Genomic DNA, 71,692 nt, shown 5'->3' with positions numbered 1-71,692 from the left:
ACAAAACAAACAAAAAAACTCCTTACATTAACCTTAAATCAAATGAATGTTCATAAATCAAATGAAAAAGCTTCAGAGAGAGTAAGAGGGAATAAGGACACTCTACCCACTCTACCCTGTCTCTCCCACGGAATGAAGCTATAAAACCTGGACAGAGGGCTTCCCTGGTGGCACAGTGGTTAAGAATCCTCCTGCCAGTGCAGGGGACACGGGTTCGAGCCCTGGTCCGGGAAGATCCCGCATGCCACGGAGCAACTAAGCCGGTGCACCACAACTACTGAGCCTGCGCTCTAGAGTCCTCAAGCCGCAACTACTGAAGCCCGTGCGCCTGCAACAAGAGAAGCCACAGCAATGAGAAGCCCGTGCACCGCAACAAAGAGTAGCCCCCGCTCACCGCAACTAGAGAAAGCCCGCACACAGCAATGAAAACCCAACACAGCCAAAAATAAATAAATAAAATAAATAAATTTATTAAAAAAAGAAACACTGGTGGCGCAGTGGTTGAGAGTCCGCCTGCCGATGCAGGGGATGCGGGTTCGTGCCCCGGTCCGGGAGGATCCCACATGCCGTGGAGCAGCTGGGCCCGTGAGCCATGGCCGCTGAGCCTGCACGTCCGGAGCCTGTGTTCCGCAACGGGAGAGGCCACAACAGTGAGAGGCCCGCGTACCGCAAAAACAACAACAACAACAACAACAAAAACCCAAAACCTGGACAGAATCCATGGACCAGCTACTTGAAGACTGGCAAATTCCAAGATGGCTCCTAATGATCCCTGCCTCCTGGTGTTCATGCCTTTGTGTTATCTCCTCCCTTTCACTATAAGGCTTGACCTAGTGACTGCCTTGTAATCAACAGAATATGGCAAATGTGTTGGCCTGTCACTTCCGTGACTAACTTATGAAAGACTGTGACTTTCTGTCTTGCTAGCAGACTCTCTCTATTGCCTTCACAACTTGTGTGCTTTTGATGAAGTAAGCTGCTGTGTTGGAGAGGCCCACATGACACAGGACTGAGGGAAGTCTCTGGCCAAAAGCCAGCAAGGAACTGAGGCCCTCAGTCAGACCTCAAGGAACTGAATCTTGCCAACAACCACGTGAGCTTGGAAGCAGATCCTTCCCCAATTAAGCCTTAAGATGACTGCAGCCCAGCCAACACCTTGATTGCAGCAGCTTGTGAGAGATCCTGAAGTAGAGGGCCCATGTAAGCTTTGTCCGGATTCATGACCCACAGAAGCTGTGAGATCACAAATGAGCGTTTTGAGCCTCTAACTTTTTTGTAATTTGTTATATAGCAATAAATAAGTAACACAAGGACTCTAGAAAGTAAATAGCAGAAGGCATACTAAGATCAGAGTTTGAAGTACCACCACGCTGGTGGTGAGTTGACCATTTTTTCCCCTCCAATTCCCCCACACTGGATTCAAGGAAGCAGAAATTAAAATCAAAAGCACAGTGAGAGTGCTTGCTTCGGCAGCACATATACTAAAGTTGGAACGATACAGGGAAGATTAGCATGGCCCCTGCACAAGGATGACATGCAAATTCGTGAAGCGTTCCATATTTTTCAACGTTCATTGCAGCTCTATTCACAATAGCCAGGACATGGAAGCAACCTAAGCGTCCACCAACAGATGAATGGATAAAGAAGGTGTGGCACATATATACAATGGAATATTACTCAGCCAAAAAAAGAAACGAAATTGAGTTATTTGTAGTGAGGTGGATGGACCTAGAGACTGTCATACAGAGCGAAGTAAGTCAGAAAGAGAAAAACAAATACCGTATGCTAACACATATATATGGAATCTAGAAGGAAAAAAAAAAGTGGTTCTGATGAACCTAGGGGCAGGACAGGAATAAAGATGTAGATGTAGAGAATGGACTTGAGGACACGGGGAGGGGGAAGGGTAAGCTGGGACGAAGTGAGAGAGTGGCATGGACATATATACACTACCAAACGTAAAATAGATTGCTAGTGGGAATAAGGAGGGTGGGAGGGAGACACAAGAGGGAGGAGATATGAGGATATATGTATATGTATAGCTGATTCACTTTGTTATAAAGCAGAAACTAACACAGCATTGTAAAGCAATTATACTCCAATAAAGATGTTAAAAAAAAAAAGAAAAAGCACAGTGAGCTAACACTGCACACCTATTAGATTTTTTAAAAATTCTAATAATATCCAGTGCTGGCTAGGATATGGAGCAACTAGAACTCTCACGCTTTGCTGGTGCGAATGCAAAATGGTGCAGCCACTCTGAAAAAATAGTTTGGTAGTTTTTCATACAGTTGAACATGCATATGGCACTTGCCATATGACATAGCAATCCTACCCATCCGTGGATATTTACTCCAAAGGAATGAAAGCTTATAGTCATACAAAAACCTGTACACAGGTTCATATGGTCAAATACCGAAAACAGCCCAAATGTCCTTCAATGGGTGAATGGATACACAAACTGTGGGACATCCATACAATGGAATGTTATTTACCCAATAAAAAGGAACAAACTACTGATACACACAAGATGGATGAATCCCAAAGGCATTATGCTGAAAGAAGCCAGGCTTAAAACGTTGAGTACACTTATATGACCTTCTCGAAAAGACAAAACTGTAGTAATGGAGAACCGATTAATGGTTGCCAAGGTTTATGGGGTGAGGGGGCGGATATGACTACAAAGGAATAGCAAGAGGGAGTTTTGGAGGCGATGTTCTATATCCTGATTATGGTGGTGGTAACACTAATCTACCCATGTGTTAAAATTCACAGAACTGTACAACAAGTCGGTTTTACTGTACACTAATTTTAAAATAAATTTTTTTTAAAACTTCAGAGCTGGCTCTGGCTTAGCACCTTTGGGTCTATAGATATTAAAGTGTCCATGGGCTGACTCTGACTGCCAAGGGCCTTCTTAAAACACAGCCAGAAGCAGTGTCTGCTGCTGTAAACTACGAGCACTAAGGAAAACACTTGCCTTTCCCTCTGACTTCACTTTAGCTCTCTATACATGGGCAAAACTCAAAAAACAGAGATCCCAGTGAGAAAACGCACCCCATCCATCCTTTACTTTTAATAGTTACTTACTGAGCAAGTTCTAGCTACGAGGCAGGGATACAACAATGAATACATTCTGATTCATTTCCCTACCAGGTTCACAGTGTAATGAGGGACACGGGCCCGTCCACAAATAATTTCAAGACAGGAGGTGTAGGTACAGAGATATGCCATGTGCTATTGGAGCCCAGAAGGATATGAGCCCTGCCAGGGCAAGTCAGGTAATGCTTCCTAGAGCATACAAAGTGGAGAAAGGCATTCCAGGGAACTCGGGAGCAGGTTACATTTAAGTAATGTTTCCTGAGACTAGGGGATAGAGGGTGTATAGAGCAGAGGATGGGGATGTGAACCTGAGGAGGCAGATTGGTGCCAAGTGTGACTGTTCTTGAAAATCGCAGCAAAGAATTCATACTTTAATCTGTCGGTTAGGGATTGCAATTTCAAATGTTTACATAAGCTGGAGTACATAATATAAATGAATAAAGCAGCCTGGGTGGAAATGATGGGACATTCTAGAGAGTTCTTGTCTAAATGAGGCAGCTGCTACTTACCAGTAGCTCCCTCTCAGGCTGCCATCCAGAAATCCTGGCCCAGTGTTACCCAGTATAATTTTTCAAGAGAAACTGACATACTTTTATGTAAAATCTCCCTATTTTTAAATGTCAGTATGAGTATACTTCTACAAATTATAAGATGCCATTGATTACAAGGTGTATTATTATTTTATGTATGAATAAGAAAGAAAAAAGCCACCCATCAAACTATGACACTCCATCGATTTTAAGGCACGTTCCAATTTCAGAGGTGCTAAAATGTGAAAAGATGTGCATCTTAGAATCAATGAAATGCAGTAATTCTCATTTTCTCAAAACACTGTATAGACTCCAGAGTGAGGCTGCCAGATTGCAAACTCTGTTTAAGTGAAGGGTAGCCTAAGAGTAATCTGATTAGATTCACACTTTAGGAAAAAGATCACTCTGAAGGTCAGATGCGATGACCTGGGAAAAAGCCAGCCAGAGAAAGACCGATGAGGAAGCTCCTGCAAGGATCCAGGAGATCGATGATAAGTGCTGAATTAAAGCGGTGGCAGTGGAGATGAGGGGCCAAATGTGAAAGCCTTTTTCTTTTTAATGTGAAAGTCTTTTAGGTAATAAGTCCCACAGGTCCCAGACTGGGTATAGGTACCAAGGGAGACAGAGGCATCCAGAATGATTCCAAGGTTCCTAGTTTGGAATACCAGATGGATTCATCACTTCTTCAACAATGCTCACTGGGTGCCAGGCACTGCACTGGGCCCTGGGAGTACAATGGTGGATAAGACAGACATGGTCCCTGCCCTCTCATCATTTATGGTCTAGTGAGTGATGCCATTAATTGCGGTAGAGTGCTACTGGGTATGGGGTAGGACATAAAGGGGGACAGGCGTGTTTATGGTGGAGAAAAATAACTAGCTAAAATGTCCTATAGCCAGTAGAAGCTCCTTTTAAAGCCCAGAAAATAAATCAGGTCTGCAGATTCTGATTAAAGAGGTCATCAGGGCTTCCCTGGTGGCGCAGTGGTTGGGAGTCAAGCCTGCCGATGCGGGGGACGCGGGTTCATGCCCCAGTCTGGGAAGATCCCACATGCCATGGAGCGGCTGGGCCCGTGAGCCATGCCCGCTGAGCCTGTGCGTCCGGAGCCTGTGCTCCGCAACGGGAGAGGCCACAACAGTGAGAGGCCAGCGTACCGCAAAAAAAAAAACAAAAAAACAAAAAAACCCCAAAGAGGTCATCAGGTTACCAATAACAGCTAAAGTGATTAGAGAAGATAAAACAGGCTGGGAGAGCTTGTAAAGTCACAAGGCTATAGGGGCAAAATCAGAAGCCCGGAGGAACAGAGACATTTAAAGGGAATGAGGAGGAAGGAGCAAACAAAGGAGACTAAAAAAGCAACAGTCCAGAAAGGAAGAGGCCCAGGAGAGAGGTGTATCTGTAGACCAAGGGAGACATATTATCATATAATCCAATATGCCTTTATCTATAATTACTGCACAGAGTAATTTACCTTGGCAATGTACAATTCAGATTTTCAGAGTTTATGGGTGTTTTGCATGAATTCCAAATAGGCTTATCAGAACTGCTTCTTATTTAGAGAGTTGTGATATTTTTAAATATTGCCACAATCTGTTCGTTTAGCTTACATGTGCTTGCGTTTTGCAGGCGCCTCAGTTTGACATCTAGCATGAGTCAATGGCGGAGCAATGTAATTCCTTCTTTTTTTTCCTTCTGCAAGAGCTATAATCTGTCATTCCAAGACAAATGTAAAACAAAGCATACACATTTATGCAATTCCCTCTCATGTCAAAGCACTGCGAATTGGGCAAAACTGACCTAGGCACAGACAGCGGAGTCCCCTTGCAAGATCATCACAAGGGCCTTGGCCCAGAGCTCTGTAACAGGTGAGCCTGTGATATGGTAAGATACTCTGGTCCTCTGGACTTGTTCAGAAAGGCCCTTCATTTTATGGGAGAGGAAACCAGGCCCAAAGAGGTTAAGTAGCCTCCCCAACATCATAGTTGTACAACTTGGTGGCCAGTACTCTTTCTATTACATCAAGGTGATCCAATTCCACCCTATAAAGATAGCTCCAGGGATTTCCCTGGCGGTCCAGTGGTTAAGACTCTGCGCTCCCAATGCAGGAGGCACAGGTTTGATCCCTGGTTGGGGAACTAAGATCCCACATACTGCACTGTGTGACCAAAATAATAATAACAAATAAATACCTTTCTGAAAGATAGCTCCAATACAATATACACTAAAGTATGACAAACTCCATACACAAAACATTAACTCTACTAGATTTGGCCAAACAACTAGACAGAGGAAGGTTAACTTTTAAACATATAGTTCCATGTCTACCCAGATTTCCTTCAATTTATCTGCTACTTTAAGAGTTTTTATCCCTCCCTCTAAGTTTTACCAGTTCCACACAGGTTGAAGGAGAACAGACTCCTAGACTTTCACTTTGCTGGTTGCTGAATCTTTTAGCCTGACCTGCAGGCTCAGGACACAATCTATCGTCACGCTTGTAGATTTACTTGAAGAGGATTCCTCAGGCTCATCTGGAATTTTCGAGAGGTAGATTCTAGAATTATTCTTTAATAGGTTGCCTTGCCTTGGCAACCCCACAATGATGGAGGCAGGTATGACAGTACCTGCCAACAGAATGTGAACAACACACCTGGATGAGAGAACCACTTCCTGCTTACTGGGAAGGCAGGTTCTAGGTTCCTCAAGCTTTCTTTTTGCCAACCGTTGCCTCCCTTTCAACCATTTTTGTTTTTATGAACACAGACAACAACAGTTGGTTTCTTAGAGGAATGTTGAAACTATTACCTAAAGCAAGGCCGAGGAAAGATCCATGGCTTTCTTTTCAAAACACTTGTTAGTATTGCCTCAGATGACTAAGAGTTTATGGTGAAGACTGTGGAAAAGTTTTTAGTTTAAGAATACTTATTCTTGGGAATTCCCTGGCGGTCCAGTGGTAAGACTCGGCACTTTCACTTCCATGGGCCAGGGTTCGATCCCTGGTTGGGGAACTAAGATCCCACAAGCCGCAGAGGAGCGGCCAAAAACAAAACAAAACAAAAACTTACTCTTGTCTTGGTTTTATTCATACATTCATTCAACAAATATTTGTTGAGCATCTATTGTGTGCAAGGCACTGTTCTAGACCCTGGGGATATACTACCAACAGAACTGACAAGGTCGGTCCCTTCCCTCATGAAGTTTAGAGCCTTGTGGGGGAAATAAACGTTAATCAAATAATCATAAAAATAAATGTGAAATTGCAAAGGAGAAGTACATGTATTATAAGAGTGAGTCAGGAGGTCAAGCAAAGGCTTCTGAAGATAACATTTTTTTTAAAAATTTTATTTTATTTGGCCACACAGCGTGGCAGGTGGGATCTTAGTTCCGCGACCAGGTACCGAACCCATGTCCCCTGCATTGGGAGTGTGGAGTCTTAACCACTGGACCGCCAGGGAAGTCCCTGAAGTCGATCTTTAAACTGACATCGGAAAGACAAATACTGTTTACTTAGTTGAAAGTGCTGATAGGGGAATGGAGTCAAGCATACACTTGAATTAAGGTTCAGTGACCTGGAGTACATAACTGGACTCTGTGATTTGGGGACTTTCAAAGGAGAATCTAGGGTTTAATATAGGTCTTAGTTTACTAAAGCTGAAGTTAGTATCTTCACCAATATCCCAAAGAGGGCACAATCTGTGAGTGTCATTTACATAAAACTCTCTGAAACAGTGCTTCTCAAACTCTGATGTGCTTATAGATAACCCGGGGATCCTGTTAAAACACAGATTCCTGGGCCCAGCTCCTAGAGGTTCTGATTCAGTAGGTCTGGAGTAGGGCTCATGAATCTGTATTTCTAATTAATTCCCAAGTGATGGTAAAGCATACTTTGAGAGGCACTGCCTCATAACACAATATGATATTTGTTTAAATCTCTATTTCTTTTTCAACCCACTTTTTCATGACTTTTAAAGTCAAACTCTATTCTACAATGCTTTTGTGATTTTTATGGTCAATTCAGTAGTATCACCAGAACAAGAGAATGTTGTGATGTATAAATCAAACAATGCCATAAGCTAAAGATTTCAAATATTTGGAAAGAATGAGAGAAAAAACAACTATAAGCAAACTGAGGTATCAGTAATGTACTAAAACTTCACTAATTTACCCCAGTGAGGTGGACTGTTATTCTTATTTTGTAATAAGTTTGATTTACAAAGTGGTTTTAAGGAAATGTAATACAAATCAACCTGATGTAACTAAGGACAGGCAATTCCTATATGTTTAATGACTCTTTTACTTTAACAGGTAGATAAGAGCTATTCGTAATGAATACTCTCACATTTTGAATGAAGCTCTGGATTTTACATTACATGAGATATGAATAACCTCCCCGCTTAGGTCTCTGTTTCTCACTACTAAACACAATTCCTGCTGATACGTCATGATCCTGTTGGTATGGCTACATGAAAAGGACACTAGGAAAACCAGTTGGTGAGAGAGCCAAGATTTCTCTGCATTGTTTTTCCTGAGAAGGTTGTGAAGTTAATATAGGGTCTGGAGCAAACTACTGTCATTTTTAAAAATTAAAAATGAAGTCTCTGTGCGTGGAAGAATAGGAGGATTAGGAAAGGGGACCAGGAGTAAGTTCTTGTAATTTTGAGGAAACATCAGCTCTGCCACTTACAAGCTGGGCACCTTAGGTAACTTTCATTACTTCTCTGGGCCTTAGTCTTCTCATTTTTAATATGGGGGTAATAATATTTAAATGGAATAATCTAAGTGGAAAATTCTTCATAAACTATAAAGTGCTAAACAGATATGAGCTACCATTTCTAGGAGAGGCCTACATTTCCTGAGTGTTTACACATCCTGGAGAAGAAATGTGGTCTGACCGGTGGGTCGGGATGTGTCTGGGAGCATCAGAGAATTCGGTTCCAGAGTCAGATCTAGCTCCACCACTTAACAGCTGTGTGTGAGCTTGGGAAAATTACATGACCTCTCCGTGCCTGTTTCTGAAAAACCAGGATAGTAATAGCACCACCCACACTGCGTTGATGTAAGGAATAAATGGGTTCATACATACTGTGGCAGCCACTGCTAGTTGCCTAGCCAGTATCTATTCTCCTTTCTTCCTTACCAATAAAGTCCCAATTTTATTCTAGGTGGCAATGGACTCAGCCACCAAAACTTGATTTGCTAGGATCCCTCGCAGTTAGGGGTGTTCATGTGACTCTGTTCTGGCCAATACGATATAAGCTGAAATCTACTGCTGAGGTTCCCAGAAAAGCCATTTTTCTGATAAAAAAGACAAGACTCAGCTGTCATGAGCCCTTTCCTTTTTGCCCTTCCCCCACTGTGCCTGGAACCATGACATAATGCCTGGAGGAGGAGCAGCCCTCTTGAGTGCATTAGGAAGAGAGGCTCATGCTGAGAATTATATTGCAGAAAGACTGAAGGATGAGCCTGGGACACAGATGATGATGTGAAGTTGCTTCTTTCCTAACTTCATATCACATGAGATAAAAGCCAACCCGTCTGTGTTAAATCCCTGTTATTTCATCATTTACCTCATCACACGCAGCCAAACATTCTCTAAGCAATACACTCGTAAAGCAGTTTGAGTGATGCCTGGCTTACAGTTAGTATTCAGTAAATGTTATTATTTGCCCAGCATTTTGTTGCCTAACCAGGTGGCTGACAAGTATTCCCCTCAATCCCTTGCAATAGTACCCCAATTTTCCTTTATGAGATCAACCCTCTCCCTATTCTAAGCCCTGTGGTTTGCATGGGATTGACACCACCCTCCACTCTAAGTGTGAGACTTCACTGGCTTGATTCAATCAGCATGAGCCCACTTCCCAAGCAACAGTGACTGCCCAGGGCTGGGCACATAACACAGGCCTAAGCAGCTCACACATCCTCTTCTCCTGGCAAAAGGGAGTGTTCAGGAGGGCATGTAACTAAAGACAGGCAATATGAGTAATCTCCGGGCTCCTATTCTATTTAATCAAATCTACAGTCAAGTACAATAAAAAATTCATATCCAAATCGCCTTTCCCAAAGAAAAGAAACAGCAATAAAATCTACCATTTGCAATTGTGTGAATTCATTCAAATTTCTCTTCCAAAAGAAAAAAACCCCAGCTGGCTGAAACTGTTTTGTTTTTGTTTTCTGTAAACACGTCCAGGAGAACTCCTTTAAGAACAGATGTGCATCTGGGTTTTAGAATGAACGTTGGACACGGAGGCAGACACTGGAAACCTATGACTAATATTGAAATAATATTCACAGACAGTTGTCATGGCAGCCTGCTCATTCTGCACAAAATAGAACCCACTGAATTTTTTTTTTTTTTTTTTTTTTGCGGTACGCGGGCCTCTCACTGTTGTGGCCTCTCCCGTTGCGGAGCACAGGCTCCGGACGCGCAGGCTCAGAAGCCATGGCTCACGGGCCCAGCCGCTCCGCGGCATGTGGGATCCTCCCGGACCGGGGCACGAACCCGTGTCCCCTGCATCGGCAAGCGGACTCTCAACCACTGCGCCACCAGGGAAGCCCCCACTGCATTTTAACAGGATTTAGCAAAGGAAAGCTGCTAGCCTGCAGACAGCCTCTAACTGAGTTAAACAACCTATTAATTGGTTTTGGTTTTATTATTATATATAGCCTTCAGACTATACCCTAACTGTATCCAAAAAAATCACAAACACTTAAAATCACTAATACAAACACATAAGATGATCTTTGTTTAACACCTCCACCACTCTTGAAATCTTCCCATCAGACTATGAGGAAAGCTTAGAGGCAAGTCCCATTGTGTGCACAGCTGAATCCACTTAAATCTAAAGACAGTAAGTTTAGTGGAAGTAGAGTGAAATTTCATTTCCGTCACCAATTAGCATTGGCTGGATGCCGCTATCAGTCACTTCCTCTTAAGTGGGGTTCTGTAGGAGTGGGGAGTAGCCAAATTGTTCTGTGCTCAATTACGTAGTCCCCGGGGATTGACTTTAGAAACTGGAGGCATCTCAAGTCATATAAATAAAGGAGGGAGAGACAAAGTATTTTCAGCTGATCTGTTTCTCTCTTGAGCGGCTATCAAATCTAAGCTCATTGAATGTGATTGCAGGTGATTTTGTAGATTATATATAGCTGGTGTTGAGGGGACTACTACACGAGGCCATCTTTCCTTTTAGACAGGCTTTTGCATATCACCCTGCCCCTCTGCCTTCTCTTTTGAGTTTCTTCTTTAAGAAAGAAGAGCCAGGGTCTAATTAAAATTCAGTAACATCGAAAGTTAGGAAAAACCACATCAAGCCATTATCATCCATTAATATCTTGGAATAAATCAGTCCTTTGGGTTAATTAATGTTCTTCAGGCTCCTTGAGATGGGGCCATGTCATACACTTAAAACAACAAAACAAAAAATTCCCACACTACCAAACACTGAGCTCCTAGACATATTGCAGACATGTGACAATAAACAACTTCAGTCAAGGGACTGGGACACTGAGGAGCAGTCCCTCAGTAGCTGGTGGGCAGATTAAAGACACTGTCAAAATGGTATAGGAGAGAAATGCAGAAATACTGAATCAGCAGTGATTGTATTTTCCCTCATATAACTGAAACTCCCACTAAACAGTAGCATTAAAGATTAGGGATTTTACTTTTCACATATAACCAGGAGTCTGGAAGTAGTAAATTTGGGGCTGGGACCCAGGTACCTTCCTTCTTTCTGCTGAGCAGTGTAGCTTTCTTCTTCATAACTGTCAACTCACGGTCACAAAATGGCTGCTCTCCCTCCAGCATCACATTTGCATTCTGAGGAGAAAGTGAAGTTAAGGGCAAAATGGGGCATACCAGCTGAGTCTACCTTCTTCTAAAGAAACGGTTTTGTAAACCCAACTACTTCCATACAAGTCATTGGCCAGAACTGTGTCACACAGTCTCTTCTAGCTGTAAGCGGAACCTGGGAAATCAAACTGTTTTAGCTGGACACACTGCTGAGTCAAACAAAATCAGGCAGTGCAGTGTAGAGGTTAAATACAGCCTATAGAGCCAGATGGCCTGGGTGTTACAAACCCACTCCTTTATTTACCACCTGTGTGACTTAGTTACCTAATTATTCTGTGCTCTGGTTTTCTCATCTGTAAACTAATCATAGTAACAATACCTTTCTCACAGGGTTCTTGTGAGGATGAAATGAGTTAATATGAGTAGAGTCTGAACAGTCTCTAATACATAGCAAGCATTATACAAATGTTTATTCTTCTTATTTTTATTACTGACAAAAAGAAGAATGGATATTGAATAAGCAACTAGCAGTATCTGCCACAGATGTGTTGCCCACTCTGTAACCTCAACGGTCCTGGTTACTGTAATACGTGGGAACAAGTGCCCTGCTGCACCTGAGAACTGATGGCTGCCCAGGACGCCGGAAAACCAAAGCCCCGACCTGCCAAAGCGGCGATTCCCATGACCATCAGCCTCTTTCCGCATTTCCTAGGAACTGAGGGCAACAAAACTTCCCAGTGTCTGAGCCAGGGAAGCACTGGCAGCCACTGTGGTGATGCCCACCATTTTAGACATGAACCATCAGGACTCCCTCAGTTGCAAGAGTCAGTAAACCCGACTCCCACTGGCCTAAGCAAAACTGGAAATGCACCCTTCAAATAGCTGAAGAGTCAACAAGTATACCTAAGGTCTGACTTGGTCGAGGCCTTAAATGATAGCCCCTGGTCACTGTTTCTCAGCTCTAATCCCTCGCTGTTGGCTTCATTCTCAGGCTTCAGGCAGGCAGCCGATGTGTTTCAGACTTTGTGGTCACCCACACTATCTTCTCAACATCCTCCCTATGTTTTGGTAATTCCCCACATCTGAGTCCTCGAAGGAGAAAGAAGAAATTTGCTTTTCCAGCCTCTCTCATAGCAGGAGCACAGGTATGTGACCTAGGCTCTGCCAGAGACCTAAATTTAGAAAAGGGCAACACAAGGAGTCAAGAGGTTATGAAAGCCATCCTCTCCCAAAGTTAGTGGCAGAAGGGTCCAGTTTGCAGATACAGCAGTGATAGAGACTCTGGGCCCCATCACTGGCTTGCATCGCTAACTCTGTATCCAGAAGGGGCAGCAGTGGGCAGGCATCTTTGATGGTGCAGCCCCGCAGTGAGATTTAGACATTATTCCTGGCTTTGGCATCTCCAAAGCCTTCTCGGAGAGCCTGGGGGCCACTGTATATCCTTTAATAAACTCATTTTCTTCTTAAACTAGTAGGAGTGTTGAATCAGCTTAGGTGATGTTATACCCCAAATCTTAGTTTACACTTATCAAGGTTTATTTTTCACTCCTGTTCCTGCGCAGGCTGGCTGCAGTTCTGTAACACGTGGTCTTCCCTGTAAGACTCAGGCCAACCTCCCTCTGGGGCACTGCTGTGCTTATAACAAAGGGGAAACATCAAAGCAGCACCCTACAAGCTGGCTCTTCACACCTGTGCTTGGAAGTGAGGCACATGGCTTCTGCCCACACCCAACTGGCAAAAGTCAGTCACTCGGTCAAGACTATCAGTGGGGCAACTGTGTAAAAATCCTCTGTAGGGAAGAGCAGTAAATATTTTGGGCAAGAAGGTCCTGCTGTAGGCAACTCAGCGCCCCGACTGATACATTGCAATAATCAGATGGCAGCAGAACCTCCAGCCTCTGGATTAGCTCACGTTGAGTCCAGGGTGAACATGGAAATGTCTCTTCTCAGGAATTCACACAAAAAGGCCCAGGATTAGCTTTGATTGGGACTGACCTGGCGTGAGTCATTCCCCAGCCCTGAACAGATCCATTCAAGACATATTCATTGAGCGGTTACTATGTACTAGGCGCTACTTAGGTTCTGTGGAATACAGCAGTGAACAAAACCAAATCCATGCCTCATGGAACTTTCATTCTAGTTGAGAATGATAGGGGACAGACAATATCTAGAAATAAGTAAATATCTAGAAAATTAGATAGCAATAAGCACTGTAGAGAAAAATAAAGCAGGAAAGGGGGATACTGAGTTTCCAGGGTGAAGGGGAAAGGAAAATAGCAATTTTTAAATAGGGCAGTCAGGAAAGGCCTCACTGAGAAGATATCTGGGCAAATACCTGAGCAAGATGAGACAGCAAGCAATGGGGCGACCTAGGGCAAGAGCAGTAAAGGCTGCGAGCACAGCAGGTGCAAAGGCCCTGAGGCAGAAGAGTCCTACTGTGTTTGAAGAACAGCAAGCAGGCAAGTGTGGTCTTGTAAAGGCAATATAATAGGATATATGATCAGAGAGGTAATAAATGGAAGATCAGATCATGTAGGGCCTTGCAAGCCACTGTAAGGCTCTGGCTTTCTTTCTAGTTAAGGTGGGGAGCTATTGAAGGGTTTTGAGCAGAAGTGACACGATCTAACTTAGGTCTTTTTTTTTTTTTTTTTTTTTTTTTTTTTTATGCAGGCCTCCCTCTGTTGTGGCCTCTCCCCTTGCGGGGATATGCTTTTTTTTTTTTTTGTATGCGGGCCTCCCTCTGCTGTGGCCTCTCCCGTTGCGGAGCACAGGCTCCGGACGCGCAGGCCCAGCGGCCATGGCTCACGGGCCCAGCCGCTCCGCGGCACGCGGGATCCTCCCAGACCGGGGCGCGAACCCGGTTCCCCTGCATCGGCAGGCGGACGCGCAACCACTGCGCCACCAGGGAAGCCCTAACTTAGGTCTTAAAAGGATCACTCTGGCTACTGTGTGGAGAATAGTCTGTAGGGAGAAAACGGCAGAAGTGGGAGGCCAGAATATGAGGTTCTCGGCAATGACCCAGACAAAAAGTGATGGTGGCTTTGATTAGTATGGTAGCAGGGCAGATGGTAGAAAGTGATTAGATTCTAGATAGACCTTGAAGGTGTAGCCAATAGGATTCGCTAGTGAGATCAGATTTGAAGTGTGAGGGGAAAAAAAGAATCAAGTAAGATTTCTTCCATTTTTTTCTACGTTTTAGGCCTCAGTAACTAGAAAGATGAGGTTGCCCTTATCTGAGACAAGGAAGACTGAGAAAGGAGAGGGGGTGGAGATCGGGAGTTTAGACACAGACAGAATAGGATTGAGATACCTATTAGACATTTAAATGGACAAGTATAGTAGGTAGATTTGGAGTTTGGGAGAAAAGTCCCGACTAGAGATATAAATGTGGAATTCATCTAGGTTACAGACCATATTTAAAGCCATTAGATTAAATGAGGTCACCAGAGTGGTGAGAATGAATAGAAAAGTCCACGAACTGAGACCTGTGGAACACCCATGTTTAGAGGTCAAAGAGATGAGATCCAGCAAAGGTGACTGAGAAGGGGTGACTGGTGAGGTAGGAAGCAAAAATCAGGAGAGGGTGGCATCCTAAAAGCTGGGAGGGGAAAGTGCTTCCAAGAGGAGGAAAGGAACCGGAGAGAGCACCTAAAGACTTATTTTCTAAGAGTTTTGCTATAAAGGAGAGCAGAGAAATGGGAGTAGTTGAGGCAGCAATGAGATTAAGAGATTATTTTTTAATGATGAGAAAAAAAATTATAGTATGGGACTTCCCTGGCGGCGCAGCAGTTAAGACTCCGAGCTCCCAACACAGGGGGCCTGGGTTCAATCCCTGGTTGGGGAACTAGATCCCACGTGCATGCCACAACTACGAGTTCGCATGCCACAACTAAGGAGCTGGCAAGCCACAACTAAATAGCCCACCAGTTGCAACTAAGACCCGGTGCAACCAAATAAATAATAAATAAAATTTAAAAAAAAATTACAGCATGTGTGTATGCTGACGGGAATGATCCAATAGAGGAGGTAAATAAAGATGCAGGAGAGGTACTTCCCTGGTGGTACAGTGGTTAAGGATCTGCCTGCCAATGCAGGGGACACAGGTTCGAGCCCTGGTCCGGGAAGATCCCACATGCCATGGAACAACTAAGCCCGTATGCCACAACTACTGAGCCTGCACTCTAGAGCCCACAAGCCACAACTATGGAACCTCAGTGCCACAACTACAGAAACTCAGTGCCACAACTAATGAAGCCTGCATGCCTAGAGCCCATGCTCTGCAACAAAGAGAAGCCACCACAATGAGAAGCCCGCGCACCGCGATGAAGAGTAGCCCCTGCTCGCCGCAACTAAAGAAAGCCCACGTGCAGCAATGAAGACCCACTGCAGCCAAAAATTTAAAAAAATTTTTTTAATAAAATAAAATTTTAAAAAATAATAGTAATAAATAAAGATGCAGGAGAAAGAGGGGAGTTGTTGCAGGGCTTTCTTTGAGTAGGCAAGCGCAGGTGGAGGGCTGGGTGTCGACAGGAACTTCAGACAAGTCATCTAGGGCAGGAGTTCTCAACCATGGCATGACTGACATTTGGGGCCCGGTTATTTCTTGTGGTGGGCGGCTGTTCTGTGCACTGCAGAATGTTTCACTACAGCCCTGGTCTCTACGCACTAGATGCCAGTAGCACACTAACCCCGACAGCCCAGAGTGTCTCCAGACATCGGCAGAGAGCCCCCAAGATTTTGCCCCCTCCCCCAGGGAACACTTTGGGTTCTCACAACTCAGGGAATGCTATGGGCGTCTAGTGAGTAGAGGCCAGGGATGCTGTGCAACATCCTACAATACAGAGGACAGCCCCCCACGACAGAGTTACCCGGTCCCAAATGTCAACAGGGCTGTAGCAGGAAATCCCTGATCTAGACGCAGGGCCCTGGTCTACATCTAGGAGGGCACAGATGCAGTCAGGTGAGCAGATGTGGGGCTTACCTGTGGAAGTTCTCTTCAGGTTGCTTGCATTTTTTTTTTCACCGAAATAAGGAAGCAAGGTCATCAGCTGTAGGTGAGGTTGGGGAAGGAGGTACAGGAAGTTTAGGGAGAGAAGACATGAACCTGTCCTCTAGGTGAGGTGGAAAATGAATGGACAGGGAAAGTAGACATGATTCTGGGCCGCATTAAGAACACACTTGAGGGGCTTCCCTGGTGGCGCAGTGGTTGAGAGTCTGCCTGCTAATGCAGGGGGCGCGGGTTCGAGCCCTGGTCTGGGAGGATCCCACATGCCGCAGAGCAACTGGGCCCGTGAGCCACAACTACTGAGCCTGCGCGTCCGGAGCCTGTGCTCCGCGACAAGAGAGGCCGCGATGGTGAGAGGCCCGCGCACCGCGATGAAGAGTGGCCCCCACTTGCCACAACTAGAGAAAGCCCTCGCACAGAAACGAAGACCCAACACAGCAAAAATAAATAAATAAAAACAAAAAAGAACACACTTGAGGTACTTACTCAAGAATTTGATGTGAAACCAGTAGGCCTGAAGCTGTGTTCCTCCTGGGGCCATATTCAGAGGCGGAGTGGGGAAACAGTTGGATTTAACAGACTGGTTTTGCCAACAAGTACAAGCAACAAAGGGGCAAAGGAGTGATAAAAATGACCACAGAACTTGAACTGGGTAAGAAGACTGAGGGATGTTATTAACTATGAAAAGGTAGGTGGGCAAAAAGTAACGAATACCCATTCCAACAGGCTAGTTTCAAATGTTTTGAAGAGCCGTAAAAGGGGAAAAATAAGGTGAACTCTGCCATACTGAGGTAACCACTCACTTTCCCTAGTAAATACTTGAATATACACTGAAAGACAGAGTACAATCATTTCTAAATGAAATCAGGTCAGTGGAGCTTCCTAAGTCAGCTCGGTGTTTGGGGCCATGATATCCTTGGTTGACGAAAGCCAAACCATCAGTGAAGGAAGCCATCAGTGAAGGAAGCCATCAGTGAGGAAACCATCAGTGAAGGCAAACGCTGGGGAAGCCACACTAAACGCCTGAGAAATCAGAGGACTCAAAAAGTTTGAAGTGACTTCTAGTCTTTATTTGCTAGTTTATTTCTCTGGTAGTTGTTCAGATGATTATGGGCAGACCCGGGGGTGGCAGGCCTCACAAAGCTGACTGAACAGACTAAAGTGCCAGGGGAAACTGTGGCCAGCTGCGGCACTAGCCATGACGCTGGTGGTATCAAAGCGGAAGCCATCAACAGCAGTTTACGACAGGCTCTTAGTTCTGGCTTTTAGGGATTTCAGTTAAAAATTACAAAAGACAAAAAAGGTATCCACTTCCTCACTGGCATGCATACAAAATATTACAAGAGACCAATGGCACTCTTATGGGAACATGTAGCCTCTATGAACAAGGGCCTCCCCAAGTCACTTAGATATCAGAAAACTGAGTATGAGCCCAGCCCTGCCACTCACCAGCAGAATGGTCTCGGCAAGGCATTCGAACTCTTCCGCTTCAACTTCAGCTGAAAAATGGAGATAGTGATACTTTCCATGGCTACCTCATAGGAATGTATGTGAAAGTGCTTTGTAAACCATATTGCACTTTACTAGCAACAGATTGTGAATACACCTTGAAGGCAGCAGAGGAATGGAACAAAAGTCTCCCTCCTTTTTGCTAAAGCCAGAATCCTGTGTTGCGTGCATCAGAGGTGTACCAGCCTCCTTTCTTTGTGTGGGAACGGGGCCAAAGCTTGCACGTGGCGAACCCACCCTTATGGCAAGGGCAGACAGAAAGCTCGAGGAAGGGCAAAGTATTCCCTAGAGACAAACCAAAACACGACTAGTGAGTGTAATTTTAGGCCCAATTCTTGACAGCCTTGTTTTGAACCGACAAGGGTTTGGCAACGGGTTAAATATACTGATTACTGGGCATAGTGGGAGTCATTATGGCTCACTGACTAGCAGGAAACATGGAGTTTTCATGAATTCATCCTCTGGCTAGTGGCTGTCTACTCATGGTCATCTCATGGCTCACAACCTAAGCGTCAAGTGCTCAAGAGGCCTCTCCAAACGTATCAACAAAAAGGCATTCTGGAAGGGGTCCATGATGAGCATTACACGCAGCTAACTAGGATATAGGCAACCTGGTACTAAAGAATCTAAGCCAGCCTGCCTCTAACTATTTCTGTGGAAAAATTTACATGGCAGATAAGCGCCTCCATTTTCCCAACCCGGAAAGTAGAGATAACATTTAGACCCAGAGGGGAAAGGGGGTGTCTAGTCCAGCCCATGCATTTCACAAAGGGGGATACAGAGGCTTGGAAAGTGAACTGATGTTCAAGAGTACACAGCTAGTGAGTAGCCAAGGCAGCGCTAGAATCCAGACCCCCCCCCCCCCGGCCCCAGATTAGTGCACCTTAAAAGGCATTCTGGAAGGGGTCCATGATGAGCATTACACGCAGCTAACTAGGATATAGGCAACCTGGTACTAAAGAATCTAAGCCAGCCTGCCTCTAACTATTTCTGTGGAAAAATTTACATGGCAGATAAGCGCCTCCATTTTCCCAACCCGGAAAGTAGAGATAACATTTAGACCCAGAGGGGAAAGGGGGTGTCTAGTCCAGCCCATGCATTTCACAAAGGGGGATACAGAGGCTTGGAAAGTGAACTGATGTTCAAGAGTACACAGCTAGTGAGTAGCCAAGGCAGCGCTAGAATCCAGACCCCCCCCCCCCGGCCCCAGATTAGTGCACCTTCCACCCACCTGTTTCTCCCAGGGGCCTTCCCAGGAAGACAGGAGTTGGCTGAAGGGGTTGCTTTCACACAATCAGTATCACTTCTCCATCATTCTGCCAGCCTCAAAGTCAGACGCCTGGGAAAAGGACAGCTGCAGCCTTCAGCCACTCCAACTCACCACTGAAAGAGCCGCCCCCCACCCACCCAAATGGTTTCAAGTGAGTTTTCAAGCTTGAGGATGGCGAGCAATCCCAGGATGGTGACGAAGATACATCCAGAAGCACTGGGGAGGCAAACGGCACCGACAATGGAAACCAAGAACCGATACCAAACAGGCGCCCTTTGTCATGGAGGGTCCCAGCACCTTATCGGGACCACAGTCCTGGAAGCACAGGGGCAGGCTCGTGGGCTGCACTCTCCCGGGCCCGCGCTGCGTTTAATGCTCTGCTGTCATGGTTGTGGAATTGTCAATAACTTATGATCAAGGAACCTGATATTTTCATTTTGCATTGGGCCCCTCAAATCTTGTGGCCGGTCCTGCTTCCCCCTCCCCACTCCAGCCAAAGAGACGGCCTGTTTATACCGGCCTCCTCACCCCTCCCCTACCCCAGACAAATAAGGTCAAACAAAAGCCCTGTAATTTTTAGCCCCTCTGGGGCTTCGGAAGGGGAAGAATGTTGCGGGAAAGGTCAGGGGAGCATTAAGAGCCTGTATCCTCGGGGAAGAGGCAGACTGACCAGCTGCCTTTTCCAACCCTGGCAAAGTAAAGGCCAATATAAAAATGAGCCCCCAGCCCACCGCCGCAGCCCCGCGCTGCCTGAATCTTCGGCTCCTTGTGGCGCTCCTGTGCGCCCTGCTCCGGACTCAAGGCTTCCAATGCTGCCGGAAGTGGCTCAGTGTGCCCGTGGGGAAAGTGGGGAAGTGCAGGTCCCTCCCAGGCTGAGGGGAGCTGCCAAAAGGGGCCGCGCCCCGGGCACTGTGCCCTTCCGCCCACCGGACCCACCTCGCCGACGCCCGGGCCGCGGGAAAGTTTGGGGAAGGGTGACTAGTGGGGCGGCGCTCTCGCCAGGAGGGTAACCCCTCGCCCCGGCCTCCCCGTGGTAGCAGGGGCGACGAGTCCGGCGGGGAAGGAAGACGAGCGACCCAGACGCCGGAGCCGGAGCCCGCCACCTGGCCGCGAACACCGACTCTCTCAGGCGGCGCGGGGCCACGGCGGGGGTGGAGTTACGGCGGATGGGCGGGGTTTCAGCCGAGGAGCCGGTTCTCATCTGACACTATGAATAAAGTGATGATAAAAGAAATCCGCGAGGGGGTTCCATAGTGTAGTGGTTATCACGTCTGCTTTACACGCAGAAGGTCCTGGGTTCGAGCCCCAGTGGAACCACGTTTGGAAAAGCTGATTTTTCACTCTTTAAAGCAGAAGAAGCGCTTTTCTTTCTCCCATTATTATTATTTTTTTAATCTTTACTTGTCTACTTTTTGGAATGTTTCCATCGCAGAAGCGTAATGACAGATAGCCACTCCTCCCATCCCTGCCGCCCTCGCCCGACCTAGGAAACAGCAGAAGTGGGGGCCTGGCCGTGTTGTAGTCCCGAGGGCGACCCCGCCCCGCCAGGGTCCTACCCCCACCTCTCCTTCGGTGCTCCGGGGCGACCTCGGGAAATCCGGCGCTCGTGCGAACCGAGATCACCCAGCACGGCCCCTTCCTTACAAACCAGGGCAGGCCGGCCCTCCAAAGCCTCCAACTAAAATATGGCAGTACAGCGGTGCTTTGACTGCAGTTAAATTATTAAAGATTTATTATTATTAAAGGTTTAATTTTTTCATTAAACTCTAAAATACAGAGCAGAGAAAAAAATTGTTCTATTCTTTCTAGTACTGAAGTAGGGTTTGTTAAATAGACCTTCGTCTGTTAATGAAGACTCCATACATAGTATAGAATAAGCGTCAGGCTTGTGGAGACCCCCAAAATGCTGATTGAATGAGTAAACTTTAGTTCCTTTTTGTTCCTCTGTATTAGTTCATTACAGCTTCGCTTTGGGGGGTTATTATTATCTTTTCAATATTGACCTTTTTCATCTTTGACAACAGGAGTGAAGTAAAGGTCTCTGGGACCCTGGGGGATTGAGGTGAAAAAGGTCAAGAACTAAAGAGGGAAGCGGATTAATGTACAGCACGGTGATTACAGTTAACAATATTGTATACTTGAAATTTGCTAAGAGAGTGGATCTTAAATTTTCTCACCAGACACACAAAAAATGGTTACTTTGTGAGATAATGGATGTGTTAACTAACCTTATTGTGGTAATCATTTTGCAATATATATGTATACGGGAAAAAAAGGGGAAGGGGAAACTCAGTATTTTTCTTTGAGTTTTTCCACATAGTTTTGTTCATACAGTGGGTAAATTTGTATCCTTTTCTAACTCAGGAGTATAACACATGACTGTCCTTTTTATTACAATCACTTCATTAACTTTTTTTTTTAAACCTTAACCGTTTTTAAATGTATAGTTCCGAAATGCTAAGTAAAGTCACACTGTTGTGAAAAAGATCGCCAGAACTTTCTTATCTTGGAAAACTGAAGCTCTGTATCCATTAAACAACTCCCCTCCCCACCCCATCAACTTTATTCTTATTGTCTGTATAGTAATAATAATAGCTAGTTATGTTAAACACTATTCTAAGTATTTTTTATGTATATCATCCCATTTAAGCCTCAAACTCACTCTATGAAATAGGCATTATTATCACCATCATACAGATGAGAAAACTGAGGCACAGAGACCTTAAGTGACTTTCCCAAGGCTACATAACAACTGGTTGAGCCGGGATTGGCATCCAGTCTGGCTTGGGAATCTGTGCTCTTAACCCTGCCTGCTGTCCTGAATCTCCTATGTGGATTGTTTCCAATTTTGTCTTATTATAAATAACACAGCAATGTAAATCTTTGTGTGTAACTGACCGCCCCCCCCCCCAATTTAGCATTCTCCTGAGTGAATAGGTGTAAACATGATGCCAACTTGCTTTCTGAGAGGGGGAATCCATGTCATTTTCATAGAATTCGAGAATGTTAGTGTTCGTTTGGCAGGAAATTGCTCAAGGTCACCCCCTAGAAGATGATGGCAGAGAAAGGATTAAGACCTTCTGATTCTAGTTTCTATTTTCCTCCACTGCTTCCCTTACATTTAAAGATAGAATAAGGCCAATACCTTCCTTTGCTAAACTGACCTCAGTTGACATTAGCTTCTCCTCTGAGACTTATTGAGGCAGGTAACTATGTGGGTTAACTTAGCGGGGCTTGGCCAAAGCCCTAAGAAGTAAATGAAATAAGATGCTTAATGAGGCCAGTGCTCAAGTTAAGCTGCTGTTCCTAGGAAAGCTCTCCACTTTGATAAGGAAGAGCAGCAGCCAAGGACAGGGGGAGAATGCCACGCAAGATAGAAGGCTTCTTGTTTTTACTTCTCTTTGGCTCTGAAGGTATGTGCTATCAAACCATTGGGACTCATTAAATACCTAATAATACAACTGACTTAATCATACAGCTGATGAGTAGAAATGCAACGAGAATAATTAAAATATTATTAATTAGCAAAGCATGCTAATTAATTAATGTGTTATTAATGAACAACAGTTGTCTTTGTGTCATGCAGTCCTCTTTGTCTCACCACTGGCTTTCTGGTTCCGTGAGGGGCCTTCTAAGGTTCAAAGGATGCTTAAAATGGGACAGAAAGAAGGAAGGGTCTCAAAAATCGTATAAAATAGCTATAAATTGCAACAATTAATAAGAAAGTGTGGTGTATTCTCAAAAGTTTTTGGGAGTCAAAGTTAGAGTGACTATAAAATTTAATCTTCCAAACCAGGACACTACTGAGAGTGGTGGAGGATGCTATTAATAATTTTGCTGGGACAACAGGTGTGAACCAGGACTGTCCCAGGCAAATCAGGATGTAAGGTCACCCTAGTTTAAATATGGATTAACATAGCACGCCGAATACCACTGGACACTAATAGAAAGCATAATCCAACTGAGAGTCGGGAATCCCCAAAGACTCCATATACTCAATCATTTTAAAATTTCTAAATATAGCCCTGGTGGGAGTGAAATGCTTAATTAGGGAGAAATTAAAGGCAAATCTCTAAAATGTCATCCAATTCAACTTTTAAATTCTCTTGTCAATCTTTGAAATCATGCTCTTTCATGCCTCTTTCAACTCTTAAGGACCCATCAACTCAGAATTCCTTTTTAGGTTCATTCCAGTCATTAGAAATTGGTTCTTTGGGGTCACTGTGTATTTAATGTGCATTACAGGAAATAAATAAGGAGGGCAGGAAGGGGGAGACCTCTCCACTCGGCCAATGACCTGGTAGACAGACATGACAAAACTCACACAGAGTCAGAATCCCTGGTTTAAATCATTCTCTTCTCTACTCTCTCATTATATGTTATTGGTAGAATACTCACTTTCATGATTACCCAATCTCAAAACTTTTGTTAGTCACATTTCTCAATATTTGGAAAGACCTGTAAAAATATAACCCCAAGGTTATTTTGCAAACCCCCAAGACGTATTTCTAAGTAGGGCTCATTTAGACCAAGTGTCTGGTATTTTTCCCCCTTGCATTTAAGAGTCAGCAACTCGTCCCAGAAACTCTCACTACTCTGAGATGCTTTGCGGGGGAGGGGGGGGTTGTTGTTTTCCCTTTACTCCGTGCCTCTTCCTCAGCAAGGAAATCTAAACAGAACCTTTCAAGGCTTAGATCCCAATACCCTTGGCTCTCAGACATCCACAGGGCTCACCCTCAGATTCCTCTTATTTGTGACTGGCATTGAGATTCATTCATCCATTGATTCACTCAAGAATCCATTGATGTCAGTTCAAGAATCCATTTCTGAGTTCCTGCTATGATAGGCCGAATGCTGTGTAAGAACTTGATACACCTGGCAGATTCTTGTTTTCACTGTGCCAACTCTAAAATCTTTGTTCTGTGACCCCTAAATGGGAATAAGCCCTAGAAAATGTTATCAGGCCACCTTTCAATTACACCCGCACAGTCAGGGAATAACTGTAATAAAAGACATGCTGTCAGGAGGCACAGGGCACAGCACTCTTTCCTGTTCTATAGCTTATCAATCTTTGGGCATGGCTGGGGAGCTCCAGAAGTTTCCACGAAGAACAGAGGATCCCATCTGTCCTGGTGGAATGGAATGTGGTCCAGCAGGTAGGCTTGAGACACTTAAATTCTCGTACCCACCTAACCCAGGCCCTCCACCCTCACGCGGCATCAAAGGAAAGCAGCCACACCAAAACGTGGCTTGGCAACCTAGGTGTGCTCTACCCTGAGCTAGAGGGATGCGCCAGGAGGCAGAGAAAAAAGGCAGAATACAATTGCTGCACTTAATCGGTTTACAATCCCGATAGAGAAATAAGGCCAATGCACAGGGGAAAGATGTATGCTGCACAACTGGGAACCTGAAGACAAAGGTTCTTTGTCTAATTTACTCTTTGCTGTTTCTGTTCCACGGCAGCAGTGGATCCTTACTACAGTGAAATAAGGTAAATGGATTGACTCCACTTATGCGTTGGATGAAGGGTCATTGGGACTACACAAATCATCATCGTAAAGCACTACCTCTGTCTCTTAACCGAGGCAGGCTTCTATTTATCTTGCATTGTACATTTTGGATTACATACCGATGATGATTTTTAGAACACCCACCTTACTGAAGTATATTGTTCCACTGCTTGGTCATGGCTATTATATAAAAACAAGCCAAAAAAAAAAAAAATCACCAAGCGTCAACTTACAGGTGAGTGTGTGTCCTTCCTTGCAGGTGTGTCAAGCATCAGGGATAGCAGATTTTTTTTCAAACCAGCTTTACTGAGATGTAATTTACATACCACTAAATTCACCCATTTAAAATGTGTAATTCAATGGTTTTTAGTGTATTTACAGATTTGTGGAGCACACAATGTAATTTTAGAACATTTTCATCATCCCCCAAAGAAACCAGTAGACGTTAAGTACTCGCTCCCCACTTCCCCCTCCCCCCAGCCCCTGGCAACCACTGATCTACTTTGTCTCTTATAGATTTGCCTTTTCTGGACATTTTATTTAAACAGAATCATACAACATATGGTCTTTTGTCTTCCACTTAGCATTTTTTAAAAAATAAGTTTATTTATGTATTTATTTATTTTTGGCTGCGTTGGGTCTTCGTTGCTGTCCGCGGGCTTTCTAGTTGTGGCGAGCAGGAACGACTCTTCGTTGCGGTGCGCGGACTTCTCATTGCGGTGGCTTCTCTTGTTGCGGAGCACGGGCTCTAGAGCGCAGGCTCAGTAGTTGTGGCGCACGGGCTTAGCTGCTCCACGGCATGTGGGATCTTCCCGGACCAGGGATCAAACCCGTGTCCCCTGCATTGACATGCGCCACCAGGGAAGTCTCTCGCATATATTTTTGACATTCACCTGTGTTGAAGCATGTACAGATAACAGATTTACCCATGAATATGCCTGTCACATAAAAGAGTAACACTTTCACACCAGAAGCAATTTCCTTCTTTCTTCTTCGCCAGAAGGACATTATTGCAGCATGCTGTTTTTCTCCTGTGTCTTATTCTTGTTTCTCAAATAGATTGGAAGGTAGTTATAGACAGTTTCTATCATTCATAATTTTATGCTTTTCTCCTCGGCTTCACCTGTTTCCACGGGAAGGAAAACTCTGTATACAGTGACAGCCAAGCAAACAGACTGAAATAGTCTTCCCTAAGTGTGTCTAATGCACACTTTGCTTTCTGGGCTTTCAAGGTACATTTTGAGAAATAGGCATGCTTGAATTTTCTGGCTGCGGTAACAAGCATTTCCCTATGGAGTAGCCCTTTGAGCAAAAGGGCAGAATCGTCCCCTATTGCATAAATCTAAGGCTGGTGAGTGGCAGATGTCGCAGACCCTCTGGTGGAAACCTGTAACTTGGAGGAATCACGAAGACGATCTGAGCGAGGAGAAAAATAGGCAACCGTGTAATCGAAATCTTGTCCTTTTTCCTTTAAAGGCTGACCTGTTTTCTTTTGCTCATCCCAACACTGTTATTTTCTGGTATCATAAGATGTCATCAACACGATTTTTGCTTTTGTTCGCCAGCTTTGGGGTGATTAAATCATTTCAGGGACGACAGCAGCCACGTTGCTGCTCCCTTGGTGACAGCTTTTCCTGTAAAAGGCTTGTTGTTCCTTCTCTCTCTGCTCATTTCCATAAGATCTGGTGCCTCACAACCCCAGGCTGCCTACAGGCAAACGCTTTCTGGGGAGAGGAGCCCGGGAGGGGAAACAACGCCAGAAATCTGACTGAGCCCAGGCGGTGGTTCTGAAACCAGGTCTCCCTCTTGGGTCTCTTCCTCTCCACAGGTAGAAACCGCCCCGCCCTTTCCTTTTTGCCTTCTGCTTTGTTTCTGCACAATTTGGAGCCCCTCTGGGGGCCCACCCATGGACCCAGGTAATGCAAAGGCCCTGAGCGCCGTGGCAATTAGAGGGGCCTCATGTGAACTCTGGGTTTGCTCAGTTGCAGCTGCATAGACCTTCTTCAGTGCCAGGGCACGTCCTCTGGACCAATTTGATCTGGTTAGTAAGGCCGCTCTGTCAGTGACCCACACAGCTCACCTCTGGTCCCCCCAAAAGAGAGTCTTGGCACAGCTGACAAAGCCTTTCTGCCTTTCTGCCATCCCAGCTTCTCTGGAAGATGGGGCAGGGCCGAGTGCCTTCTGCATTAACAGCCCTTAAACCATCTAGAGGCCAACTGCTCATCTACTTTGCAGTTCTTGGGGAACAGCTGTGGGACTGACACTGAGGGTTCATGTACACATTAACTGGCCTTTCCCCTGAGCTCTAGTAGCTTCTAGCCAGCTGCCCACTCAACCTCAACACTTGAGTGTCCCGTAGGTCTCTCAAACGGAACATCTCTACCTCATCCCCCCTAAATCCCTGCTTCCCCTGGAATCTTCTCCTCCCCTAGTAAATGGTAGCTCTATCCTCCCAGGCACTCAGGCCTTGAACCTCTCTTTATTTCACACCCACGTCATCTGTCAGCAAATCCTGTTGGCACTACCTTCCAGAGACAGTCAGAATCCAGCCACTTCTCATCACTTCCACTGCCACCCCCCCAGGGCCAAGCCACCATCATCTCTCCCCTAGATGACATGCCAAGCACCGGCCTACCTCGGGGTCTTTACATGCTATTGCCTCTGCCCAGAAGGCTCTGCCCACAGGTATGTCACTTCCTTCAGGTCTTTGCTCCAATATCACCTTCTCAGTGAAGCCTTCCCTAAGCCCCAAAGTACCACTCCCTGTCCCTCTACCTCCTTGCTTTATTTTTCTCCATAGCAGTCATCATTATTTTACATATTATATATTTTATTCATACATTCACTACGCCCTCACCCCCCCACATTAGACTCCTAAGTTCTAGGAGGGCAGGTGTTTTTCTGTTTTGTTTACTGCTATTTCCCCAGCACCTAAAGCTAGGCCTGGAATATAGCAGATGCTCAAAGAAAATTAATGAATGAATGCTTTGGGACCAGTCATTATCAGCTATCTTTTATACCAATTTCTCTAATTGCACGGGTACTTAGATAAACCTGTGGATAAGAAAGAAATAGGATACAAAGGCCAGAGCAAGCGGTGAGTTCTACGTGAGGGACAGAAAAAGTCCTCTTCATAGGGAAGGGGATAAGTAGGCAGAAAAGTTGGGAGGGGAAGGCATTTGAGGCCAAGAAATCATAGGCACAAAGGCATACAGGCATGAAACAGCCTGGCACATTTGATGAATTATAAGTAATAGAGAGTGCAAAAAATAAATTTGGAGAGGTAGCCAGGAGATACATCACGGCAACCCCTTGAAGGACACATTATTATTATACCCATTTTAGAGATGAGGAAATAGAGAGATGCAGTCATGCAACTAATAAATGTCAGAGGTGAAACTGGGGCCATGGTAATGGGGACCCAACAAAGGGTCTGGAGCAGGAAAGTGACACAGTCAGGCATTGGCACTATGGAGAATGGATGAGGCAAGGTCTCTCTTTAGCAAGGAGAATATCCAGAGGAGAGAGGAAGTAGTAGTGGGGGGGGCGGGGAGGAAAGATGGCTCCCGGTAGACCCTGGATGTGGGGGTTTAGGAAAAAGAAGTGACTAGGAGGAGTCCCAGGTTTCTGGATGGGGTAGTAGGTGGATGGTGGAGCCATCAGTAGGCTAAGAAATAGAGAAAGGAGAACAATCTGAGGAAGGATGTAATGAGTTCAGTGTTTAAAATTTTTTTTTCCTGAAGTATAACATACATCCAGAAGAATACAAGTAAGTGTACAGCTCAATGAATTTTTACCACTAAACACACCCAAGTAACCAGCACTCAGATCGAGTAACAGAACTTTACCAGCTCCCCAGACACCCTCCCTGGGCTTCCTCCTTGCCACTCCCCACCCCAAGTGTGACCACGACCCTAATGTCTAGTGGCATAGATGACCTCTGCCTGCTTGTGTACATTTTAAATGGATTCATGTAGTATGTCCACTTTATCATCTGACTTTCCACTCAGCATTGTTTGTGAGACGTGGCCATATTGTGGCATGGAGTTGTAGGTCATCCATTTTCATTTCAGTATAGTGTCCCACTGTGTAAATCTACCACTCGTATCCATTCTACTCGTGATGGACATATGAGTGTTTCCAGTTTGGGGTTTTTACAAATACTGTTGTTACAAATAATCTAGTACATGTTTTTCTTTGTTGGAGAACATATGTATGCACTTCTAGTGGGTAAATACTTAGGAGTGGAATTGCTGGGTCATAGGGCACATATATGTCCAGCCTTTGTATAAATTACCAAAGAGTTTTAAAAATAGGTTAGACCAACTTATACCCCCACCAGCAACATATGAGAGTTCAGGTTTCTTCATGACCTGGCCAGCACTTGGCTGGGTCTAGTTTTAAATAGTGAGAGACATCTACGGGGAGATATCCAATAAGCCATTCAACGCACATGTCGGGATCTTGGGGGCGGGAGTAGAGGAAGCCGAGCTCTTGAGAGAGATTAAGAAGGATTATTTAGAGTGGTGGGAGAAGCAGGTGAGTAGTGTGATGGAAGCTAAAGGAAGATGGGAGGAACTGACAGCACCCAACATTGCAGCATGAAGATGTAAGGTTAGTGTTGGGAAGAGTCCATTGGATGTGAAAGTAAGAAGTCGAATGGGGGTGGGGGGTAAGAGTGGGGGAGGGATAAATTGGAAGATTGGGATTGACACTTACACACTATTACATATAAAATAGATAACTAATAAGGACCTACTGTACAGCACAGGGAACTCCACTCAGTACTGTGTAGTGGCCTATCTGGGAAAAGAATCTAAAAAAGAGTGGATATATGTATAACAGATTCATTTTGCTGTACACCTGAAAATAACACAACATTGTAAATCAACTATACTCCAATAAAAATTATAAACAAACAAACAAAAAGAAGTCATTGGTCACTTCCTTTGCCAGCACAGGGCTTGGCCTCCTACCAAGACGATGCTCCCTAGTCTACATTGCTACCTGAGACGGTCAATTCTGCCCATAGCAGGTGAACCAAGGAGTGTCTAGGAATGAATTATCAGTGGACAAGGGAACAGGAGAGACAGCAGTTTGCTGACCACAGCTGAGAGATGGCCCTGAATCCGCCCAGGCGAAAAGATATGCCCCCTTGACTCCCCTTACAGCCTATGCATAACCCAGAAGAGGACTCACCATGTGTGTCGTCCAGTGGTCTATCTTCTCCTGAGTCCTCAAGCCCCTTGTGGGCAGAGAGCGAGGCTTCCATTTCAGAAGGCAGGGCCAGGCTCACAGTGGACACGCGAAAGTGGTATGTGAAATGGATACATATTATTTAAAGAAAGGCACAATTTGAAAAAATAGCTTTATAATTCTAATGAAAAGGATGAGACCACTCTTTTTTTTTTGTAAATAAATTTATTTATTTATGTATTTATTTTTGGGTGTGTTGGGTCTTCGTTTCTGTGCGAGGGCTTTCTCTAGTTGTGGCGAGCAGGGGCTACTCTTCATCGCAGGGTGCGGGCCTCTCGCTGTCGCGGCCTCTCTTGTTGCGGAGCACGGGCTCCAGATGCGCAGGCTCAGTAGTTGTGGCTCACGGGCCTAGTTGCTCCGCGGCATGTGGGATCTTCCCAGACCAGGGCTCCAACCCGTGTCCCCTGCATTGGCAGGCGGATTCTCAACCACTGCGCCACCAGGGAAGCCCGAGACCACTCCTTTAACTCTTTAAAACAATCTGAAAGTTTCTGGTGGGCATCAGATTCAATATTTAGATAGCAAAGTGGTTAAGGAGGGACTTTTATATCTACTGTCTACACTCAGGTTTTGTGTGAGATTTTTATAATAGGTACGTGCTGCTTTTATAATCAGAAAAGAAATAAAGGCATTTGTTTTGTTGAAAATAGGAAATGGAACTTGGTGTGTTAAACCAGCGCTGTCTAATGGAACCCTGCACAATGATGGAAATGTTCTGTATCTGTGCTGTCCAGTACAGGAGCCACTAGCCACGTGTGGCCAGCAAACACTTGAAATGTGGCTGGTGTGACTGAGGAACTGAATTTTTAATTTTATTAATTTAATGAATTTAAATTCAAATAGCCACATGGGACTACTGACTACCAGAATGGACAGTGCAGCTGTAAACAATCAGCTTATGCTAATATAGACAAACTCCTTTCCTATTAAATTGTGCATTCATTCTATTTATTCATACTTCTATGAAGATAGGTTAAATGTTAGTCTTGGGTTAAATTTTACACTTTTTCCACATCATTTATACGGTATTTGCACTTTGATTGTGGTTTGATATTTCCTGTAGATAATAGACAAACCTAAAAAAAAATTAAAAAAAAATTTTTTTTAACAATGTCCTATTTCTAAATCACCTGAATGTGTCACATCCCTACTTCCTCGGCATCTGTGGATGTTTTTCCTGGCACGTATTTACTTACTTTGCCTTCTTCCAGAAGGGGCTTTGTTAACTTTTATGTGACTGTGATCATTTCGCTTTTCCATGTAATGAATCATTTGTTGAATTTTTCTTTCTTTTTTTAACTTGATTTTTCCTTTCATGTCCTTTTGCTCAGCCACACTGGGATTATCGTCTACTGAGGTATGTTACAGTAAGAAGGCTGGAATTCATATGGATACTATGTTTGAAGATTTTCCTAGCCAAAACAATGTATAGGATTATCACTTTTTTTTAAATGTATTTTTAAAGGTTTTTTTTTTTTTTTTTTCTTTTTCTGGTGGTGGCAATAGCACGTTTTATCTGGAAAAGCTCCAAGACTGGTTTTTTTAATGAGTGAAAGCAAGTAAACCAGGTCTTAAATCAGATGGTGGAATCTTGAATCCAGTCCCTTTTAAAATTGTATCCCCAGAAGGGACCTCCAGGGGATGTAAGGCGCCTGACCTCGGACTGGGGCTCCTCGAGCCCCTGAAGATAAATATAATGGGGTGGACATGGCTCTCTACGTGGGTGTGTCTGTGAGATTTTTAGCTGGTCACCCAAGGTGGCAAACATTTGTTTATCTAGACTCAAAGATGAGTGGCAACTGTGTGGGTTAAACTGGGTTTATAATTCAGTTGTGCTGCTGTAGTGTGAAAGCCGCCACAGACAATAGGAAATGAATGAGCAAGGTTTTTGAATGAGAGCTTTCCCAGTGGTGCTGACCACAGTTGCCTTTGACTGTGACTTTTCTGAAGCTCCTGCCCCTCTGGCTTCCCGCAGGATGAGGGTGAGGATCCCTGGTACCACAAAGCATGCAAGTGCGATTGCCAAGGAGGTGCCAATGCCCTGTGGTCTGCAGGCTCCACCCCGTTAGACTGCATACCAGGTGAGTGTCCCCTCTCCTTGGGGCACCAGATCCTTGGGGTATCCTTGGGAACACCCTGTTTCTCCTCTTTCTTTCAACCCTGATGAATTAAACCCCCTGAATCCCACGTTCTGGGTTTTCTCCAGTTGGCCTTTGAACTTCCAATCTCAGTGGCCACTGCTCCAACAAACTGCACTGATGTCACTGTTCAGAACAGTTTCCTGGATCTCTACTTGGCCTTGATGAGATGGTAAGATGGGACCTAACTTTCAATGAAAGAGACTAATGGAATTTATCGAAAATAAACTAATGATAGGCAGCAATTTTGAGAAGAGCACAGGCTTTTGAGCCAGAAATACCAGAGTTGGAACCTTGGCTGCATTGTTTTTTTAACTCTGGGACTCCCATTTGGCCTTTTTCCGTCAAATGGAGGCAATACTACTGTGCCGGGATATTTATAGCTCACCAAACAACCACGTGCTTCCCCACATTCTCAGCCCCTTCCCAGTCAGGTGGCTTCACAGGAGCAGTTCCAGCCGATGGGAGCCGTGTCTCTTCTGAAATGAGGTCCATTTCCCTGCTTGAGAAAGTGGCTTCTCCTTTAGTCTGGGTGCCGGGGAGGTTAAGTGGAGTAGAACTTCCTGCTGACCCACAATGAACCACCTGAGTGAAAAATCAACCTTTGTCGTGTCAAGCCTCTGAAATTTCTGTGACAATTCGTTCTGCAGCATAAACAGCCTCTCCTGACTAATATGAATGACTTCCTCTAAGGCAGGGGCCAGCAAACTTTGCCTGTAAAGGACCTGGCGGTAAATCTTTGTGGCTCTGTGGGCCACAGGGCCTCAACACCTCAAATGGAAGGCAGCCACAGACTGAATGTAAATGCATGAGCATGGCTGTGCTCCAATAGAACGTTATTGATAAAAACGGACCCTGCTCTAAGGAATTGTTACGAGGAATAAAATGGATGAGGCATTAAAGCATCTTGTCCTGGACCTGGCACACTGCAGCTCCTTTTCTTCCTGCCTCCTAAGAGGTCACACTCTGACTTTCAGAGCCTCGGGCGGCCTATCACACATTTGCCATGCTCAGTATTTACCACAGCTCGGAACCTCTTTTGCTGAAACTGTCCTTGCCCCCCCTTTCCAGGGTTACGATGGTGCCATGCGGCGGCGCCGTCATTCACTTTACATAATCACCTAATAATAGCTCCTGGAGAGAGGTTTGTGTGTAGCGTGTGAGCTTCTCTGCATTATTTCATTAAATTTGCATTAAAATAGCAAATGTGGGGGAGGGGGGCGTCCACAAAGGTTTTTACTGCCTGTTTTCCTATTTACTAAAGGGGTAGGAATGGGTTTCTGAACGAAGCCTTCTGGAAGGGAACAGTGGGGCGCAGCAGTGAGGAAAGCGTAAGTGCTGATGAGTTCAGCGGGCTTCTCCCACGGGAGGGACGTCCCACTGAGCTCCACGGTGTGAGCTCCTGCAGCCATTCTGCGCTGGGCAGATGTGCCCAGTGAAGACTGAGGCACCCTCCTTAATCATCCATTTAGAACTCAATTCCACCCTCCGTCATCATGTGCCTATTATGTGCCGATGGGGAGACAAAAATGAACCATTGTCTCTACCCTGGAGGAGTTTACCATTTAGTGGAAACAAATGTTCTCTTCACTAGAGACATGAGATGTACTGGAATTCCAGTCCACAGAAGCTCTTTCTAAGAAGAAATTGAAAAGAGATTATTTATACGGATTGGTTTCATTGACCTGATCAGCTGTGCAGCTGAGGAGGGCTGTGTGTCTGAGGAATGTGAAAGATGACCTGGGCTGCCATGAACTTGAAGTTCTGAAATCAGAAATTCTTTTAGCTTAAGTGTTCTCCTCTCCCCACTGGGGTTTTCATTCTTGTTTTGTTTTGTTTTAACAACACAGATATTCCCAGGAAGGAAAAAAATGCAACCTTCGCGTTAAATGGTTGATTCATTAATGTTCATTTGTTTTTCCATGAAAGAGATGATTCAGGGCAGCAGGACTAGCCACAACCTTCCAGAATTTACTTGCCCGCCAGTGCCTCAGATCCTCATTGGAACGTCAAGAACGCTGCCTGGTCTTTCTGGATCCTGGGATTCAGCGCTTCCGCCAGAGCCCGCCTTAGGACGGAAGAAGGCCCTAGAAAGCACAGGACAGGAGGGTCATTCAGAGCTGCCAGGAGATGCTCGCAGGTGCACACTGGCTGTTACTGCCGGGGGGCCCTACCCACAGTACAGAAGGTGACCAGCTAGGTGCATTATGGCCTCCTAATCGTCAGCTTAACACTATTCTATTAAAAGGTCTGTCTTTTCCACAGTTGAGCCAAGATTATCTCGTCACCCTGAGAGGGGGAAATACGGCAGGGAACGTATCAAAGCATAAGAAATCTAATGACTCAACGCTTTACTTACATTCTGGATTTTATATTTCCATATGATATTCAAGTTTATACCCTATTCTTCTATAAATATTATTCTGTATTCCACTACATCATCATATAGAGTCAAGTCCAACACGTGTGCATAATAATGTTCACGTGTCTTTTGTCAAGAATGGCCCTGAACTCTCTTTGTGTTCCTTTAGGTTAATATTGTTTAAAAGCATGTCTGGCCTTTATATGTCCACACATCGAGAAATTATCTACTGCATAAGAAAGGCTAGTATGTTAAGTGTGCATAGCCTGGATTAACAGCACATATGACTATCTCTTTATCAATCTCATTATCAAATCATTGCTCAGAAGAGACACCTGTGCCACAGAAGAGGCAGGTGTTTCCTTAAAAGTAAAATGAATGTAGAAACAGGCTTAATAGCCTACAGTAACCTCCACTGAGCAGAAAACTTGGGAAGGACATATTCTGTGTGTGTAAAGAGGATCCCTTTAATTCCTCCAGCAACGTTATTTATGTCGCTTGATACTAGTTTAGACTCAATTGACAGTTTCTTTGTGATTAGGCCAGTGGGAGTTCTCTGGGCCAGTCAACTCCCACTTCTTCCCTGACCTCCCTGCTTCCTGTTCCTGCCGTTTTCTTTGCTTATCCCCAGTGGCCACCTGAGATGGGCAGAGATCCAAAGGATGAGGAGGGGCGTCCAGGTGAAGGGGAAAGGAGGAGACAGGGAAAATAGTAATCATGTAACTGGGGTGCCCTTCACCCCAGGGCACAAAGAGCAGGAGAAATGTTACATTTGCTATTTTTCCAATTTTCAGATAACTCCGGTTTCAGCCCCCCTTTATCATGGGCTGTGTGGAGTCTAAAGACAGGAGGATTGTTGAAGATCCTGCCCCTCCCCTTTGGACTACACCTCCCCACCCACCACCCCCTTGCCCCCCAGGGGCCTGCAAGGGCTGACTCGGCACAGGGCCCAGGCTCAGGCTGAGGGCAGCTCCCTGCCCGGCCGGCAGCCCCCAGGGGAAGGCAGACACCTTGTTGGTGGCCCTTCTCCCTCTGAACCAAGCTCAGTCCTGGGACCTTCCCAAGTCTCTGAGGGTGTCAAGAGATCAGGGGTCCCGCGCCCCATCCCAGGTCCAGCCCCCTCAGAGGAACCATTTCCCCACTGAGATCAGGCGCCTACCACGAGCCCCCCACCACCCAGCAAGGGTCAAAGCCCAAAGCCTCTGGCCACCTCCTCTGGGACAGTCAGCTAATTCCTGTTGAGGCCTAGACCTTCCAAATCCATAAGCCTGAGAGATGCTAGGCTGTCAGCAGGCTTCTCCTCTCTCAAATCACGTGCACGCATGTGCAAACAGCTTATCCCTCCCTGATGCAAGGAGACTCCAAATGTTTAGAAATAGGAAGCTGACCTTCTCAGGGTGATGTAGGGAGGATGATGGGGGCAAGACAGGCTGGGGTAGAGGGGTGTTAGATTTTTTTTCCCCTGGTGAGTCTTCACCATAAAAAAACGAACATACACAACTCAAGACATTAATATACTCTCATAAATTCACCCTATTACACCAGTACTAGCTGCTTATTTTTGGCCAGGCACTACAGGCTCTACACTCTACAAACACTGCTTCGTGTAATCCCAAATCAACTTTATGGAGGCAGGGACTACTGTTGTGCCCATTTCACAGATGAGGAAATTGAGACCCAGAGAGGTTGAGCAGCTTGCCTAAGCTCACCGGAGGGAGAGTGGGATCCAATCCTAGGTCGAACTGGCTCTAAGCAGGTGTTTTTGACCTCGGCTGCCCACTGCCATCACCTGAAGATTTACCCCATGCCCAGGTCATGCCCCAGACCAATGACATCAGAATCTCTGAGGGTGTGGCCCGAACACCAGCACTTCTATAACTTTCCAGGTGACGCCCAGGCTGAGACCCATCACAGAGTCTCTGCTCTGTGCCTTGGGCCAAAACACTGCGTTTTCTGGGTTAGCAGCTGTGTAGCTGGAGGTGCCAATGCCTGAGACAGGGGCACTGGACGGGGGCAGGCTTGGGGCTTGGACGCTGAAGGGCTTAGTTTTGGACATATGAGTGTGAAGCATCTTTGCGTCACCCAGATGGAACTGTTCACTTAGAGAATATCCAGGCAGCAGTGGGATGGAGCTTGGGGCCTGGGGGTTGGGCACTGGCTCTCAGACACTGGCTGAAACCACGGGGATGGTGAGCTCATCGCCTCCCCTGCAGAGTGTGGGCAGGATCCACGTCTGGACGAGCCCTCACAGGCCTCCAAGACCATTGCCACTGGCCAGGTCCCTTCAGTGTAACTCTTAACTGTTAGACGGGCTAACTGGGAAGAGACGGCAAGAGAGATGTGAGGGGAAAATAGAGAAAGAGCAAAATGCCAAGAATAAAGCAATCGGGAGAGGTGGCCATGGCTTTTCTTTCCCCTCTGCCTCTTGCCTCTGAGCTGGTGGCCCTGGAGCAAGAAAAGGGAGGTTCAGGATGGAGGGTCTTTAGATATATCCGCAGTTAGAACTTAAGCGGCGACCGAGGGCCCAACTGAAACCCAGCTTTCTGACGCTGGGGCCTTGTCCCTCCTTCCAGTGGCATGGCTGAGCTTGTCTTCCAGGTCAGAAGGGAGTTGAGGAGGTGGAGGAGCCCCCAAGGCCACAGGCACCAGGCCCCCTGAATCCTCCAGCCAACGCCTTCCCTGGCAGACCAAGGTTTTCAAAGTGTGCTTGTTAAAAATGTGGCGACTCTGGGGGTGGAATCCTGGAAACTGCATTCTTAACAAGCCCCCCTGATGATTTGGCCACACAAGGCGTGATGGAGTGGCTCAGAAAGCGCTCCTATTCTCTCTCCCTTGACATTATTTTAATAGGCCCCCCCCCTCCGCCAAGCTTCGGGTACTTGATAAATGCTAATGATAAGGGGACAAATGCTGTCCCCTTACCCCCAGCCCCGCTGAGCTGCAGTTACTGGTGGGAGTTGGCCCTATTTCTTTGGTTCACTGGGCAGAAAGGCAGTTAAGCCGCCCTGGCCAGAGGCCTGAAGCCGTCCTTCTGTCTTCAGCCTCTGGGGACAGGGCATGACTATCCCCGCAGGCATTCTGGAGCCTCAGGATGGCATTCAAGCTTTTACATGCCTCATTCAGTTTTACTGACTTTTGAAAATTATCTGCCAGAAAGACCTCAGCACTCATTTTGCTGTTGAAGGTGATGATGCCCCAGTAAATACACTTGGCTTTTCAATCTGAACTCAAATTTATACATGGAAAGAAAGTATTTTGATCTGCCTTACTTGAAGTTTATCATTCACAACTGGGAAACTAGGAGAATGTATTTGCCTAAGTTTATCATTTGTTTTCTAAAGAAATTCAGCTAGAATCTGGGTTTGGTTATAAATAAGAGACCCCCTAAATAGTGGCTTATTGAAATAGGAGTTTTTCTTTGACTCACATGGTAAAAGGACTAGGGGTAAGGAGCAGCTTAAAGATATCAGGGCTGAGGTCTCTTCAGTGCTCTTGGCCTTACCCCCAGGGTGCAGGATGGCTACTGTTGCACCCACCATCAGGTCTTCCTTCTAGGCAAGAGGAAGAAAGAGGGGGCAAGCAAAATCTGATCAGAAATCCCCAGCAGACATCCTCTTCTATCTCATGGGTTAGAAACTGTGTCACGTGGTCACTTCTAACTGCAAAGGTGGCTGGGAAAGATTGTTTTGTTTTGTTTTTTTTTTAGCTGGCTACTGTTGCTGCACCCAACAAAATTAGGGTTCTTTAGCCTAAAAGCAGGGGAGAATGGATACTGGGTTGGCAATTGGCAGTCTCTGACCAGGTCACTGAATGCTAAATTAATGAGAGGAAATCCGTGAGAAGTAGCAATGAATAAACAAGAACCAGCTTCGGCCACACTTATTTGGAAAAAGCAGTTCCTTTCAACTGTTCCTTATTCAACAGTCACTTAGACGCATTTCAAACCCCGCCCCCACCCTTTTTTTTCATTAGACTAGTGAAAAACTGCAATTTACAAGCGGGAAGTCAGTCTCAATACATAACTGCCCTTCTTGCCTCTCACCATTGTTTTGTTCCTATAATTGGCATCATATGCTGCCTGAAGACAATTAGGGACCTTCATGTCATCATGTGGGACGGCTAAGCCGTGTTAATGAGGAAAATAAAGAGTATGACATTTAAGTATGATATTTTCCTGTGAACCTCTTGGTTTTTCGGTCTCTGAGTTTGTGGAGGAGGTGAAGTATTTCTCAAAATTCTGCGCCCCCCCCCCCCGCCACCACGAGGTTGCCATAGAACTACTTCCCCCTGCTTTCATGAATGCTGTGAGTCTCTATGGCAATCCCTTTACTTCATCTTCACTCTCTTCTCGCAAGAGCAGTGAAGAGGATGAAGACCCAGTCCTACCCATTGTGAACGGCGCTGACAAGGAAAACATCCTCCACCTCACAAAGCGCGAACGAGAGGGTCGGATTTGTCATTTCGATCATGTCGTGTTTGTTGAGTCTTACCATGCGATATGAGTGTTTTAATGTGCATTGTTTTTCCTTTCCCAGAATGCCCATATCATAAGCCCCTGGGTTTCGAGTCAGGAGAGGTTACACCAGACCAGATCACCTGCTCCAACCTGGAGCAGTACGTGGGCTGGTATTCCTCCTGGACCGCCAACAAGGCCCGACTCAATAGTCAAGGCTTTGGGTAAGCAGAGCAGGAGACTCAGGTGATTTTTTTTTTCATGTGATTTGAAAAACTAGGTCTCCGTAATAAATGAACGACACAGAATGCATTTATTTATTCAACAAATATTGACTGAGTGCCTTCCACATGCCAAGGACAGTGGATACAGCAGTGAACAAGGTGAATGAGCTCCTCGCCTTCGAGAAGCACGCAGTTTAGAGGGGGGACTCTAAGCACACTGTCACACAACTGGCCATCTGCCAAGTGTGATGAGTGCTGCAGAGGAGAAGAAAGACCTGGTCCACTTGAAGCACCAGGGAAGGCTTTCTAAGGAAAAGATCTTTGACCTGAGAGTTGCACTTGGCCAGGTGGGGGGAAGGGGGAGAGAGGCACAGGGTACAGCAGGTGCAAAGGCCCTGAGTTGGGAAGATCCCTCAAGTGCATGCATGGGGACTGTAAAGAAAGCCAGTGAGGTTAGTGCACAGGTGAGATGAGGCTGGAGAAGTAGAAAGAAATCAGATGGTGCAAGGCCTTATAAGTCATTTTAAGGAATGTGGTCCTTATTTTAGGGATAATGGGAGAACCCTGAATGTGCATTAGTTAGAATACAGGTTTGTGCTGCTGTAACAAACAGCCCCAAAATACAGAGACTTAATCAACTTGGAGGTGATTAGGCAGTCTAGGGTTGTTATGGCAGCTGGATGGTATCAGGGGCCCAGACTCTTTCTACCTTGTTCTCTCACCCTAACATGAAGTTTCCACCTTGGGGTCCAAGATGGCTGCTCTAGCTTCCACTATTACATCCACATTCTAGCCAGGAGAGAGAAAAGAAGAGCAGAGTGCATATACTTTTCCTTTAAGGATACATACATAATCCTGCTGGCCACTTCTACCTACATCCCATTGATCAGAATCTGGTCCGACTCTCCCACCCAGCTACAGAGGAGACTGGGAAATGTGATCTTAGCTGGGTGGCCTCTTGCCCAGAGAAAACTTAGGGGTTCTATTACTAAAGGAAATGGGAAGAGGATATTGGGAGACAATGAGCAGACTCTATCAGAGGAAGATTTAAAGTTGGGGAGTATCACAATCAGATTATGTTTTAAGTAAAATCTTCTGGCTCTTGTGGGAAGAACTGTTTGGTGTGGGGTACGGGTGGGGGGTGAGGTGGGGAGAGGAATCCAAGGAGACTAGTTAAGTAAGCTATGGCAGCTGTCCAGGCAAGAACCGAGGGTGACGTGGGCTAGAGTGGTGGCAGTGAAATGGAGGGAAGTAAACGACTTTGAGAAACATCTGGAGATGGAGCCAAGAGATGGATTAGATGTTTGAGGTGACAGAGAGGAAAGGGGTAGAATTCAGAGAGATGAACACTGGAATGAGGGGTTGGGGTGAGGATAATTAGGAGCTCTTTTGGGACATGTTTTCTTTGAGATGCTATATGGCATCCAGTAGAAGTTGTCTAGCTAGCAATTGATTCTCAGGGTTTAGAATTTAGAAAAAGTCTGAGATGGACCTAAAAGTCAGGAGCCACCCAAGGAGCAAGTCCAGAATTAGAAGAGAAGGCTGCCAAGGGCCGAGTCCCCGAGAAGCTTATTAATGCGCACAGGCGCGCACACACACACGCACACACCACAAAGGGAAACTATAGGTTTCCACAACTTATGAGGATATAACTAAAAAATAAATCAGTTCCTTCAGTGGTTGCTTTGCTTTACGATTGTGAAAAGCCCTTGCAGAGCCACTCGGTTCCATGTTCTGCACATGGTGCCTACCATGGCGTGGACGACGGCACCTGAAGGAGACGCAGATAGGTATGAAGAGAGTGAAATTAAAGAAAAAAAAAAAAAAGACTTACAGAAAAAGAACATCAGGAGAGACTAATGAAAAGGGAAGGGGGCTGGAAGGTGCGATTACCATGGATTCGCATGTTTTGAAGAAAAACATGCTCAACCACACCCCAAAGGTGATTTCAGCTACAGTTGAAGGCATTTCTTTGACAAATTATTTGAAGCTGGCAATTTTTCCTTGGGCAGTGGAGGTGCAGGGAGAGAGAAACTATACAAGTATCAGAGAGGCCGGACACTTCTCGGAGACAAGCTTCCGGGTGCTTAACAGATTGCAGCTCAGACTGCCCGAGCTTTGCGGGGGCTCTTCAGGTGCTGGCATCCCCTCAAAAGACAGCACCTCCCAGCTCCCTGGAGGCGCTCACGGGGAAACGCTCCTGGTGACTCGTTGTGTCCGCGGCAGGTGCGCCTGGCTCTCCAAGTTCCAGGACAGCAGCCAGTGGTTGCAGATAGATCTGAAGGAGGTCAAGGTGATTTCGGGGATCCTCACCCAGGGGCGCTGTGACATCGACGAGTGGATGACCAAGTACAGTGTGCAGTACAGGACCGATGAGAGCCTGAACTGGATTTACTATAAGGACCAGACCGGAAACAACCGGGTATGTCGGGCTTACCCCAAACCAACTTCAACACAGCCCCTCTGGGACACCCCTCCCACCCGTCCCTGTGTTCCGGTAGCCACCCTCTGTCAGAACACTGACCCCACGGTATGGTGAATCATCCGTGCTTCCTCCCCACAACACTATCTGCTCTCTGACGACGAGGCAGGGGTCTTTTCTTGTATCCCTCATGTCTAGCACAGTTTGAGAATGAGTGCCATCGTATGTGCAAAAGAAGTCTTTGAATTCTCACATCGGCACAGAGTTGCTTGAATAATCAAGGCTGGCCATTTGGATTCTGCCAAAGTCACTGGACCTTGAACACTTTGCTGCATGGGTCTGGCTTGATCTACTACTGATGTGGCTAGGTTCTCGTCCCTTTATGTAGATATGGCCTCTCCTTACTATTGAGACCGACAATCTCAACAAACGAGCCACTAAACTGTATAAATGGTTAAAACAAGTCCAGCTGAGAAGAAACAGTCACCTGAACCTTTGAGCAACTTTATATCCTACTAATCTCTGAGGGCTGAGACCCACCCAATTCTTGCTCATTACAGACTGAACACAGTAGGCTTTTGATTTTATATATTTTATATAAATATATACACATATATACACACATATGTATATTCATACATGCATACACATATAAATATATAATCAATATTTTACACACACACACACACACACACACACACACACACACACACATATATATATATAAAATGTTATCTGCAATGAATTAAAAACTCACTAGCTGTTTGGAAATGTTACCTGCACTTTTGTCTGAGAGGACTTCCCCCAGCTAATCTGGACATTTCATCAGGTTAAGTAGACATGTGCAGCTGAACATCAGAAGGCTCTGTACTCTCTTGATGACAATTTGTACAGCAAGACATTCATGGGTTAAACTTTCAAGGAGTTTGAAAATAGGAAAAACCATCTTGATACTTGGACATTTTATTTCATTTTTGTTCTTATTAGTTGGCTTTTCAAAAAGACATGAAAATTCTTTTTCAAGCTCTCTCTGTGTTTCTGAAGGCCTTGATAGTTCTTTGCAAAGAAGCGCTCCACTCCGGCAGTTGTGAGATCTGGAGCCTGTTCCATCCTCCTTCTTCACTGGGCTCCTGACTTAAAGAAGTTCAAGGGCAAACAGCTTAGAGAAGGGGATGTGGGGTGTTGCTATTGGGAAGAAATAAAGGCAAGATCATGGCAGCTGAGGTCCTTCTTGATTTGTGTATGGATGAGGTCAATGTGGCAGCCAGATTTTTTTCAGGAGATAATCCCAGAAGGAAATGAAATGTTCCAGTGTCATTGGGCAGAGCACTAGGACCCTGGAAAAAGTGCACCGAAGTTTCTTTGACGATACAGCCAAATATCCATGGTACCTTATGTTACAGCCACTGCGTAATTGCTATGTTACATCCCAAAAAACAGGAAGCAACCCCTTTTTCTATTTTGGGCACTGCTTTCCCACTTGGAGAATCTTCTCTCTAGTTTTTGTCTTTTTCTTTTTGAAAAATATTTTTTTCCAAAAAAAGTCTAAAAAGTACTTGCCATTTGTATCAATGTAGATAGACACACACAGTTAAGCTTTGGCTCACAACTTTAGAGCCAGCTCACAAGTTTTCACTTGAGCCCCACTTTGGCTACCTTTGGAACATGGGAACATTCCTCTCTTAAGTATGATGTGCTCCTTTTCAAAATTCTTCTCAAAATGCAAAGGATTAAATCACAAAATTGGTGATAAGAATCAAGCAGCATTTTCTATCAGCGCCGTCTAGTAGAACTTTTTGCAATGAAGGAAATGTTATTATCTGCAGTATCTAACATGGCAGCCGCTAATCACATACAGTATTGAGCACTTGAACAGCAGCTAGTGTTACTGAGGAAGAATTGTTACCTAATTTTAATTCATTTAAGTTGATGCCTGGAGCATGTAGGTGCTGACAATCATTCAAGGTTAGATTTTGGGGGACATCAGCAAATTCTCTGCCCTTTCAGCACTGAGATTTTCCATAGTTAAAAGTTGGGGCCAACTCCAGACAGGAATCTGTCTTCCTTTTCTCTCCCCTTCTGTGATGGTGATAGGATTTCCTCCCTCTCTTTAGGTTTTCTATGGAAACTCGGACCGAACCTCCACAGTCCAGAACCTGCTGCGGCCCCCCATCATTTCCCGCTTCATCCGGCTCATCCCGCTGGGCTGGCACGTCCGCATTGCCATCCGGATGGAGTTGCTGGAGTGCGTCAGCAAGTGTACCTGATGCCTGCCTCAGCTCAGCATCTGCCAGGGGGTGGAGGGTGCAGCGCGGCCCATGGGGGAATGCTGACTTACCACTGTGACCAGAAGGGCTGGATTTTACAGGCTCTTTTCAATGCGGAGCTGGGCAGAGAATACTTCTTTCTTTTTTGTAAGATATAGTTTCCAATTTCAGTGAAAGGAAAAGAAAATGAACTTATTCCCCACTCAGGGTCGAAGAAAATAAGAACAAAGAAAATGTCGCTAAAAACAATTTTCAAGCCAAAGCCTAAGTAGCAGGAGTAATTTGCTGCTCTCGGGTTTTTCTGGTTTGTTTTTGGTTTTGGTCTCAGTGACACTGTGAAAGAAAGGTGCAGTCCCAGGGGAATGCAAAGCAGCCCTGATAATTTGAAAATTCTTTTGCTTTACCAAGTTCAAAACAGGAACATAGAGTTTCATAAAGCCTCCCTTTGAATGCAAAGGGGGAGCAAGCTTGTGGTTTCTCCTAAGTTTTCATTAAATCATGGCCTTTTAGGACTTGAGAGCACTGCGTTTGCAGTTTTGGGGTGACTGGGTGGCGCAGATGAGTCTGGAGGATGGGAGCCCATGTCCCAGTCTTGTGAGAGCCGTGCATGACCAAACACCCCAGAGGTACGAGGGCCTCCCCTGCTTTGAGCTTTCACGCCTCACACTTAACCCTGAACACAGGGATGGGGGGAGGTCCAGAGCTCTCATCACATATAGCTCCATTCTGCAGTCCCCTCAGGCAAATGATCCCAGTCTGTGGTCACTATTTAGGTGAATACACAGGACAGGCTGCACAGGTAAGGAGCAAAGTTTCCCTGTATTTAGGAACCCCAAATGACCAGAACACACCAGAATTTCCTTCTATCTAGGGCTACCATTTTTCAACAAGCTTAACACCTGGAAAACAGTTGGCCAGGAGCTATCGCTGCCTACACAGAGGAGGCCCATCAGCTGAGTACAGTCTGCGGGAAGTGGTCAGGCCCTACAATCTGAGAAGCGTGACGCGGCTAGGCTGCCGGTGAGCCCAACCTTCCAACCTCTGCCCCCTTGCCCCGTAACATCTGGGCTCAGCCTGGCCTTCCCCTCCTGGAGGAGCTCCGTAAGCAGGGAGCTCGGGGGAAGGACAGTCCGCCTTTGTCGTTTATAGCTCAGCCTGAGTTTTCAGGCCTTTCCCTGGAAGAGGCTGATGACAGGGCAGGTGGGCAGGAGAGGATCTGAAAGCAGGAGCCGAGAAGGGGTGGAATCAGAGGATGAGGGCCCTCCAGCCAGACTGGGGAAGCCAAGACTGTCCTGGTCCTGAGGCAGTGCAGCCTCTGCTAGCAGCTCATTTCTCTGAATTACTTTCTGTTTTCAAACACCAAGCGGAGGTAATGGACTCACACCAACACGAGATCCTGGACGTCGTATTCACCTTCTCTGTGAACGGCCAGCCTCCTCAAATCCCCAAATCTCTTCCCTGGTGTTTTTGGGCTTAGAACAGCTTATTTAACCTAGCATCTTTCCAATCACCATGCTGTATACTTAAAACTGGAAAAATGCTTTTCTCTGCTCAATCTTCTCTCACATATAAAGGTATCAATTCAGGGTAGGGAAAAAAAAGTCCTTCTCTGGCCTTAGGACACATGGACAAATCCACTTTGAACAGAATGCCTAGAGATCCTTACTAGGAAAGCTGAACGAACTTTTATCGTGACATGGATTGTCAGAGAAAATGGCAATAGCCTAAGCGTTCAGGACTCTACAACTGGCACACCAGACACAGGAGGGGAGTATAGTTAAGGGAAAAAAAGAAAAGAAGTAAACAGGATGAGGCAGGGATAAAGGTTCTCCAAATAATTGTTTATATTGGAAATTTTTGTTTTGGAACAGCTTTATTGAGATAAAATTCACGTACCATACAAATTTCACCCATTTACAGTGTATAGTTCAATGACTTTTAGTATATTCAGAGTTGAGCAACCATTATCACAATCAATTTTAGAAAATTTTCATCACCCCCAAAAGAAACCCTGTACCCACTAGCCATCACCTCTCCAACCCACTTGCCCACCCCAGCCCCGGGCAACCATTAATCTCGTTTCTGTCTCTGTAGATTTTGCCTATTCTGGACATTTCATATAAATGAAATCATTCAATATGTGGTTTTTTTCCTGTCTGGCTTCTTTCACTTAGTATAGTGTTTTCAAGGTTCATTCATGTTGTAACATTATCAGTACTTCATTCCTTTTTAATGGCTGAATATCATTCCATTGTATGGATAAACCACATTTTACCACTATTTACCCATTCATCTGTTGATGGACATTTGGGTTGTTTCCACTTTATGGCTATTATGAATAATGCTGCTATGAACAACTGTGTACAAGTTTTTGTGTGGACGTTTTCTTTTATCTTGGGTATATACCCAGGAGTGGAATTGCTGGGTCATATGGTAACTCAATTTAACCTTTTGAGGAACTTTCAGACAATTTTTCAAAGTGGCTGCACCATTTTACATTCCCACCAGCGATGTATGAGGGTTCCAGTTTCTGCACACTTGTTATTATCTTTTTGATTGTAGCCATCCTGGTGTGTATGAAGTAGTATCTCTCATTGTGGTTTTGATTTGCATTTCTCTAATGAGTAATGATGTTAAGCATCTTTTCATGTGTCTACTGTGTTTGTACACCTTTGAAGAAATGTCTACTCAGACCCTTTGCCCATTTTTGAAATTAGGCTGTTTTTAAAATATTGAGTTGTAAGAGTTCTTTATATATTCTAGATACAATTACCTTATCAGATATATGATTTGCAAATATTTTCTCCTATTTCATAGGTTGTCTTTTCACTCTCTTGAAGGAGTCCTTTGAAACACATATTTTAAAATTTTAAGTCCAACTTACTTTTTCTCTTTTGTTGTTTGTGCTATTGGTGTCATATCTGAGAAACCATTGCCAAATCCAGATCATGAAGATTTACTCCTATTTTTTTTCCCGAGAGTTTTATAGTTTTACCTCTTACATTTAGATCTTTGATCGATTTTGAGTTAATTTTTGTATACGATATGAGGTAGGGGTCTAACTTCATTCTTTGCACATGGATATCCAAATGTCCCAGGACATTTGTCAAAAAGACTATTCCTTCCCCATTGAATGACCTTGGACCGTTACGGAAAATCAGTTGACCAGAAAGGTAAGCGTTTATATTTCTGGACATTCTTTTTTTTTTTTTTTTTTTTTGGCCATGCCGCGCAGCTTGTGGGATCTTAGTTCCCCGACCAGGGATTGAACCTGTGCCCTCAGCAGGGAAAGCATGGAGTCCTAACCACTGGACCGCCAGGGAATTCCCTGGACACTCAGTTCTATTCCATTGATCTATATGTCTATCATTATGCTAGCACCACACTGTTTTGATTACTGTAGCTTTGGAGGAAGTTGTCAAATTGTAATGCACGAGCCTTCCAACTTTGTTCTTCTTCAAGATCATTTTGGCTACTCTGAGTCCCTTGAATTTCCGTAAGAATTTTAGGATCAACTTGTCAATTTCTGCAAAGAAGTCAGCTGAGATTTCCTATTGGAAATTGCTCAGTACTTCAGAATTTAATAAACAGTGAGATTCGTAAAACATTTATCTGTAGGTAATTTATTTATGACAGCATATGAATTTTTTACTTCATTTAATTCATGACAGAATGTATAAAAAATAAAACTTTTATTGAGGGACATCTGAAGCCCAACAGAATCTTGCCATTAAACACATGAACTATGTTTGCAGTACTATTTCTTTTGTGGGGGAAACTTTTGGTTGAAGAATATTTTCAGAAATTCTAGAGGGTGGCCTATACTTGCAGGACATTTTTTTTTTAATTGTGGTAAAATATACGTAACATATTACAGGACATTTTTAAACAACTAGATGAAATCCTATGAACAAAGAAGTAGCATTAAGTGTTGGCAAGGTTAAGGAAAAGTCTGAGCTGATTTTGGTATTCAGTGTGGGAGGAGGTTACTTAGACGAGGTAAAGGTATTTCAAAATAAAGGTACTGCTATGATTCCAGTCTCAGAGCCCAGAAGATTGCACCTCTGAATTGAGCCTTTGAACAGACACTGACAGAAGCTCATCTTTTTGTCTGCCTGGAGCATGGTTGCCGAGGCTTGCTGACAAATGCACACCTGTAAGGGCTATTGCTTCCCCTGTGATCCCAAGAGTAGTTCTAAGCTGGGTGGTTCTTAATCACGAGAACTTTACAGGGCTGATGTGAAGATCAAATAAGATAAATGCACCTGAAGTGCTTAATGAGCTCTGTATAAGTGGTAGTCAAGATTCAGTGACATTCCTTTTTAACTTCATAGGGCTATCAACTGGGGCACAAATAATAGCAAAAATATTGTAGCAGCTAATATTTATTGAGAATCTATCAAGTGCTTTGCAGGTTATCATCTCATTAAATCCTCACAACAACCCTATGAAGTAGGCACTATTATTATTTCCATTTAAAGATAAGAAAACCGAGGCACAGAAAAGTTAAGTAACTTGCATAAAGCCACACAAGATGTAGGTGATGGAGCTAGGATTGCACTCTGGTACTCCGACCCCAGATCCTGTGCTTTTTCAGCCATTTCACTAGTCTCTGGACCTCTAGTGACTTGTTTCAATGAAATCTTCTATTCTCAAATCAGTTCAATTACCACTTGATGGGAGATGGGAAGAAGAGTGGTACATGAATCACCCCATGTCATGAACCCATGTCAGTTTCTATACATGGAGACATAGTGATCACACTGTATAGTAGTGTTAAAGGGTATGGGCTTTCCAGTGAACATACTTGGTTTCAAATCCTAGCTGGGTGACCCTGGGCAGATTAACATAAAGTCCGTAAACCTCAGTTTCCTCATCTACAAAATGGGGATACTACCCACTTTGTTGTCTTCCAAAAAATAAACGTAATAATAAAAGTAAAATACCTGGCATTGTGCCCAGCCACAGTAAGTGCTATGAACATAAAAAAATGACAAGCCCCAGTTACTGTGATTCAGTCTTGATAAACATTATAGTTGAAATCACAGGCCACAAGTTTCCATGACACTTGAGAAACTTGGAGTGAAGATTTTGGTGACACAGGGTTTTAGCTCCTATCCTTGGTTTAGAAAGATAAAGAAAGTTGGAGAATATTTATACATGTTATCACAAAATTTAAGCTCTCCCCTGCCACCCCATTTACTTAGTTGGTCTTCTTATCCTTAAAGACAAAAGTGAGGGCCTGAAACAGGCTGGCAAATCTGGTTCCCTGCCTGTTTTTGTAAATAAAGTTTTATTGGAAGGCAGTCACAGCCATTCATTTACATATCATCTATACTGCTTTTGCACTACAATGGCAGAGTTGCATGGTGAGTAGGGTTGAGTAGTCAGAGATCCAATGGCTCATGGAGCCTCAAATATTTACTATCTGGCCCTTTATAGAAAGGGTTTGCCAACCCCTTGCTCTAAAATATGAAGAAATCCTTATTAAGCTGTCCATCTTTGCTTCCTCCATGGCACTAAGCAGGAGGTTGACATCTCTTCCCATCTTCCCCAAACCACCAAGTGAGCGTCTGGCAACGTGCAAATGAGGCAACACTCAAGTGTAAAAGAAACCAAAGTTTTCAAAATGCCAGAAGGGGAAAAAAGCTTTATAGATACAAAAAAAAAAAAAAAAAAAAAAAAATTATCAACATCAGTAAATAACAGGATTTGCCCTGCTTTACAATAATTTCTGTCCCTTAAACGGATTCCAACTTCAAAGGCCCATTATCCCTCATTTGAATTCAAACGAGTTCTTTACAAAGAAGGAACTACCACGGAGCCGCTTGTTGTTCAAACAAGAGGGACCACAGTGCTCAAGATGGGGAAGGCCTGGCAGTCACATCAGTCAGTGCAAAATCTGCATTTTATTAAAGACATTTGGGAAGATCCATTCAAAAATACATTGTGCTCAGTAAAAATTAACCATTTCATGCTGATAATTAAGGTTACCACGGAATAGATATTTGTATAATATTTACAGCAACAATAGAAATTTTACAGAAGTTTAGAATGGAATACATGCCAGAAAAAACTTGATAAGATGTACCAATACATGATACAAAGAGTTATATAAACACTTTACAAATGGTTCATAATTAGCTTGTGAGGAATTTAAATATTCAACACTTTAAACTCAGCTTGGATTCAAAAATTAAAAAGGTTAACACCACGTCACACCCTTGCCACAGTACAAAGTATGGAATTACACTTTATATTATGGATTATAAAGTCTGTGCAATTAAGAATTTCAACTGATTCTTCATCTACCACAAACTTAGATGTTACATCATTCTGGCTTATCCCTAATTTTGTTTTCAGGCACAAGCAGGGTTCTCAAAGTCTCCCTGCTCTGTGTCTTCCCAGATACCCCCTTCAAACTTCCTAGAGATTGAAGAAGCTCAGAATAGTCTTCTAAATATATACAGAATAACTACCTGAATTCAAAATGGCACAAAGCAATTCTTGGAGATAGGAATTAGGGGCAACTATTTTGTTTGGTTTGTTTCTGTTAATCAGTCCACGTTCACGTGAGAATTTACTTCTTACAATCACAGCATTACCCCTCCAGCCTGACTCAATCAGTGACCAAGGAGGAAACAGGGAGAGGGAAATGGACTGAGGTGACTATAATCGATTGTATATCTCTAGTGAAAACAGATTTTATACAAGCTTTACTTTCCATTTTGGAAAATCTAAGCCGCTGTGGAGAACTTAAAAGTTCTCCAGAAGGAAAAGCATCATTTTTTTCCCCTTGAAACTGAATGCGTTGTAACTGGAGCTTTTGACAACTCTGGCGATAAACACTTTAATCCCCCAACAGGGACAAAAGTCAAGGCATCTACCTTTTCTATTCCTGGGTTTTGTCTGATTAGCCCTGAAGCAGAGCACTAGGACAAGCTTGTCTATGCCTGAAATGAATCAGATCAGGCTTTTGGGAAAGTAAAATCCCAAACCAAAGGAAGTCCTGAGGAATTCTTTGCAGTCTGTCAAAACGGAGGGGATGGAGGAACAGATAAGGCCTCTTTCTCCCTGATACTCTGCGCTGGAAGAGTAGTGAACAAGGCAACTTCTAATCTGCATACAACACGGAGACCGATTTTTAAGATTCCAAAGGAAGATCAAAATACAACCCAAGGATCAAATGGGGTTCAGAGACCTTAACCTTGTGGGTAATGAAGGGCCTTATTAGAGATACCAGTTTCACTGCCACAGTTCTCTGGCCCTAGAAATCCAACGTGTAGACTATTACAAATTTTTTTCTGGCAAAACAAAAGACAAACCTCCCTCAAACTTGGGAGTAAACAGTTAATGAATGGAAGTACAAGGCAGGTTGTGATCATATTTAATAGCCTATAGGAAATACGCAGAAAGGTGGGTCAGTGCCTGGAGTGGAGAAAGGTGGAGTCAGGACTAGGCCTAACACTGATGTATTAACAAAGCACTATGGGAAATGAATATTCACATAGTAACTGACTTGGCACAAAAGTCTATGACATTTTATAGTACATTCGATTAAAAAAGAAGAAATAGAATAGAATAGGGCAGCAGGCCCATAGTTTCCTAGCCACTTTACTTCTACCACATTGCGTGTATACAGAAAGACAAGGGACTCATCCTGTCACAGATTCACTTTCTTGCATTTACTCATGGTTTCTAAGACAGAATTTTTTACCCAGCTGAATCAGACCTCAAGTTATTGCATTCTATATCTCAGCTGGTCAAGATGCAGAAGGAAGAAATCAGAACCACTTACAAGCTTTTAATTTTGCAAGCTGGCCCTTTAAGTCTCTAAGAGAGCCTTCTTGTGAGATCCTGGCCCTGCCGATGAGCAACAGGACACTTACGACATTTGTACTGTTGTCTCTGCAGCCCCTTTTAAAGAAACCATTTTTTTTAAAAAAAACTGCAAATAAGTTTTCTCTGCCTACACACTTTATTAGTGATGAATTGAAGGAGGCAAGGAAATATTTCAATATTTTCTGACTTGGTTCAGTGTATCATACCAGATTCCCAGTTCACACAAGTATGAGTCTGTGGACCTTAGTGCTCGCATGGAGCTCAATATCTTACTATAATGCAGGAGCTAACAAACTTCTAGATATAAAAGCACTGCTCTCCAGAAGATATGTTCTGACCAGGAGAGATTATGCAGATTTCTGAGTCCCAGCTGAGCTCTAGGAATAAGTCGCAATGAGCCATTGCCCTTGCTAAAAGTTGAGTCCCCACCAGGACCTGGGTGAACAGAAATGGACAGAGCCTTCTACATACCTGAAAAGTAATTCTCTTGGCCTTAAAAAAAAGTTGTACACTTATGAGTCATTCTCAATACTTAGCTAGAAGAAAATAAATGGCTTTTTTCCTTATTTACTCTAAAAACTAGTTTAAGGAGTGAGGGTACTATGACGTTAACTAAGAGGTGCTGGGAAGGAAAAATGGGATAGCATTTCGTAATAAAGCCCACTAATTTTCAGGTTAGGAATATGCTAAACTGTCTAACTCTACAACCACAACAACCACAGCACACTTTATAATACATGATGCGACTGGAAACTAACCAGCATGGCTCTGAGCTTAGAATTAAAGTACAACTGCAAATGGTGACTCTTAAAGTACATTTTAAAACAGATTTAACCAAAGCACACGGCACAAACACTCCTCTAACAGCCACATCATGACCACCAATTAAGAGTTTTTTGCTTCTAATCGGTCTGTCATACGCCAATATTTGTAAAGAGTTATTAAATGACTTAAATAAAAAACAAAGACATTTTCTTTTGGGAGACACAGCTAAAAGCCACGGATGCCTTTGAGCAGTTGGTAAAAATCATGCCAATCTGCCAGGCTGCTGCTTGCTTCTAAATATAAGCTTCATGGTTCTATGAAAGGTTTTCTAAGGATGCTGACCTAGAATTTAAGTTCTCAAACACCTATAAAGTGACTCTGGTCTCCTCCCAAAGGATGCACCTTTTAGCAGGTCCAAGATAATGAAAACAAACAATAGGATTCCAGGGATTCAAGAATTGTGGTCGAAGACTCTTTAAGAGAATGCAACGCTAATGAATTCATACCTGCAGTTCTGTAGCCTGCAGAGAACTAGCGGGGAGCCAAGCTCTGCAGACAGGTGGGCTTGGAATATGGTAGAGCAGGGTTTCCCAGCCTCGGCACTACTGACATTTGGGGCTGAATCATTCTTTGTCTGGTGGGGGCAGTCCTGGGCATGCAAGATGTTGAGCAGCATCCCTGGCCTCTACCTACTAGATCCCAGTAGCACACCACCACCCCCAGCTGTGACAACCAAACATGTCTCCTGCCATTGCGAAATGTCCCCAGGAGGCAAAACTGGCCCTGGTCGAGAATCCTGCTGTAGAGATAACTCACCTGAGCCCCTCAGCATGGAGCACTTTTTGTCTTGGGCTCTAGAGAGGCTGAACCTCTGACTGAGACCAAACAAGGTTTAGTAAAAGTTCATTCAGAACTTCTGAGAGGAATCATGAGGATGGCGGTAAAGCAAAAGTAGAAAAACAGTAAAGCTGAGTTTCTTTTCAAAAGATCAGTGATACTTCCATAAAACAAAGCAATTCATAAGCCTTCATTCAACCTTTTTATCCTTTAGGAAGTTAGGGCAGATGATAGAACATGGATGTCATAAACTTCCCTTCCTAAAGAAAATGCAGACTTTTGTGACCTTAAGTCCTTAATCTTATCGCAGATGGCAATCTTTGTGAGGCCAATAATTCATCAACCAGAGGAAAATAAGTTCAGCGCTAAACGAGGGCCCATTAGATTTGAGAGAAAACTTTACCACGTGAGCAGGAAGAGAAATATGCATGCTAGAAATGCGAACTGTAGATCATTTACAGCTTACTGAGGTCAGTGAAAGTCAGAATGGACAAAAGCTGAGAAGAGGATAAAAGAGCTACCTCAGAAACACTAGTTGAAAACATTGCAGATATTTTCTGGCTCAAATCTGGGAATGTACGAAAAGTATGTATTGACTCTTCATCAGTTAGGTTTACTTTGCTCTAGGTAGAAGGCAATTATTCTAGCCCTTCTTTGAAGAACCGTCACGAATATAAATGTTCTGCAAATATCTGAGATCCCAATGTTAGCAAGGATGAAAACATGGGAAACCAGCCCCTAGGTGACAACGAGCCTCAAATGCCACAGCATGGCAATGTGACTGCGCAGTTCCTAAGCGCACAGCACAGTGAGAAGTCTTTCCAGAGGAAAAAATGGAGTTTCTGGTTTGCAAGGGGGAATACAAGGTACAGGTTGAGTTTAAAAAAGAAGAGTTACACACCCTTTTAGAGTCATTAGTATCCAGGCAAAAACTGCTAAGGGTCCACATCACTATATAACCGGGCAGCTGCCTGGAAAAAGCCAGAATTCAGAGCTACTCAGACAGCACTGAACTGGTGAAAGCAGTAAGATATAAAAAGAACCGAAGAGCATGCAAACTATTGGTTTGACTCAAATTGTTTCAATGATAGTACCTAGTTGAGTTTTATTTTAGTGCCTATTACACTTATTAAAATTAAATTAAAAGCACCTTAAAATGACCTCTATATATAATCAATACACATCATTATAGTAGTTATATAAAAATGCAATATGCACACAATTTAAGCTTCAAAGAAACTAAGACCTTTTTCTTTATTATCTTCATAATCATCAGAGCTATGATTCTTAAAATGTTGGGGGAGAGGAACAGTAACTCAGCAGATTTCAATTATAGCCAACTTGATTCAGGGGCTGATACTCTCACAATCCTGGGACAAGTAATAAATACTGAGAAGTGACCTCTTTGAGGGGTGGGAAGGGACCTTTAAAAATATTATTGCTAAGAGACTACTTCCGAAGATCTAATACTCTTGACGGATGATGGTACTGAGGTGATTTCTGTCAAGGATGGCCCAGAAACGCGGGGCTATGATCCTTGTTGGCCAAAGGCCTTGATGATACTTGGGAATAACTTGGGAGTCGGAGGAGATCAGATGAGGGAAAGATAAGTCCTGTTCTGGCCACGTGTGTGTGCGTACGTGTGTTTACTGATGTGCATGATAAACTTGTTATAAATGGACCGTCTCAGGAAGATGAGTACAGCAATTTTCTCTACATCTGGAATTGCTTCAGGAGCCTTTTAAATATATTGGAAAGAGCAATAACAAAAAAAGCATTTAGAAATAGAAATGCCACACATGTAGCTCACACGCTACCAGCCAAGAGTCTCCAGTACAGTGCACAGGATTCAGGAGCATAGAGCTGGTTTGCAAGATCTGCAGATACCTTTTACAACCTCGCAACTAGGAATGTTCACTGGCAAATCTTTGGTCTATGCCCTACACTAATGCTACGTAGAAGAGCACATTCTCTCTACAAAGACCCATGAGTAACCCTGGATCTGTTCTCCCCTCAGGTGCAAGGAGCGTCCCTGGACACGAAGAGGAGCCAACTGTGTGAGGACGGAACAGGCCTGCTGGAGTTCTCACTGGCCTAGCCAACTTTCTTTCCCTGTGGGTTCAGAAGGAGATGCTGCATCTCGTCTGCTACCAAGGATCGTGTCTAGAAGGTGCCGCTGGCGCCTGAAAGTTTAGCAAGGTTCCTACCGTTACAGTCACGAGCAGCCACAATTCAACTCCCTTGATTAGAAGTATAATACTCACTTCATATCACAAATGTATAAAAATATGGCAGAGAGTGTCATAACGATACTTTCTTTAAATGATTATATTTATAAAACAGACAGATATTTACCATATATATATTTATATATAGAATAAAATACTCCTGATGCAATATATAAACGTTACTGTTTAGTTTTTATAGAAACTACTGTAGCTGTCCCACTGCTTCACAATGTTCCAAACAGCTCAAAATAACTTTACGTTTAACAGAAAAGGTATGATTATAACAGTACAATATTAATTAATTATAAATAAATGTTACAAACCCTATCAAATATGGAAGTTTAGAAAACAATTTAAGACATACAGTTAGTTCATCTGCTAACCCTTCAAAGGGATACTCTTGGATTACAATAAACCCCACATTTAGTCTAGGCGGAAAAAAATCTGTGGTAAGGACATCGGTCAACACATATTTTTCTATCCCTTGCAGTGCCAAAACACGTCCTGGCTTTCCCAAGTTCAACGGCGATTGCACTAGATCTGGAACCTAAGGGGGAGAACCTGGCAAAACTGTCTTCTTCCTCAGCTGCACACTATGCACTCTCACACAAGACTCGTGGGGACTGGTGATCCCTAAGGAACTCCTGTGGCTCTAAGATCCCTGACTAGCGTTTGTGGCCGTGAGGAGCCAGCTGGCTCCACACATACAATATTGCACACACCTTGATAAAGCTGAAAATACTGGCTTACCACCCCGGCCCCGCCCATTCCCCACCCACCCCACCCCCGCCCCTCCCCTCCTAACCGGATTGGATTGTCCCTTTCCCCCCCACCCCCCACTCCAGCACACATTACAAGGCGGTCTCTTTTAAATCATTCAGATTTGGCATTCGGGACCTATTTGTTCTGTTATAAGGGTGCCCGTTTGGCCCACTCTTGGCACCCAGCTGTTCAGAGTAGGAAGGCCCCTCTGTGGCACTCCTGGTCACAGGCGACACGTGCCAACCAGGGTCCATCTGACCTGGCAGCTGGAGGGCCGGCCTGCCCTTTGGTGTTGGCTCCTGCCGGATGTTACTGCTCCCACCAGAGGCCTGGCTCAGTGGGTGAATCCGAATTTCTGAGAAGGAATTTTTGGCTTGTTGAGTTGTTAAGGGCTGGAAGCGGGGGTCTGAGGAAGCCGGGTGATTTGAGGCTGAAGAGAGATGTAACAGCTTGCGCAGTGATTTTAATGGCTGGCTCTGAAAGAAAAGATGAGGGTGCATGTAGGATTTAATTTAGAGTAGACTTGAAAGCTGGGAGGAAACGGAGCACAGACCTGAGATTACTGCATGGAGCCAGGGAGGGCGGGTGTGGGGGAGGACGGGCCAGTCCAGACTTATCTGTTCTTTTGTTCTTTTTCAGGCAAGATTGAAGTTATTTTTCTTTAATGAAAAAGCCTAGAAACGTAGAAGAAATCTAGAGCTGGTATGGTGACTGATCAAAGGCTTAGGCACCTTCTATCTGGCTGCATCCCATCTTTATGGGGGAGAGGGGGGAGGTCTCATGCGCCAACCATCAGGAAGAAGCAAAAGAAGGGATGTGCTTCTCCCTTTCGAGAAGACTTCCTTCCCAACAGCTCCGCATAAAGCTGCCACTTAGGTTTCACCTGCTAAAACTCAGCCATTCGACCATAACTAGCGGCAAGAGTAACTGAAAAAATGTAATGTTTCAATAGGTAGCAACATACTCGGCGAAAAATTGTGTACCCCCTTCTGTTCTTCTCTCCCTGATTTTCCCTTTCCCTTGGCATTGCAAAATCCCAATGTTCCCTTTCTGCACTTTATCATTTTTTTGGTTTTTTACTGTTTTGAGGGGGAGGTAAAGTTTGGGCACTAAAAATGCAAAGCACACAGAAATAAGCAAAAGCCCTAGAGACTCTAAAACACAATTCACTCATAGGGAGCCTTTGCCTCCTAACAGCCTGTCTGCTGTGGGCCTGGGGCCTGGGCCTCATGGGGTGCTGCACTGTGGGGGGGACTTCAAAACAGGAGGGAGGGTCCCAGAAGCCATCTGCCCCACAGGCTCCTCACTGGCCAAAGTTGACTCACGCCCCTTTCCTCTTTATCAGGCTTGACGGGGTCACCGTCAGAAGAGGCATGGGAAAGCACCCTGACATTCAAGGCCTTCACCGCAGACCCCGGCACGGGGGCCAAAGCCCCAGCCTGAGGCACCTCTGGCTGCCAATCCTCAAGGGCCTCAAGGCTTTTAAGGGCTCAGCAAAGTAAAATGTTGATAATCTCAAGAAATACTAAAGAGTTGGAGGAGCAGGGCATTGAAATCCAGGGGCTACTGCTTGAGCACTGACTCAAGTAGAAATCGCTCCTGGGGAAGCACCCTCCATGGTCATTCCTGGTGATTTTTACAGCCCTGACCACATGTAACTATTGAACAATCACAGTAGTTCAGATGGAGATATAAAGTTACCTGAAAAGAGCTTCTCGGCAAAAGAAGTGGTTACGCAAAGAAGGCTCTAAAACCCTGTACTTTCTCTCTCTCTCTCTCTCTTTTTTTTTTTTTTTTTTTTTAAAATAAATGAGGAATAGAACATCAGGCCCTCTCACTCAGAGCCTTGTGCTTTTAGTTCGGGTACACGTCCAATAACTGGGATATCTGGTTCTCTACACTGTCTTCGCCCCTCCAGCCAATATTATGTTAGAAGCAGAAAATATAAATGGCTGGGCAAATACAGTTGAAATTTAGGGAGCTCTTCTCAGCAGCTCTAAGTAACAGCTTATAGTTAAAGAGAGTAAACAATAAACCTATAAAATAGAACCTACTCCTCCAAATCACAGAAATCCATGGTCATTTACAGGCACAGTAACATTTATAGGCACAAGTAACCCTACAACCTCAAAAGCTCGTGAGGGCTGTGAGAAATTTCAGTACAGAGGAATAGAGATTTATAAAATATTGAATATAATCAAAAACAAGTTAGATTATGTTACTATGCTCATTATGGGACGCTGAAAAGATACAAAATTTAAAAATTTCCATCAAAACAGTTTGCTTCAAGGAGATAAGACCTCAGTTACCTGAAAAATTTATGGATTCGGTTTCTGCTTATTTCCCCATTATGGCAGAGAAACGTGACTATACATACTTTCTAATATGCAGTTCCTAATGCGAATGTTTGCCGGTTTTCTGTCAAAACTAGTATGGATTTCAGAAGCTTCAACAGTCTTTCAGAAAGCTTACTGTATCTGTCTTTCAAAGCGCAGTTTGTAGGCTACCACCTTTAACGAACCCTTAATCTTCACACTACCTCCTCTTACCCTCCCCTACATTTTATGGCACGCTTCACTTTTACCATGAATTATGGTCATTTGTGAATTTTCTCTCTCTCCTAGGCTGCAGAGTTTTTGTGGACTGGAACCGTATCTTATTCATTCCCCTTAATCGTCCTCCCCCTACCCGCAGGTGAAGACTAATAGAAGCTCGCTTTTTTTCTCCATTCATCCGGACTCCCAAGATGCATCTGGCTATTTCTGAGGATATATTCTGGGGAGACTCTCAGCCTTGCCGTAACATTGAGAGGCTAAATTTCTCAACCCTGTCCTCTCTTCAGGAGAGACTGGTCACTGCAGAGTCTGAGAGTCTAGGAGTGATGCAGGCACCACTCACTTGGGTCTGTAGATCAGAGATCTTCTCAGGACGCCACTCCTTTGGTCTGCTGCTTGGGGTGCTAGCAGAGTGAATGGCTTTCTGTAATGTCAGAAGATCAGGGCCGTCAGAATTGGGCACCTAGAGCAGAATATGGACAAGGATTCAATAATCACACCAGTAAGCCTAAATAGGATATGCAACCACACGCAAGAGGAGAACGAAAGCAAATCAAACCAAACCAAAACTCAACCCCCTCCCCTCCAAAGAAGACTCAATAAATAAAGAAATCAAAACTCTCCCAATGTTCACAATGCAAGTGATGCTAGTTAAAGTCTGCTGCCCTCTTAATAATTTTCCCTGCATTAGGAAAAATTGGCAGATGTCATGCAGCTTTGTTAAACCTCAACCCTTAAAGCATTCCCATGCTGTTAGTTTTAGTCGCTGTAAGAGAGAGCAGTTAAATTGAGCTGTACCAGGAATTGCTGCCGTATCCTCATTCCATATTGCAGTTAGGTTATGAACCAGTTCAATAAAACAAAAATTTGTTCCTGCTGGGAAAATGATCCATACACTGTGTTTGGTGGTGCCAAAGAAGTCTAGCAGGCTTTTAAGGATAGCAAAGTGAGAAAGTATGGTTTGAATCATATTCCCAAGACACTACCCAGTAAATCTGGGTCTAGCATTATGCACTATGAAAGTGCTAGAAATTTGTGCCACAAATTCCAGACGAATGCAATTGGTCCACTCACCGATTCTGGTGGACAGAGGAGAGTGCAAAAGCCCTGGCCTTCAACTAAGTGACCAGCAAAAGCTAGAGCCAGGCAAGGAAAGAGCAAATCACCAACTAACAGAAGCTGTTTTTTCATGGAGCCTGCAAGCTCACCCAATTTGGTCAATTTCACTTGGTTTCAAAGAGACAAACTGCCAACCAAGTGTTAACAAACTTTGTGAGCCAAACCAAAAGACATTTGTTAATTGTAAATGTTAATCAAATTCTTTACAGGAAATAAGGGATTTTATGAATACTGTCTGCCAACCACTGGCTAATCAGACAACCCAAACTAGCCTTTCACTAGTTTGTTTGTTTAATAGCCTTTTATGCTTCAACCTCCTTAACTGATTCAGAAAATCCAGAATGTCGAAGAATTTGTATCTCAGTGAATTTATGGAACTGGCTCAGGTACTTAACTAGCACAAAGAGAATATGACCCCATGAAAATAAAAGACATGCTGTTGTCATCAGTAAAACAAGTTTACTGGAGCAGTTTTCAGGGCTACCGTACGTAAAAATGGGTACCATGGGTGGAGTGACTACAGGAAGCTTTTTCAAAGAAGAACTATGCTTTAAATGATTCTTTGAATTAAAAAGAGGAAAGAGGGATTTCTTGATGCTTGGATTCTCCCCGTTGGTGGAATCTGTCTGCAATATAAGATACAAATAAACTAATTGCCAAGGAAAAAAAAAGAAGGTGTTCTTATCGAAACTCCTAGCCCTTGGATGCCCTCAAATTGTTCAATATTAACAGTCACTGAAAGAATCTCTGTGCTGTGTGTGCATCTTGAGAGGTTCTGTGTCATTTCTCACCTGGACAAGAAGATGCCAATAATGTAAATTCAAGACATGTAGAAACTTCTGTGTATATAAAGAACATTCAGACAGGCTCAATACCTATAGCGGGAATGTCTCTAGAGACCTACACACATATATTCACATTAAGCTTACAAAACATTTAAGGATTTATTTATTTATTATCAGAAATAGGACTGTTACAAAGAATTATGTTTAAAGGGCTACTGATGAACTTCAATCTTTTCCTAATTGCCAGAGGACTTAAGCAACTAAATAATCTACCACGTAATCTGCCTGCCTATCAGGAAAAAAGAAAAAGACACCGCAAACCTTTCCGAACGTGGTCAACTCTTGAACCAGAAAACATCACTTGGAAGAGGAATATATCAATATTGTAGGGTTCTACCGCTGAGGAAGAAGTCTGGTTCTACACTGTGAGAAGTATTCACCCCATGGAAAATAGCTGGCACAATTCAGAATACGCCACAAAAGTGAAGAAACAGAAAGTTCAATCTTTAAACTGAAGCATGATTACCAGTTGAGATACTAACTAGGGTAAAATTACCAAGTTGGCAAAGTCACCATATGCTCTGAGGGCTTATGTAACTGTCTGAATGTGGAACTGAAGCCAGATTTCCCAAGGAGGCTTCCAGATTTGCTTGAGTCAAAGCAGGCCTCTTTACAATACAGAATGATTTTCTGGCATGACTTTTCCCTGTTTTGGATATTTCAATTGTCAGAGAACCAGAATGTATATGAAGGTGTTCACATCATCTTTTATTGGTGTGTATGAAGACATTCGAGTAAAATAGCCCATGAGGTTTCCTGCTCCCAAGACAGGGATCCAGGAAGAGTTTAACTTGCATGTCTAAGGAGGCCACAAGAAAGCCCTCAGACATGTATATGTATAACTGATTCACTTTGCTGTACAGCAAAAAGTAACACAACATTGTAAATCAACTGTACTCCAATAAAAAAATAATAAATAAAATAAAATAGAGAAGCAACAAGGATATAATGTATATAGCACAGGGAATTCTAGCCATTATCTTATAATAACTTTTGAGTGTAAACTGCAAAAATACTGAATCATTATGCTGTACACCTGAAACAAATATAATATTGTAAATCAATTATACTTCAATTAAAAAAAAAACAACAAAAAAGACAAGTAGCCGGAGGCGCTCCGCACCTGTGGGCCCCTGGCAGGGACTGAGCCAGGCCTACTATTCAGGAGAACCCACCTCCCGTTCTCCCAATTGATTGTGCAACTTTGGGCAGGTCACAACTTGCCTGGGCAGTTAGCAAAATAAAGGGGTTAAACTAGATTTAGGACCCACAGAGGCTTCTCTCTGTGCACTGGGTCTCAGATTACCATTTTGTTGAATCTTATGCAAAGGCCATAATGCTTTAAACCTTCCAAAGTTCATTTACCTAGTTTCCTTTTGCTGAGTTCTAGAGAGTGAAGAAAAGTTAAATTTAATTCTGTTCCAATGCTCATTTGAAGGAGGCAGAGTTAACACAATGTCAAGCTTGGGAGCCTGAGGTCTGCCAGGAAGTACTATGCTGAGTGCTTTTTGGAAATCTTACTCCAGATATCAAAGTCCTTTCAACATTTTTTTTCCTCTTTTAATTAAAAAAAAAATGCAGAGGGTATAAACAACTTTTGGTTTGGAAGGCTTAAGTCATTGTGACCTGTGCAGAGATATTTTGCAGTTGCTTTACATATCAAAAACGAAAAGTATGAAACCCTAAAAAAAGTAAGTTCAAGTGGAGAGTATGTTAGAGAAGAGTAAATTTCCTATTTACCCTACTCTACACTGTTTAAACATCTAAAATTTGAACCAGGGCTTCCCTGGTGGCGCAGTGGTTGAGAATCCGCCTGCCAATGCAGGGGACGCGGGTTCGTGCCCCGGTCCGGGAAGATCCCACGTGCCGCGGAGCGGCTGGGCCCGTGAGCCGTGGCCGCTGAGCCTGCGCGTCCGGACCCTGTGCTCCGCAACGGGAGAGGCCACAACAGTGAGAGGCCCACGTACCACAAAAAAAAAATAAAAAATAAAAAATAAAAAATAAAATTTGAACCAGATCCTGAATAATAGTCAGTCAACATGTACATACTTGACTCATGCCATGGTGAGCCGCAGGTTTAACGTTGGTCTAAGGCAGACATCAAAAGCTAAATCTACATACAAAAACACCTTCAATTCCTGTGTCCTTGCTACTTTCTTCCACTTAATCACCCTACAATGGCTATGGGCCTGAGGTTAAGAACAAAAACAAACTCGAAATAAAAATAACAGTGGTTAGGAGGAGGTAGTCTAAGTTTAATGTTCATGATGGATAAATCTGTTCCACAGATGATGATATAAGTTTTATTAGCACTTTACATATTTTAAGCTTCTCTACTTCAAATCAGGTCTATTTTGTTCACCTGGTCTAAATAACATATGTAGTTAATATGCAACTAAGTGACATCTTGACTGGACCTTCTACTTTAAGTGAGTTTCACTTAGCTATATAGGCAGGTTTTGTTTTTTTTCTAAATAAACATTTCAGGAAAATTATGCAGCCATTAAAATGAAGATAATAAAATCTGTGTAGTAACGTACATATTGTGTGTATGTATGACAGAAATACTATTAAAAAGCCAGAATACAAAATTATACTAGAATGACTACTATTATTTAAAACAAACTGAAAAACCACCTTCTTTCCATAAACATATGCACAGGCCAAAAAGCTAGGAGGAAATATACCAAAATCCTAACACTAGCTGTGACGGGGTGGTGAGATTAGAAATGATCATTTTTTTCTCAATTTTTCTGTAATGAGCTCATATTTATATTATAGTGACATCATAAATTTAACAAACAAGCAAGTAAAGAGTAACCTAGAAAGGTAATCTAGGAAGGCCTTTATTAAATCCTTACTTCAAATATTATATTCCTTCTTACTATCATCTATCTCATCTTTACTCACCATTGAGTCATAATCCTAGACTTTTCGTAACGGAACAGACCTCAGAAAAACTGAGTCTAATCTATTCATCTTAAGAGATGAAATCATCAATGAAGTCCATCTGAGTAGGTCATTTTGATTATGCCTTTTTTCCTTGTTAAATAAACGAGAGTCAATCATGTATGAAATAAAACTAGAAACAAAATAATTTAAAATGGCTGACTCAACCTTGTCTAGTCTCAAAGGTGTCATAAAAGCAAAGGAGGAAGAACGCCTCGTGTGGGTGAAGACGTTCCTGCTGGCCTGGAGGCCTGGCTCCCCCACGTGTTCTCACGTCACTAACCAGAAGAATCCTTGCCTGGTTGGTTCAGTGATGTGACGTGCACAGTTCCATGCAGCCAGCCCTTGGTTCAGGTGGAGGGCTCTCAGGAAATGAGACTCATTCCATTTCACAGTTCAGTCAATCACAAGATAAACATGTCCTACTAAAGCAAGCCCTGAAATGTCAAATACTATGACCTGCCTGTGACTAGGCAGCCCAGAAATGCACTTGTCAACATGGGAATCAGATAACCAGCCAGGGGAGAATAATGAACGACGGTTAGTTAAGAAGTTTAAGATTTAAACACAAACCAAAACCATTTCCTAAATTTTCACGTTATCTTTAACCCTCAGAGAGAAATAAATCCTGCAGCTTCATAGTTTTTACATGAATATAAACCCACATGGATAAGATGTTTATTGAGAAAGGGTTAAAGCATTCTCTTTCATCCAAATTAAATTTCTTCTATTCCTGGAGATTCTGTTGAACCTAGAAAAGGCTCTGTGAGAGGAGGATAGTTGTATAGAATTTGAGAAAGAAACATATACAGTATATGCATGTCGTCTCAATAAGAAAATAATTCACGTTGATTGTCACATACAAAGTGTAAAGTACCCACAGACTAATGCAGACTCATACGGATGCCACTGTAAATAGAAACTGGCCATCTACTTACTGTTTGAGATTTCTTCTTTTTCTTTTTCATTGACCTGAAAAAACCTTGTTTTTCCTTTTCCTTGAGTTGTTCAGAATGACTAATGTTTTCAGGACTTTTCCTAAATGGGAAGACATTTTTATCATATTGATCTTTCAATCATTCTCCTGCCATTATATGACAAATATAATGAAGACTAAAAATGCATGACACCAGGTTCAAATAGCCATGAAGAATCAAGCACATAGGTAAAGAGCCTCTAAAAAGCACAGAAGGAACTGAATCTCATCAACCATGGTTAATGATTAGCCTTTGGCAAAGGCTCACTCGAACTAGCAATTTGAGCATTATTACAAATGATCTGTAACTATGCTGCAGAACCATTTTCATGCTGCTGAAAACCTCAGAATTAGAGTTTGAAAAGCACACGCTTTGAAGGATGGCTTTTCTGCAGTCCTCTGAGAGAAACAGAAACATTTTCAGTATCTTCGTTTTTCTATTTACCTTTTAAAAACCAGCTTAACAAGTTCATTATTAGTGGCTTGCCAAGGTACTGAACATTTAAAAAAAAAAAAAAAAAAAAAAATCAATACTGCTACAGAAACCTTACAAATAAAAGTAAAAATTGCCCGAAACTGGAAAATCCCTTTATAAAAATCTTATATCTATTTATTAAAACTAAATAAAAAATAGATAAGGTATGAAAAAATGGAGACAGGATGAATGCTTTAATACAAAGCACTCTTCTGGAAAAAAAGCTTCTAACTGAAAATAAGGACATTAAGCTTCATACCACTGACACCACCAGGTATTTTAATACAAATAGGAGATATTAAAAGAGAGCAAACAAGACACCTCAGCCCCAAGAAGGTGACTACTTGTATGTTAACAGAGGCCCTATATTACTTAAATTAATTTACGGTCTTTAAAAAACAACTGGAATGGTGTCATTCTTGAAAAAGGCACATTCCACGGGCCCTATTTTGAATTTGAACATCTAGATGACTGTGGAAAACCATTTTCTCAAATGACTGAATTCCTTCTATTAGCTATTCCCCAAAATCAAGAGTAGAAACATTAAAGGTGACAGAATGCATTCATATTTATGGTTTTAGAGCACTGAACAGTAAAGTTACCAGGACATCTAAAAAAAATATGACCAAACCAGCATCCTTTACTTGATTAAACCTGTGTGAAGGCAGAAAACATCTATACAAACCATACAGATCCACATGATAGAAAACACCATGAAGCTATTTTTAAAAATCACATCTTCACAGATTTTTCACTAATATGAAGGAATATTCCAACTACAATATGAAGTGAAAACAGCAGGATTCAAAACTTTCTACATAATATGAGCCCAACTGTATTTTTTTTTAAAGGCATATATGTATATATATATACACACGTTTTTTAAAAAGCAGGAAGAAAATTTTTAAAAATCTTAATAGTTATCATTTCTGGGTAGTAGGATTATTGATGATTTGTTGTTACTTCTTTTTAATTTCAACAACAAACATGTACTGCAGGTATAATAAAAAGGTTTTACAAACCACACAAAATTCATTTGAAAAGCCACGAACTCATGATCAAAGACCACAAAGGAAAAAATTTAGAAAGACAGACAAACACACAAAAAAAACGAGAAGTAAAAACCACGACTGTTTGAAGGAGCAATGGTCATTTCTTCTTAAGTGTTTGGCCTAAAAGTTAATGGGAATACCAAAGAAGTAAAAACATGTACTGTAGGCTCAAGTGTTCTTGAAACTCATTAGGACCTGCAATTTTAAACCTCACTGAGAGAGTTCCAAGTTCTGAAGTTAAAGTTTTGTAATACAACACAACGAATAAAATAATTAGCATTGGGACTCAGAATGATGCATTTAAAAATTTGAAAGCTAAAAAGCTTCGGACATGATGGAATGAGTGAGAATGGAATAGTGAAAAGTTAAAGATTCTTTAAACTCAGTGTTGTAGTGCTGGAAAAAGCACTCTCATCCTAATGACAGACTGGGCCTATTCGGTCAAAGTTTCTTACGACAAGTACTGTTGAGATTAAGGAGATGAAACCCTTGGATGGGGCCTAAAGACAGACTGCCCTAAATTCCAGGCCACAGCATTCAGTTATGTGAGGGTTCTACGGAACACAGCAGAACAGTGTAAGCAGTTTGCTGGAATCACAAAAGCACCACTCTTAGAATTGAAAGGAACCTTAGAGAGCATCTAGTCCAACCAGCAATACTATTCCTAATGTTCTGTAACTTCCAGAAGTTAAAGAATTATATGCTTATGATATAGCTTATGTCCTTCCATAATGGGGTCTGCACATAACCTAGAAGCACAACAGAGTACTCAGATTAATGGGTAGAAGTTTTTGCTAATCAGAATTCAAGCCTAACAAAATCTCAAAGGTCTGCTGAGGGTCAGTAGTTAAAGTGCTTTCTGCCAACCCAGGAAATCTTTAAGGGGGACACATTCATCATGACCACAATCTCAGGATGGGAATGGGCGTTACTATAAGAATGTTAACATTGGCACGAGAGGAAGTGAAGGCTTGAGACACTAGTCCTCGGAGGAGCAGGATTTGGGTAGGAAGAAGAGTCTGTCCAATAAGATGAAAGTGAGAGGATGGGGGGGTGGGGGAAGGGTACTGAAAGAGAAGAAGCAGCAGGACAAAAAGCCCGGTGTGTGCAGTTCCTTGTGTCCCCAAAACACAGAGGATGAATCAAAGCCTTTCCGCAGAGGCACTGGATAAACTAGAGCCCGGGGGGAAAGGGAAATGATGAGGAAAACATCCTCAAACTGGAGCTGCAGAGAGGCGACAGGGCCAAGATCCAGGTGGGAAAAGATTCCAGGGCCCAAAGCAAAAAGGAAAATAAATTACCCTTGGACTAGAGGATGAAAGCTAGGAGTAAGGTGTGAGTATGCATGCATCACAAAAGACACAAAAGGAAGTCAGAGAGAAAGAAAGAGTGCCAGTCGGGGAGAGAGAGGGAGACAGAGAGGGAAAAGACAAAGAGAGGGAAAAGCTACACTGAATCATACACATACAGAGAATTAACAGAGAAACAGAAGGGAGAAAAGCCTGTGAGAGAGACTCAGGGATGGAGAGAAGCTGCCTGGAACACAGGCACCTAAAAGGCTGTGTGCTGTACAAATGAATGAAAAGACTTGAACATTTATAACCAGTAGTGCGCCCAAAGGGTAAGAGCAAGCCGCATGACTTAATCTCATTTGTGAATTCTGGACCCTGCTATTGATTCTACCTGGTACGGTCAACAGTTGTGTGCTGAGCTGAGCTAACTAACTGTACAGGCAACAGAGGGGTTCAAGAGGAGCAGCACAAGAGAAGGGCAAGTGGGTGGTCACATAAATCACAGGGACAGGAGCTTTCAGAAGGACCACCCAGCTAGTCACTTGGCACAGTGGGGGGTGGGGTGCGCAGTGAGGATGATGGGGGAGGAGTGTGTGTGTGCGTGGGTGGAGGGGGGGCGGTTAACAATAACAGTCTCCTTCCTGAACAGTCATGGGACTCAGAACAGTATCTACCACAACAGCTACTACTTCCATAGGGAAGAGGAAAGATAATTCAAAAGACTCACCTAAAAAAAGGAAGGAATTAAAACTGACTGAATCAAAGCCAACCAACACTTACAGAGTACTGTGTATGCACCAGGATCTGTGTTAGGTGTTGGAGATACAGAGAAAAACTAAAACAAGGAGTGTGACCTCAAGCTGCTCACAGACTCAAGGCAAGAGACCCACAGGTTCGACGGAGGGCCAGGAAGCGCCAGCATAATCCCCCCAAGAGCAGCAGCACGAAGGCGCACAGAAGAGGAGAGACGCTTACTCTGTGACATTGCCCTGCCACCCTCCCGCCCTGCCAGCGAGACTAGGGTGGGTCGGCTAATGTCTGAGAGTAGGAAGTCAGTGACTAATTCTACAGGAATAATTCTGCGAGTTATCATGACAAGCAATAATGGATACCACTGTCTTCATAACTTTACAAGAAGAGAAAGCCTGCGATTGTGCAAGTGAGTGACAGCAATTCTTCACTTATCTCAACTACTGGGATTTCTAATTAATTTGGTTTACTATTTAAGTGTCAATTTTTAACCCAATTTTGACAGCAGTCTTTCTAAACACTTTGTCTTTTTATGGAAAGTAAGAGCAGCCTATTTTAAAGATATATACTCTACATGGATATCTGTTCTATGTATAAGACCATACAGCTAGAAATGATTTTCCCATTGGGGCCTGAGAAAAAGCAAAAATACCCCTCTTCTCTCTACAGCTATTGTTTAGGATCCTTCTCCCTCTGCACACTGTACTGTTACCTGGAATTATTTCTTGCCTGACAACCTCAGTGCCAACTGCTAGAACTGTGCATAAAAGAAGAATAAACAGGCTCACAGGGAGGGTGGAGGTGTTTTCCCATTAGTAAAGATGATCAATCTGACTGCATTAACCCTATTGTTGTTGTTCTGAAATATTTTGGCTTATCTCCCAGTTCTTAACTGCATTCTGGACAGCTGAGATGGCCAGAACAACAGCTCTGGATATTATACTACACTATCCATTTATCACTTTAAAGTATGACACAGTAGCTTGATTTTTCCATTGCAAGAAATGTGGACACTGTACAAATATCCTCTTCTCCAAAGAAATGGAAGTACTACTAACAAGGAGAAACAGACTGCTCTTAGGTAAGTGATAATTTAGGAACAGCAATTCACTATGTCACCATGGTTTGTTCATGTTTTTGTAACAGTTATCAAACGGCATTTCTCTCAAATATAAATATGGTGAACCAATGAGAGATATTGTTCAAGAAAAAAATCCAAGACAAGTCAAGCTTAATGGATGACTTAGACTAAGTTAGATAGATGCGTGGAGAACTATCATAGCAGCATTATCATGAGGGGTAGTAAGAACAAAGGAATATAGCCAATTCATCCCTGGCAATTCTGGAATTCTCTCAAGCCTCACAACAGCAGTATCAGAGTAAGGATGACTTGATGAAGACTTATCTAAAGTTCAGCATCCCAACTGTGCCTCTTTATTAAAACAATTGTTGTTAGGTTTCTACACATACCCAGGTCTAAACAAGCTCTACTTAAACGGATTATCAAAAAGACAGAAACAATATGCTGTTAAGACTGTTAATCCCACATTTAGATTTAGTTTTGATCTGACCTACCTACTTTTCATAGGACTATGTTAACATGCAATCGACGCACTTTTAAACCATCACCACTTCATCATGCAATGACCAAGACGAAAACCAATTCCATCTGTACTTCTGTGTTCTCACAACTTAGACACTATTCTCACGGCTTGTCAAAACCACACTTGAAAACTGTCAATGCTGGTAACTTAAAGAAGTTGTACCTGTGCTCTCAGGTTAACGTATAGATCTTGTCTACTGTTACACGGAGAAAGAACGCACTGAAGTTCATCAGCAAAGTAAGTGGAGAGGAGACACCTGGCAAGTCATACTGAAGTTAGAGAACATTAATGGCAAAAACCACGGCTGCTAACGTTAACAAGTCACAACGGTGCCAGGCACTGCTCTAGATGCTTTTGATGTTTGACTTCATTTAATGATCATATTTACCCGATGAGGGAGGTGCTATTCTTAGCCTATTTTACAGACAAGGAAACTGAGGGGCAGAGAGCTGAAGGTCACATGGCCAAAAGGTGACACTAGTCAAGATATCCTATTTCCAGGGTCTAACCTCTGAGTCATTAATGTTAAAACTCTCATTTTATAAATAAGGCGATAGATATAAAGTATGCTTATAAAAGAAAAAGTATTTATAGCTTTAAGAAAACCGTTTTTATTATTGTAAAAATAAGTAAGTTATTTTCCGCATAGGGCATGGTAACACTGAAACCTTGATATAACCCTGCCAACAGGGTCCAAATTGTGTGAATTCTGGCAGTAAACAGCAGAGATGGAATCTGACAGTTTGATCTCATTCTCAATTCAGTGAGTTACAATGAGGCACCATTTTATTCTTTTAGTGGAGAACTTAGCAGCTCTATGAAATACATAAACACCCCTCACATCTAGATTCTGGGAAGTCTTTCTGGGCAGCTGAGAATATAAAGTCTACATTATTAAAAAAAACAGTCCTACCCCCAAGACAAGATCTGCTAATGAGACTTGATGTATGTTATAATTCTCTCCTTAAATCCTTATTACACATGACACAAAGATTAAAGGATAAGCAAAATTGGCGCATCATTTTATCCTGTGACTACCAGTACATTTTTGTGGTAGCATGAAGGGCTGTTCCCCTATTTCTCCCTTTTCACCCTGAATGAAAGTCAGGTGGCACAGAAGTACAGGACATGAGCTTTGGAGACAGAATGCATCTAGGTCTAGATCCCGGCTCCCTCCTCTCCTTGTTTCTGGCTGTTCAGCACCAGGCAGGCTCCTTACCTTTTCTAAGCTGCAGTTTCGTCATCTGGAGAGTGGGAGGCACCCCTACTTCAAAGGCTGATTGTGAGTACTGAGTGAGACAGTGCACACAAAGAGCTAAGCAAAGTGTCTGCTACATGATTCAACAGCAACAAGTGGAGAAGACAGCAAAGGACGTCAATCATGTCAGAAGAAGGCGATGGAAGACTTATGAGGTATGTACTGACCCAGGATATTTTCTTTCTTTTACATGGTATTTAATATAAATGGTGAACATGAAAGAAACTATTACAAATAATGACAAATCACATTTCCCTTATTAAACAATCTCTCTTTAGAAAGAAAGGCCTAGCAGGGGAAAGAATGCTAAAAAGTTTATCCAGAATTTCTATGAAATCTAAAATCTGCAATCAGAAAAAAGAAGAGTAAAAACAAGCTAAAATACCCACCATGGATCAAATGCTGGTTGTCTTTTTGAGTGATTAGTTCCAGAACTGCTTTCTGATGGTAGGGAAGAAACTCTGGTTGACACATTGTTTTCATGGAAAGAATTATCTGGACGTGGAGATGGCACTGAATAAAGACAAAGTAAGCCACTGATATACTCTTT

The 71,692-nt window shown here is 43.5% G+C and overlaps 2 protein-coding genes, 1 long non-coding RNA gene and 2 other non-coding genes across 6 annotated transcripts in view; 3 read left to right on the top strand and 2 right to left on the bottom strand.

The window, feature by feature from the left end:
• The first annotated feature begins 1,457 nt into the window (after positions 1-1,457).
• Positions 1,458-1,564, top strand: LOC112062029 (U6 spliceosomal RNA). The gene has a single exon (XR_002890503.1). It is a non-coding gene; the product is annotated as a U6 spliceosomal RNA (small nuclear RNA).
• A 14,883-nt stretch (positions 1,565-16,447) lies between these two features.
• On the bottom strand, positions 16,448-19,262 carry LOC114484652 (uncharacterized). The gene is made up of 4 exons (XR_003677808.1): positions 19,163-19,262; positions 17,872-17,921; positions 16,909-16,953; positions 16,448-16,465 (listed from the first exon to the last, which is right to left on the bottom strand). It is a non-coding gene; the product is annotated as an uncharacterized lncRNA (long non-coding RNA).
• Positions 19,263-20,445: 1,183 nt separating this feature from the next.
• Positions 20,446-20,518, top strand: TRNAV-UAC (transfer RNA valine (anticodon UAC)). Its single transcript has one exon. It is a non-coding gene; the product is annotated as a tRNA-Val (tRNA).
• Positions 20,519-22,562: 2,044 nt separating this feature from the next.
• On the top strand, positions 22,563-43,833 carry RS1 (retinoschisin 1). Its single transcript, XM_007120901.2, has 6 exons — positions 22,563-22,614; positions 31,299-31,324; positions 31,943-32,048; positions 39,003-39,144; positions 41,371-41,566; positions 43,681-43,833. The coding sequence occupies exons 1-6, from the start codon at positions 22,563-22,565 to the stop codon at positions 43,831-43,833; spliced, it is 675 nt and encodes a 224-aa protein (XP_007120963.1).
• Positions 43,834-56,356: 12,523 nt separating this feature from the next.
• Positions 56,357-71,692, bottom strand: part of CDKL5 (cyclin dependent kinase like 5) — a 182,853-nt gene continuing 167,517 nt past the window's right edge. The window contains exons 16-20 of one of the 2 annotated variants that reach the window (XM_055081670.1): positions 71,532-71,655; positions 64,674-64,773; positions 60,445-60,567; positions 59,166-59,285; positions 56,357-56,743 (exon numbers count right to left, since the gene is read on the bottom strand). In XM_055081670.1, coding sequence (XP_054937645.1) covers positions 56,357-56,743; positions 59,166-59,285; positions 60,445-60,567; positions 64,674-64,773; positions 71,532-71,655 — 854 coding nt within the window. The remainder of the gene's footprint in view (positions 56,744-59,165; positions 59,286-60,444; positions 60,568-64,673; positions 64,774-71,531; positions 71,656-71,692) is intronic. The other variant, XM_024115266.3, reaches the window with a different exon arrangement.

The sequence above is a fragment of the Physeter macrocephalus genome, chromosome 21, assembly GCF_002837175.3.
Source record: "Physeter macrocephalus isolate SW-GA chromosome 21, ASM283717v5, whole genome shotgun sequence".
NCBI lineage: Eukaryota > Metazoa > Chordata > Mammalia > Artiodactyla > Physeteridae > Physeter > Physeter macrocephalus.
Note: the sequence above shows the minus strand (reverse complement) of the source record. Positions and strands in the feature narration are given on the sequence as shown.

Excerpts from the sequence above, each read along its gene's own strand:
- RS1 (XM_007120901.2), top strand. The coding sequence starts at position 22,563 with ATGCCACGCAAGATAGAAGGCTTCTTGTTTTTACTTCTCTTTGGCTCT. Across the intron at positions 39,145-41,370 it reads CTCAATAGTCAAGGCTTTGG|GTGCGCCTGGCTCTCCAAGT; the intron begins GTAAGCAGAGCA and ends TGTCCGCGGCAG. Across the intron at positions 41,567-43,680 it reads ACCAGACCGGAAACAACCGG|GTTTTCTATGGAAACTCGGA; the intron begins GTATGTCGGGCT and ends CCCTCTCTTTAG.